Here is a 72089-nt window from a genome sequence, read left to right as displayed (position 1 = left end):
CTGGCTGGAATCACTGGGACAGAATGTGGGGACTGAGACAGCACTGGAAAATTCTAGAACACTGTGTTAAGGAACTGTAGCACCACCATGATAGTACCATTCCACGAGTCATCTATAGAAAGAGCAGAGACAGCTCTGAGCTGTCATGCTGTGTCAGTGTCCCCAGGAGGAGGTGTATATATTAAGGGGACAACTGTCAGCAATCTGTGTATGTGTCTGTGGGGGTCCATAGGTTAGGCTGTTAGGCAGACGGAGCTAAAATACTCAGACATGAATTGAAGCCACTGGCCATAGGTAAAATTCCTTCTTCCTCTGAGATTACCCAATCTGGCTCTTAAGGTTTTTTGGTTACTTGAGTCAGACCTACCAGGGATCATATCCCTTATTTGTCAGCTGGTTATGAATATTAACCACATCAACAGAATAGAAGACACCTAGGTTAATGTTTAGACTGTAGTCCAAACTACAGTGAGGACTGTAGTCCCATGAAGTTAATTCATAACATGTGTGCTTTTTCACTCCTATGCACCCCCTCCCCCCAGTTATATTCTTGTAAAGCAAGCCTTACAAATGGTAAGTGTTGGAACAGAGGTTTGAACTCAGGTGGTCTGAAAAGAAATGAGGGATGAGTCACCGTGCTGGGCTGGGGTGTGGAGAGGAAGCCAGAGCTCTGGAAGATTCTCCAAAATAGCTCTTTGTATTTTCTAGTCTCCCTACAACCAGGACTGGTGGCTGCTCCTAATCTCTCCCAGGGAGGATATCACATAGCACTTAACCTAAGGCGATAAAAACTTCAGATTCATAAATCTCAAAAGCTTTAATTTTAGTTTTCCCTCAGGAAGTTTAAGGAAATTGTAGCAGTTTGTCTTTGCCATATTGTTCACTCCTCTGTATCACAGGGATGTTGACTTTAGTATTGAAATAAACATGGTTGATGCAGGTGATGACTATAGAGAGATTATTATTATAATTATTATTATTATTTTATTATTATTTTATATTATGTGAATAGGTGTTTTGCCTGAATGTTTGGAAGATACTGGATCTCCTAGAACTGGAGTTATAGACTCTTGTGAGCTACTATGTGGATGCTGAAAATCAAACATGAGTTTTCTGCAAGAGCAGCCAGTGCTCTTAACCAAAGAGGCGTCTCTCCAGTCCCTAGAAGATTAATTTTAATCTTCTACAAAAAGAACATTCCTTCTACAAAAAGAACAAGATGACCATTTGGTGAAAAGAGCAGAATGAGGTAGAGTTGCAAATGGCCGTGTGCCAGGAAAATACAATCGAAGTAACTAGAACTCAGGGTTGGGTGAGTAGGGATGGGGGTGGGGGTGGGGGTGGGGGTGGGGGTAGGGGGGTGCAGTGGGAAGGTGTTTCTGTCAGTGCCTTTACTTGCATCTTTAGGTGTGACTCCTGGAGACATTGGCAGAGGGGCTCAGATGGCCTGGTGGTGGTATCAGCATGATCAGTTCCAGTGTATCGGCCCAGTGAGCTGATGTCATTATTCCTGGACTTACCTTGGTGACCACAGTGTTTTCTCTTCCAGGTTTCCTGCCAACCATATTTCATCCTCTAGTCAGGACGTTTTCCTTCAGAGTCTCAGAAAGATGTAATGCCAGCAACAGGATTGCAAACTCACACACCGATGTTGGCTGCAGCCTCCACGTCTCTTGACTAGATCGCCAGATTCTTTGAACATTGTTCCCTTTGAAAGGAATGGCTCTCTGGAGAAGGCTGAATAATGGCTCCCAAGGATGTAAGATTCTAATCTCTAGGACTGACATTGTTACTGAGAACAGAAGACGAATTTTTATAGATATGATTAAGTAGATGTTCTCGACGTGGAGAGATTGTTTTAGGTTATCTGGTAGATCTTCAGTTGATTGTGTGTCCTCATGAGAGGCAAAAAGAAATAGCCATGACAGAAGAGTATATGGATGTTAAGGCAGAGACTGCATTACACAGGTATGAGTTAAGGGAAGTTTGCAGCCACCAGATCAAGGTCAGAATTTCCCATAGGGTCTCAGGCCCAGGGATGCTGGTTTTGACTTCTGCTCTCTAAAACTCTGAAAGAATAACTTTCTGTTCTTTATACCAATACGTGCATAAAAACTTGTTACAGTAGGATCTGAAAATGAACATAAATTCCTAACTTTTCCTTTCTTGATAGTTTCTTGTTTCTATCAGGTCCTTCTTGAGAAAAAGAAAGGCCCTCTAATGCGAAATTTCTCACCTTAGCCAGTGCTTACACACACACACACACACACACACACACACACACACAACTTCAGCAGCAAACCCAGGCATTTATTGTGTTTGATGCTTGTGTTCTTGATCAGATACAAACTAAACAAGTAGGGGGAATGTCATACAATTGGTGAAGTGTCTGTCAAGGTGCTTGAATGATAGTGTTTCAGTGATTAAGAACACAGACTTCAGAAGGAAAATAGTTTAAAACTCTCTCTTCTTTAAATAAGTGTGGCTGTGGGGATCAGGATTCCTTGTCTGAATTCTTGTTAAAGAAGTTGGTTAGAGTAGCAAATGGAGAAAGATCTGGGTTGTACCAGGATGGAATGTGCATCCTGTCATACTTATCCAGGACAGAGGTCTCTGAGTAGTAAAACCATACATGGTGCACTGAGGTCTTTTCAACCACAGAGGTGGTCTCAACTCTTGCTCAGCTTTTAGGGTGTAGAGTAGTGGACCAAAGAATAGACTAGTGCTTTAATTCCTAGAAAAGATAGATGATTTTGCATTCTCAACTTAGGATGTTATTTTCAGCTAAGAAGTAGATGTGTGTGAAAGAATAGTATGTTTATAACACTGTCATTTGAATTTTTAATTAAAAGTTATTTCTTTAGTCTAATGAGATAGCTCAGTAGGCATAGGCACCTGTCACCATTGCTTAGTGACTTAGTCCATTTCCTGTGGTCTATACAGTAGATAGAAAAAAAGAATTAATTTTCTCGAGTTTCCTCTGACTCCCACACACATGCTGTGGCACATGAATTCACATATATATGCACACAAATGGGATAATATTAATATTATTTTTCATTTTGAAATCATCTCCTAATTGTCAAAAGTTGGAAAATGGTAAGAAGAATTCTTAGTTATTCTTGATGAGGTTTCTTCAAATGTAATACAATAACCAAAATTCAGATACTGACATTAATACAATTGAGTTAACTGATATAAAGATTTTTTCAGATGTTTTTAGTTATCCCAGTTTGTCAAATTTTTTGTCTTTCAAGACCTCAACATGCTTGAAAAGTATTAGATATTTTGTAAAAAGTCTCTCAGCCTAGGCTAATCAATGTTTCCTGAAGGTTAGATAGAAGTTATGATTTGTGGGAGAGTTTTAAGGAGGCCCAGAATCCCCTTTGTGCTCTTTCCAGGCACATCAGGAGGAGCACCGTGCTGAGAATCTCTTTCCACTGGTGATGTCAACTCTAAGGTGGTGTCTTTCAGGGTTATCCATTGTCAACCTATTACATTTTTGTTTGTCTTCGTCACTTGGGTTACCATATCAGAACCACAGAGTAGGTGGTTTGAAGGACAGAACCTACCCTCTCCCAGCTCTAGGCTGGAGATGTATTATAAAAACCCAACATGGTCCTGGAGAGTTCTGTGTGGAGAAGGCTCTGCTCTTGGTGTGAAGCTCACGAGTCCCCTTGTCCTCACACAGTGGAGAGAAAGAACACAAGCTCTCTGATGACTCCTCTTACTGGGTTATTAATTCCATCTCCAGGGCTCTGTCTTAGTAACTTCCCCTGAACTTAATTACTTTCAAAAGCTCCAACTCCACACACTATCAGATTTGGAGGAAAGCATTTAACTTAAGAGGGTTTTTGGTTTTTTGTTTGTTTGTTTGTTTTAGGGGGTTTTATTTTGTTTTCAGGGCATAGAAGAGGCATAACTCTGTCCATACTATGTATCATGTGAGGAGTTAATTTGACGATATGGAAATATCCTTATGATGGTTAATTTTAGTACCAACTTGACAGAAATTAGAATAGCTTCAGTAGGAAGACTCCTCCAAAGAATTGTCCTAATGTAGGAAAATCCACCCAAAGTATAGTGGTTTGGGGGGTGGGGACTACTGATAGCTAGCTGTCCAGATAAGAAAGGGCAAAGCAGATGGCAGATTATTTAATTTTTGCTTGCTTGGCTAAATAGACTTATGCTGTTACCACTTCCCTGGATTCTTTCAGGGATAGCAGAACCAGAATTTTCAGACTTGTTTTTGGTGGTTAAGGACCAATGGGTCTCCAGGAAACTTCCAGGTTTTCAGGCCTAGATTGAGGTACTCAGGCCCAAGAACCAAGTAATAGGTTCTTAGTCTCTCAGGTGTAAGATAACTGTTGTTATTATTTTAATGCAAGTTGAGTTAATAATTCCCCCCTCTGTTTCTCCAGAGAACGCTGACATATAGCCTCATTACAATTAAAAAGAGCCCCATAAGTCTTCAACCCCACCCAAAGAACTATAGGCAATCAAGGAATTCTAGGAGTGGGAAAAATAGTCTTCCCCAGGGAAGAGCACACCAATTGGTTATCCAATACCAAATGGTCTTGAAAACATTCATACAAGTAATATTATTTGGGTTGGGTGAGTTGTATTTAGGAATATGTTTGTGAGCTCTTATTATTAAATACACTATATACACACATGCATGCAACAACAGTTAATGAAAAAAGGCCATGAATTTGAAAGAGCAAGGAGAGGGAGGGGTGTGGGAGGGAAGGGAAGGGAGAAATGATGTGATTATATTATAATCTCAAAGATAAAAAAATTAAAAACTGTTCAGTGAAAAAAAAACCTACAATGACACAAAAGTGAAGTACCAAAAGAATAGAACCAGAAAAGCTTCCTTTTGTGACTCATTTGCTTTGTAATTATGATGATGCGGTAATCTTTGGTTTGACTTTCTCTTGAAGGATCCTTTAGGTACATTGATGTGTTACTTCCATGTGTATTCCCAATCTTTCAAACATGAGGAAGGAAGATTTCATGAATAAAAGGTAGCATTTCTGTTTCAGCTAAGAAGAATTATTACTAAAATTTGAGTGTTACTTAACCAGTATAAACCTTAATTGTATAAATACATGCAGTCAAAGCTCAAATACGAATAGTGCAGTCTTCCTTACCACAAACCTAGTGAACTGGAGATAGACTGTGATTATTTTATCTACCATGCCAGCCTCTGACATGGATGACACTGTGATCCTGGGCCATAGGCACTGCCTTGTCTTCACCGATACAGTTGATGATCAGACAAAATCAGTGTTATAAACTTTGCTTTTTATTTTAATAGAATACATTATTGCATATGAGTGAATTTTTCAGATGAGTGCTATACATTGATATTTTCAATACAATTTTTAAGCTCCATGAAGACAGAAAGCAAGAGTTAAACTTATTTAAACTCTATTTGCTTCCAAGTGGTATTGGTGGCACAGCCCTATAACTTCTGTACTTGGCAGGCAGAGGTCTAAGACCAGAGTTCATCTTTGGTACATAGAAAGTTTGAAGTGAGCCTGGACTACATGAAACCCTGTCTCAAAAAACATAATAGCAATAATAAATGAAATAAAATTTAAATAAATAAATAAATGTAAGATAAAAAATGTATTTCTCTTTTGACCTTGTGAGATATTTTTACACACTTCATTTTGCATAGAATTAATAGAAGCAGCAGGCAAGGCAGAAAGAATCTTTGAGACAAACTCAGGTGTGTTTAAGTTTTAAGCCACTCCTAGACAGTCAGCCTTCTGTTTAGTGTGTACTTGTTTCTTAGCAACCATCCCTGACAGCCATGGTGACAGCTCAATTGACAGCTTAAGTGTTGAGTCTTTTGCTCAGAATGGTTCAAAGCCAGCTAATTTATGAGCATCAGTTTCTTTGTCTATAAAACTGAAAATGAGACAAAGGTACCATGATAATCTTATAAAGTGATTCATATGTGCACACACCAAGCATCTAATAAATTCCTCTTCCTTCCCTTGTTTTTATTGCAGGGAAGACTTTTTTCCATCCTATAGGGGTCAAGAGTAAGGTACAGCAGTCATATGACTTACCAAAGTTCCCTTTACGCCACCACCACAACTACCACCACCATAACTACCACCACCACCACCAACAAAGCACCAGAATTAGATTCAATAGCTCTTGATCTTCTACTCAGTGTTTCTGACACCATATCATATGATCTTAAGTTTGTTTATTAAAACCTATAGATAGCTAGTGGGTTCTGTGGCTCAAGAAAAGTCAAGAAATAGATGAGTAATACATTTCAGACTGAAAGATATTGAAAATTTTATTGATTTATACACTACTTTTAGGACTTATCTCTAATTATATCTACTTGTCTGAGTTTATGTGTAGCTATGTGCAGGTGTGGGCAGGTGCCTGATGAGGTCAGAGGTGATGGAATATAGGTGGCTGTGGGCTGTCAGATAAGAGTACTAGGAACTGAACTTGGGTCCTCTGGAAGAACAGCAATTGCTCTTAACTGCTGAGCCGTCTATCCAGCTGACTAAATGTATCTTTATTATAGTCAGTAAACAACACTAGGTTCAACTTATGTAAAATTTAAAGTTAAATGTGGTTAATGCCAATAAAATTATCCATGGCCTGAGGTCAGTATTTCCATTTTGGTCAAACCTCAGAAATGGCATATATAGCTTGATCAGGCTAGCCCTTCTTGTCCTGAGAATATTTTTATTTCTGCCCATCCATCGTGTTAAAGCTTATCTTTAACAACATCAACATGTATGGTAGCCAAAGTACATGGTTTGAACCTGAAAATGGACCCCCAGACAGTTGTTAAATTAACAGTCTGGCAAGCCAGGGACGGGTAAGATTCTGCACAGAGCCTTACCAACCTAAGACAGAAATGCATTGCTTTTGATAATGCATATTCCATGATGAGTAAGGAAGGCATTCTTGTCAGAATGACCTAAGACAGGATCAATCTTGTTAACGAAATAAAAAAAAGGGGGGGAGCCTTTGGGGTTGCTTGGCAAGAAGCTGACTTGGGCCAAGGACAAGGAAATGGGCTGCTTGGCAGGAATATGACATTGGCCAAGGACAAGGAAGTAGGTTTCAAGCAGGAATCTGACATTAGACTAGAACAAAGAAGTAACTTCAGGTAGGAATCTAAATCTTAGACTACAGCAAAGAATCTCAGTCAGGAATCTAAATATTAGGCCAGAACAAAGAAGTAATTTCAGACAGAAATCTAAATTTTAGGCTAAAACAAGGAAGTAGGCTTCAGACATAAAAATGACCTTGGGCTAGGACAGGGAAGTAGACTCAGATACTTTGGTCATCTTGATAAGCCTTTAGAAACAGTGATCATGGGAGTGTTCACATAATTGGATTTAATGCCTTGCTTTTTCTTTGACTATTTGTGTTTATTGTCTTGCTTGTTCCTTGACTATTTGCATCTATTGTATTGCTAGACCCTTAACCTAGAACTGACCTTAGTACATGCATGTAATCAAAATAGAATAAAAGCATAAAGGAGGAGGGGGTATAGGATAGGGGTTTCTAGTGAGGGGAAATAGGGAAAGGGGATGACATCTGTATTGTAAATAAATAAAAATATCCAATAAAAAAGTTAAATGTGGTAAAGTCATTCTCTCTAAGAACCTACAAGTGCTAGAAATTAAAAATAAACATAGTGAGAGCTGCACAGCTGGTAAGGTAAAGTACCTGCAAGTGGGAGGGGTTGTTTCTAGAAGGTGTCTACGGTTGGGTAGATGGGATAATCTTTTCCTGCTTCATGTCGGTGTAGGGGTCAAGGGAACCTGGGTACTGCACATTCTTAAACTTTTTCAGTGTCTTACTACCTGTCTTAGATGTTGTCCTCATGGGGAACCATCTGGACTTGGATTAAAGGGTAAAGTGCATTACAAAGAGAGATGAACAGCTGTTTCTGTGCTTTGTCCCTATGATGACAGACACTTATTTCCTACACTTAATTTGTCATTGGAAAGTGATATAGCCATTAGTGGGGTCATTTCTTGTGATGATTTAGATCAAACATGACCGAGGGTTCCATGCATTGAATCTTTCACCAGGCATCTGTTACAGGAAGGGGGATGCACCAAGTTCAACAGCACAGCCAAGAACAAGACAGTCTACAGATAGCCTGTTACCTGAAGACAGTACACTGGAGTCCCTTTTGAAGCAGGCCTTCCTTCCTGTTCTGTAAGTACTTTCTCCTTCATGTCTCTGTTCTTTCCTCTTTAAAACCAACCAACCAAACAAACAAACAAACAAACAAAACAAAACAAAACACAAAGCCCTTTATCCCTTTCTTTTCTATTTAAGGGGAATGTACAAAAGAAACAGAAGTTCTAGTTTCTTTAGGGAGATAAAACCTGCAGTCTAGAATGCTGTATAACTGTGGACAAGCACAGGGTGTGTGTGTGTGTGTGTGTTGGGGGAGCCCAGTCTCTGGGCTTGAGGGTGGGGAGAAGTCATAAGAGGAGGAGCGTGACTTCCTTGGAGTGGGGTGTGTCGGAAGTTTTCAATGCTGGTTTGCTCACCTGTTTTTCTGCTGGCTTCAAACCAAGTTCTTTCCTCTCCTCATCATTGAGCTGGTGATGTCTTGTTTTTATCTACAGAAGCGCATCTGACTTTTCTCTTTTTCTCTTAGAAAAACTGAGCTACCTGATGCCAGTTTCTGGGTTCACTTCCCCCAATTTTTGTTGTGTTTCTGTATCTCTCTATGGCAAACACCCTTGTCAAAGGCACAGATAACAAACAGGAATCTTATTTCTGTCTTAATGGCTACTTTGACCCCTTTCTACTCCCTTCCTATTCTACTCAGGATGCCTGATCCCAACCGGAATACAGAGCACAGTGAAGTTGCTTTGCTTGGAGTGCACTATGATCCAGGCTCAGGAAAGTGAGGCTTTTATGAATTGGACTATTATATCAAATGACCATATCGTGAAGATAATTAAAACAATAAACCTGCAGCCTTTGTGGTCTGGAGATAATTGTTGGGTCGGACACTTCCGCTAATCATGGCCCACAACAGTATGATCACATGTGGTAGAATGTATGTTTACTGTGCTTAGCAGCGAGGCCAGTGTGTTCTGGTTGCTATAGTCTCCGGCTTTGGTGTGCAGTACATTACCAGTGGACATGTGCTCAAAGCCTGTGGGAGGAATATCATTTCCCACTCACGCTGCACATGTACATTGGAAGTGTAGAAGCTGGGCTGAGTATTTGTGAGAAGGGGCCTGAGGAAGGGGCCTGAGTGGTGTAGGGTGAGAGAAAATAACAAGGTCTCTCCCAGGCCTCACCTAACTAGAGCTTTTTCTGCTCCTTACTCAGTTGATAGGTCTAGATGTCATTTGCTATTAGTTTTTGACTGAAGACTTTCCCTTAACATTTCCCGTTGGGCAGTTTTACTGTTGATGAATGGTTTCAGCTTGTATGTCTTCCTTTTACATTCTACGTGAAAGCTGTAGTTACTGAGTATATAATTTAGGCTGACAGATTCTTTCATCTTTCAGTGCTTTAAAGGTGCTGTCTTGCTGGGGTGCATCGGGTCCAGGAAGTCTCCTTATACTGCAGTATTGTGCCGCAGTTTCCTGGTTGGCCACAAGTCAGCTCTTTGCTCCTTAACCAGCCTTTTTCTGTAGGCTTCCTGGCTACCTGGTCACCACTGACTTTAGGTAGGTTCACTACTCAAGTATGCATGCTCAGTGTAGTCTTACTGAATTTCTGTTTGGGGAACTGTTAAAGCATCTTGACATTGAAGATTTAGTTGGTTAAAAGATTATGGATGCTTTCAGCCATTACTTCTTGAAGTAAGTTTTGGCCCCTCGCCCCGTTGGGAGGTGTTTGTACAGGTGTTAGGGTGAGGGGACTTGCCCCCATAGTTCATTGGTGCTCCGTTCACTTGCCCAGTGTGTCTTCTCTGAGTTCTTTTGTACCTAGTTTTTCCGTACTGTGATTCCTACACCACTAGCTACACTAATGCAGTGTCTAGTCTGCCATCAGTTCCGTCTGGTTGTTCCCCTCACCTCACAGGATGCCTTAGTGAAACCATCCAGAGCTAGGCATCCCTGTTTCATTTGCATCCTTTTGCATCTCTCAGGCTACTCTTAAACTCTAATGTCCTCGGCTACTAATTCTCCCATCCACAACATCCGTGAATTATCATGGCTTTATCTTCTCAATCCGTCTCCTATTTTCCTATTCATTTTTCCTTCCTGCTGCTTTTGTTGGAAGTGTGTGTCCTTTCCACCCTATTCGTGTCCTGATTCTCTGAACTTAACTGAAGAAAAATGTTTTATATAGCAAAGTATGCTCAAGTGAAATTGTCAGAGCGACCCCAGTCCAGTATGACTACATTCTTATAAAGGGACACTTAGAGACAGGTGCACATGCTTAGAAACACAGAGAGAAGAATTCCATGTTCAAGTGCAGAGAAAAGACACCAGCTTGCTGGGCAGTGGTGGCACATTGCCTTTAATCCCAGCACTTGGGAGGCAGAGGCAGGCGGATTTCTGAGTTCGAGGCCAGCCTGGTCTACTGAGTGAGTTCCAGGACAGCCAGGACTACACAGAGAAACCCTGTCTCGAAAAACAAACAAAAAAACAAACAAACAAACAAAAAGACACCAGCTCTACCAACAGGTTGACTCTGAAGTTCTAGCCTTCAGAAATGAGACAATACATTTTGGTTGTTTGCTTCTAGCAAATGAATGCACTGATAAGTATTAATTGGATGCTGAATTGGCAAATTTTGCCTTGTTAAGAACTAGTTATTTTGGCATTATTATAAATAGTTTATCCTTTGAGTCTTGCCTTTATATTACAATTTTAATATATTTTTTTCTACATTTATGTGTGCGTGCGTGTGCATCCGTAAGAGTCAGAGAACAGCTTGTTGTGAGAGATGGGTTCAGGAGATCAAACTCAGATCTTCACAACAGATTAAGAGTAGTTATTACTCAGCACAACTATCAGGTCTCTGGGGACAGGACAAGAGGCTGGGGAAGGTGGAGTCGTGCAGGAAAGAATGGCTAGGCTCCCAGTTGCATTGAATCGCCTGCAGCTGAAAGTAAAAGGTTATGGCTGACTGACTTGCAAAGTCTGTTTCACACGGACTGTGGGTGTTAATCATCAATGGGTATGGGTGACTGGGTGTCTACTGCTCACCCTGAGAACAGTGGTCAACATAGCAAGGGGCAGTTCTGAGAACCAGTGACCATCGTGATGGGAGAGGCAGAAACAAGTTTATATGAGGGGCTCTCTAACAGGCCCAAGCATATCAAATATGGCACTGGCCGGTTTTGCTCTTTTCTTTCCGTCTCCCTTGCTTACCCAGTAGATTACATTCTTAAAGCTAGCCTCCAAGTCACTGACTTGTTCCTGAGACTGACCACGAAGGTTCAACTATCAAAACACCAGCAATCAGAATTCATTGTTTGGGTACACTGGTTAACCTGGACTTACCAACTCATCCTAACACAAACTTCCCCTTTTCTTCTTAAAAAAAAAAAAAAACCACTCCTACAGAAACACCTGCTGGCTGCCTTTGTCTGATCCAGAGGCACACCCACCTCCCTGCATTCCCTCCAGGGTAATAAATCTCTCTTGTGCTAAGAATTTGGTGTCTGGGTGCGTCCTGTACCGACTTTCGGCCTCTGTGCATGAACGCGAGCATGCGCGCACACACAGACACACACACACACACACACACACATACACACACACACACACACACACACACACACACACACACACAGAGCTCTCTAAGATGGGTCTCCATCCCATCTGAAGGCTTGGCATTGACTATTTACTCTTCTGGAATGTGTATGCTTGCTTCTCAGTATTCAAGTCTCAGCTAAATGTCACCCCAGAGAGGCCTTCCTTGATGGTCTAATCAACAGATTTTCCATCTGCTTGTTCATTCACACACACACAATCCTACCGATTTTCTCTGAAGCATTTATGCTTCGCTCTAGCTAAGCACTTACCCGTCTATTGCCTATTGCCCCACAGTGGCCTTTAAGCACTTCAAGCAAAGAGATACTGTTCATCTGCTCAACCTGGTCTTCTAGAAGCCAATAAATGCTTGAAGAATGACTAAATGAAGCAGTCAGAGTCTCTCATGAGCTGCAGAATCATGCCAGAAAGTGGAGAAGATACATCTTGACACCAGGAATTAGTTTTCATGTTTGTTTAAAAAAAAAAAAAAAAAAAGTGCAGAAACAGCGTTAGAAATTCCCACCTCGATGGTGTCTTTGAATCTGCAGGAGCATGAAATCCCAGTGAGTGATGAATCTGCGGCCGCTCATTAAGTCAGTAAGGACTATAGCATGGAGCTGAAGATACATTTTACAGAGTGATCACTGTTGTTTACTGTCAGAACAGACTACTTACGGGAGGCAGCTATTTATACTCTGAGCTAGAATAACATTTTGGTTTTTACTCTCTAGATCACATCACTGTGGTCTCAGAGACGGGAATATATCTTTAGCCAAAGATGAAATGAGGTATGTGGAGGCTTTGGGGGTATAGAGACATTTTTCAGTGTGCTTTGTGGAACTTTTTTTTGATCACCAACTTTTTTTTTTAACATCAGATAATATAAAGGGAAAAAAAACACAGGCTTGTTTTTCTAAGGGTTTATTTTTCACAGAAACATTGTTTTTTAAAGCTTAACAAGGTACAGCATAGGGAAACTGTTGTTTTGGTTTGTATAAGGAATCTAGGAAAATCAGGAAGTGCAACCTCCCAGAAACACACTGCCTAAGTTTGAATTTCCATTCTGTCTCTTACAGGTTCCCTAAGCCTGTTTCCCATGTGTCAAACAGGGACTGTGGTGGTAGCTATCTCCTGGTCTCATTGTGAACTTTAGATGGGTTACTACTTGTTCACTTTTATTTTGTTTTGTTTTTCCTTAAAGATGTATCTGAGAACACGGGAACTGGATTCTGAGGAGTCAAATGTTCAGCCATTAAAGTAGGTACGGGAGTTGAGGAGAAAGCAGAAGCAAGGTATTCTCTCTTCCCTCGGAGCCTGTCCTGTGGAGCTGGAGTATAAACCTTTGGAGCTGAGATGATCACAAACCCAAGAAACCCACGTCACTGATTTCTGCCACCGGTGGTGGGGGTTTGAGAGTCGCCTAATTAACACCACAGTTCACTGAAGCCCCTTTAGAGATACTTTTCTCTGTCTCCAGGGTGCTTGTTTCAGAGACCGTGTTGGAACTTGAGATGTGGTGTCAAGGAGAGCCATAAAAGCAGATAGGCATCATACACTTGGACTTGGATAAAACACACCTTCTGGCAGCCGGGAGCCCATGTGCTCCCAGCCAAATGAGATTACAAGCAGCTTTATAAATCACAGGCTCCGGGATTCTTTAGAAGTTTCCTAATGAGTGGAGGCGTGCTAACCGGACAGTAATAGTACAGTAGGCATAATTGCTCACTTCAGAAGCCCCAACGTGACATCACAGATGTTTCTATTTAGGGAGTTGGGTTATAATTTCCTCTTGTTAAATTTAATACAGCTCGGGGTTAATAATGCCTTTGTTTCCTGATGTGAGTTTTTCCTTAATCCTGAGGTTCCTCAGCTTCAGGTGTTCTTTCCCCAGATTGTTCTGAGCCTGGGGAAGCACTGTAATGCCCTAGTAAAGAATCTGAAGTGAGCAAACTGGCAGTGTTCTCAGAAGGGTAGGACTTAGGTTAGGTCCCAGGGAAAGGACATAAACCAGCTTTTACTGTCTGATAAGAAAGCACACTGGGACTTTAGAAGTACCTCAGTTTAGCTCATCACAACACCGTGAATTAAGGGGCATTACCCCACGCTACATGATAAACTAGGAAGTGACCTGAAGTGACTTGCTGAGGAACGTTGTGAGCATCTGAATCAGGGATATCTGGAAAAATTCTTTCTACAAATTATCATTTGCCTTCAAGTATCATTTAAAACATGTCTGTGAGGGTTTTAGGGAGGGGACGTACGGTGGGGGAGGAAAGGCTAGGAGGCGTGCAAATGGTGTTTCACCCACAGAGAAAAACTAGATGAAGTGAATAGAGACAGTGATTTCATTGGACAAACATTGAGTGCTCGTCAGAGTGACCTGCCCATCTATTCACTGGGCAGACATGAAGTGAACACTTGTCCTCTGTGGGGTAGTATCTGTGAAAATTGCACAACCCAGCACTTAGAGCGAGTTTGGGAATGTTGACTTCATGGCTGAAGGGCATTTGTTGAGGAAATGGGAGACTGTTTAAGATGGCTATGCCCCAGAAGCTGAAGGTAAGAAGGTAACCTGCAGGGAAGGGGTGGGGTTCTTTGGAGAGTCAGTTGTGTTGGATGGTGTTTTGCTGGAGCAAAAATGTGAAGGGATGTTTAGCTGAAGTGCACATAGGTGGAAGGATGTTCTGCTAAAGCAAGCACATGAAAGAACACATTTTATTTTAACGACATACACGTATTGGTCCTTCATTGTGTAATTGAGCTCCATTGATTGGAACTCCATTGAGAGAAACACACCAAAAACCTGGTGTTATGCTATAGTTTCTTGTCACTTCCTCGGACTTGGGCTGATTGGCAGAGTGATGTCAGCTGAGACAGACACAGGTGCTGAGGCAAGACACGTGGAGGACACGTGATGTTTGGAGGGTATTGATAGGACTCACCAGACAGTGACAGTGGGGGCTGACCTTGGCTTGTTGGTAGAGCTAGTTGTGCAACACTTGTGAGTCTCCAGTCTTTGATCTTCACTTCCCTGAGCGAGGCACAGCTGAGAACTTCTCTTGGCATTCCTCTTGGTCCCTCCTGTTGTTGACTTATGTTGAGGCTGAGGCCTAGCTATCTCTGCTAGGTCATGTCACCGCTGTTGCTAACCCAACTCTATCGAACCGGACTGTTAGTGTATCTGTGAAGTGTTTGTGAATAAATCCAGCTGTCACTGTTAACTTGTGAATTGAACTATCAATTTCCAGACAACACAGATGGAAGTTGTTCTAATGATTCTTTCTAAACAGGTCCATTTTCCCCATATCTTTTCTTTCCCACTACCTCTGGTGGGTGGTGGGCTAAAAGGGAGGTTAAATATATAAGAACCATCATTCAAATAAGGTTAAAAAAAATTGAAGTTACAGTGGGGGGAGGGGGATCGTGAAAGTATGGAGGGGGTTGGCTGCAAGGAAGGTGTGGGAGAGCATCGAAGTATGAAGAGTGTTGGCTGTTTTCCTGGTTGCTTTTGGACTTGATCGCCTCTTAAATGTCTAATTAAAGTTGGAATCAGTTGATCTTGCCAGGCAGGGGTGTATGAGCTGAACTCAATGCACCCGAGTTGAACAGGTACAGCTCTACACTTTGAATGTAGATTGGTGAGGTACCAAGGATGAGAAAGTTTATACTGCTCTGGTTTTTTGTTTTGTGTTTGTTTTTTTAGAGCTTATGAGGTCAAGGAACTAATTACTAAAGAAAGTTTCCTGATAGGATGTTAAGTGGTTTTACAATGTGTTTTTTAAAGAAGACATCTACAGAGAAGATGGCGGCAAACTCAACAACTCAGCAATCTCACCTGCATGCTGCTTCTTCCAAGAATCTAGAGTTTGTCAGAACCATTGCTCATCTTGGATTTTCTTGAGCCTACTGTACAAGTCTGCCTTTGTCACAGCTCCTATCAGGATTCAGCAAGCTTACCAGTTTTACATATTTATCCCTACTATCAGAATGTTGGCAAATTAATAATAATAATAATAATAATAATAATAATAATAATAATACAAACTTGTCAGAAACAGGTTCTAAGAATAGTGAATAGAGGCTGGAGAGATGGCTCAGTGGTTAAGGACACATACTTCTCAGAGAGGACCTGAGTTTGCATTTCAGCATCCACATTGGGTCACAACTTCAGCTTTAGGTCCAATGACCTCCTCAGGCACCTGAAATCATTTGCAACTCCCACACCTTCATAAATAAAATCTCTAAAAAATAAAGCTTAAAAAATAAATAAATGGAACAGAGCTGAAATTTACTTGTAATTCTGCTAAGCCACGGATGACGACATGTGCATTATGTATCAGACCAACACAAGTTATCACCTAAAGCAAACTGACCCTGCTAGTGGCCTTCTGGCCAGGAAGGTGGAGTGCAGCTGGAGCTTATCCCTTAATCATTAGTTGTACGCTGGCTGGTTAGTGCCTCTGTCACTTGAGTGGAATTTTTCACTTAATAAATTGACGTCTGTGAACCATGGAATGGGCTTTGTTTCTTTGTTTCTTTCTTTGTTTCTTTCTCTCTTTTTCTCTTCCTTCCTTCCTTCCTTCCTTCCTTCCTTCCTTCCTTTCTTTCTTTGTTACTGGGCATCTCACATAGAAATCCAGGTCTTGTTTTGAATTATATGCACCCCCAACTTTGTAAACCAGTGAGCTGAATAACTTCACAAAGTCTTCTGGTTTTGCCTCCCAAGAGATAAGCTCTCTCTAAATTCAACTTCAATTTCTTTCCCCCAAAAATGTTATCTAAGGGGATGGAGTATGTGTTCCGTTTCAGACGGCATATTCTTAAACTGCATTCCCAGAAGCACCTCCAGTACGTATCTTATTAGACTAGACTAACTGCCTTTAAATTTCAGATTTCCTTTCTCTTCAACTGGATTAAGTTCTAAAGCCATGTGTTCTTGAGCTCCCAAATGTATCTATAACGACATCTACTACCCAACACAGATATCTATAAGAGTATCTACTACTGCCCTGAACCGTCTGCGTCAGGGCCTGCATCTGCCTTTCTGATTGCTTTTGGCTCTCCCCCAAGCACAGTGTTGGGGATGGATGGCCAGTGAAACAGGGCCGGCTTGTTGTGCTGTGAGAATGGCTTGTACAGAAGGAAAGCAGAGTCTTTAGCTCTCTAGGAACTTTTAAAATGCTGGGCCTCGAGGTAAGGGAAATCTAGGGTTTGAACACTGAAGGAGACACAATTAGAGGGTAAGACCATGAAGATAAGGGAGAAGGAAGAAAACAGTGGTGTGGGATTTCTAGCCATCTCTTGTAAGAATTTCATCTCTAGCTCATTCTATAACAGACATCTCCCTTCACTTTTTGGATGAGAAATTTGATTTACATTGTTACCTCAGGCCTCGTGCTCAAAGTGTATTTGTGTATTGCTTATTTTTGTAATTGAATTCCCTTCCACTCACTCCTCCTTAAGCAGATATTTGAGGACAAACTATGCAGAGCTCATGAAGACTTTAGTAACTGGATATATCCTGTGAAACACAGCAATCCAAATCTAAATGCTTACATTTTCTTGTCTGCAGCATAAGCCTGGGCAATTGAGCTCATCCATGGGCTGACTTAGCAGGCATAATGATTGAGATGGAGGTGCTGTCTACTGAGCACCTTTTAGTGATGATAATTTCGACAAAGCCCTTTCAGATTTTCTGTATTAAGTTACAGAGAGTTTTTTTTTCCCCTTCATTTGATCAAATTCTTTCCCTTTGCCACCTCCACAGCTATAACAGGGCATAACTGGCTGGGAACACAAGGTACAAGAGGTTGCTTTCATGTTGAACTAATCTTTAACAGTTTTTAAGCAAGAAGATTACAGGCAAAGCAGAGAATGACCTTTTCCCAAGCATCATGGTCTTCTAGTTCTGTATTAGACAGACACAAGCAGAGATTTTTTTTTTTTTTTACTCTAACCTAAGTAATTCTTGGATATATTATTTGGAGTGGTATAATATTTGGAGTGGATATATGGGGGCGTCACAAATCTCACTGGTCATATATAAAGAGTTGAATAGCACACTGAAATAAACAACTGGTATAATTCCAGAGCCCCCTCCCCCCAACTGTTCACTAGAAGGCCCTGGTAAATAATACTGACTGTTATTTATAATAGTAATGGGCCTTGCTCCGGGAACATGAGTATCACCTGGGCTCAGACTGGCTAACTCTGCTGCCGGAGGTCTCAGTTATGATGAGGATACTCTTGTATCTTGTGATCCACGTCCCCCTCTTCTCCACGTTGTCTCAGCCATGAGGCAGGAAAGTGATTCCTCTACCTCTCTTTCCCGTGTTTCTACTAGTCTTGATGCTTGAGTCGATTGGAAAATGAATGACATCATGTTGCTCTCTGTAATCTCTCTTGCTGACATCCTTTGTCCCTCTGTCATTCTGGCTCTGGAAATCTTTCATCATTGTTGAGACTATGTAATGCAGTGGGAGTGAGGGTAGCAGGCATGGCGGTTAACTTTGCTGACTCTAGCTACAAGTTAGTGCAGATTCCTCTGGTCTTTTTTGCCAGGTCTCCTAGAATATGTTCATGCATGATTTCCTAGCCATTTAAATGAAGCTAAAGATGTTTTTTGTCTCTCATCTTCTAGCTTTCATCTGAATGATGTATGTTAGGACTCTGTTTGATGTATGTAATAGAAAATCTTACATCTGTTCTTAGAGAGATTAGAATGTCTTTGTAGCAAAGGAACAGAGGTATTGGGGCAGTTCCTTTCTTTCTATCAAGGATGTTGGTGATTTGGCTTAAGAGGTGGTTAGGCAACTATAGGAGGAAGAGTCTGTTTTGGACTTGACCACTCATCAAGTGTGAGGAGCCCATTAGATATTTCAAGGAAGCATTCAGAGTGAATTTGGAGCTGGGAGGAGTATCCTGAGAGACAGCGAACCCCCTTTACATACCTGAGCCCCATCACATGGCTTGGTACATAATAGGTACATATTTGATGGAGGAATTAGTTAGCACATGTTTATGAGACCCCTGAATTGTACTAGGAATATAGCAGTGAGCAATACAGCTAAGATACCCCCTCATAGAACTTTAAATAGGTAGATAAAATGTAGATAGAAAACTAGAGATTTAAATGGAAGTCTCTAACATAGTGGTTCTCAAACTGGGGGTTGTGATCAAACAATCCTTTCACAGAGGTCTCCTAAGACCATTGAAAAGCACAGCTATTCATATTATGATTCATAATAGTAGCTACATTATAGTTAAATTTTGTTTCTACAAGTAGAAACAAAAATAAATTTATGACTGGGATCACCATAACATGGAGAACTGTATTAAAGGGCTGCAGCGTTAGGAAGGTTGAGAACCACTGCTCTAGTAAGGCTCTAAGCATAGCATTTGGAGGGGTTGAATGCAGAGTACTTCGTATACTAACACTTACGCTTTTTTTTTTTCTTTTAAGATGTACTTTTGTTAATGTGTGTGGTACCTGTGAGTCAGTTGGCACCCGATATAGAAATTGTGATAGATGGGTGCTATATAGAGTCGCTTTGGAGTCAATTTCCAATTTTTCTATGGATAAATGTTATTTACAGGCTCACCGTTTTCTCCAGCAGGTGTGAAATGGTTCTATGCCACATGGAGGAGCGAAATGTCACCTCTGAGGTCTGTGTTAAAATTTCCTGATAGATTCTCCTGGGGGATCAAAAGGTCCTTCTCACTGCAACAGTGGTCTGTGTTGCCAAGGCTGCGAAGCTGAAGGGCACGGAAGCGGATGTGTGTTAGCGGGGGGTGCCAAAGGCTTTGCCACTGTACGGAATAGTCTCTGTAAGGTTTGCATTAACATTCTGTAGATACAATTGCCATTCTCTGAGTTCTCAAGGAGTCATAACTGGGAGCGACCCACTGTGATTCTTTTGTTCAGTGACATTTCTCCTAAATAATTCAAAATTGTTTCCAATGAAATGCTTTTTACGTTAAGTATCACTGTTGATGCCCAGAATGGGTCTTTCAGGTTCCACGCTAAGTGCTACTTTACAAGATGCTGTGTAGTGGTCACACGGACCCCCCGCCCCCCCTGCCCCCCCGTCACCCCCACATAGATCTCCATTACTCCTAAAGGAGAGCTTGGTAGCTAGCAGGCAACTCATCTTATGCCTCAGCAGAAAAGATCTACACTTCTTAGCAAGAACTATTTGTCTTCACGTGGTCTCCAAGGACTGGAAAAGATGAACATTCCAAGTGGTTTGCATGGAAGGGCACTGGAATCCAGGCTAAATTTTTTTTTTTTTTTGATACATTTCTATGGGAGATGCCAAAGAACTGGAGGATTTGGGCAAGGGGAAAAGAGTAGATAGGGGTTTTAGAAGTATGAGTGTTGGTGTTGGAAGGACGAGCATGGATGAGTTTGAGTCTTGGGGCAGGAGACCAGCCAGAAATCTACTGGAGGACATGGTCATTTCTGACTCTTGCCAGCTTTCTAGGAATGCTCTCAGGGTTAAGTGTGGGTTCAGTCTCTAACTTTTGAATGTGGCTGGGAGCACAGAGGTGCTGCCACAGGCACAAAGAAGTTGCCTGACTTGTCCAAAGTTAGCAGGCTACTAAATGATCACGTTGAGAGTTCAACCATCATTTACTGCCATTCTCCTGGAACCTAGATGTACAGATAAGTTTGCTTTCTTCTCCCAGTGAATGTCTGGGCAGTCAGTTCCTCACTGGTATTAAAGGCAGTAGGGTATAGAAAGAGAGAAGTGCACTCCTAGTGGGCAATGGAGAACTCAAGCATTTGTTTAATTATGTCAAGTCCTACCTGTGCTTGACATCGTGTGCATGAAAGCCTTTCACACACATTCCCTCAGGAAATGTTCTGCATGTCTCTTCGGCTTAACTCTAAGTCAGTTCCTGTTCAAATTGGGTTGGGGGGGTTGAGAGAACAGTGGGTTGCTTACTCCCAGCTGCTGGGTCTCCAGCACTTGCTATTTGCTCAACCTCCCAGAAAATGATGGATTCTGGGTACCACTTTTATGTTGAAATGCTTGCTTTGAAAGTCACTGTCTATAAGCTCTGTGGTTACTATGTGGATGAGAAAGTGTTGAGACAACACTTCTTCTTCTTCTTCTTCTTCTTCTTCTTCTTCTTCTTCTTCTTCTTCTTCTTCTTCTTCTTCTTCTCCTTCTCCTTCTCCTTCTCCTTCTCCTTCTCCTTCTCCTTCTCCTTCTCCTTCTCCTTCTCCTTCTCCTTCTCCTTCTCCTTCTCCTTCTCCTTCTCCTTCTCCTTCTCCTTCTCCTTCTCCTTCTCCTTCTCCTTCTCCTTCTCCTTCTCCTTCTCCTCCTCCTCCTCCTCCTCCTCCTCCTCCTCCTCCTCCTCCTCCTCCTCCTTCTTCTTCTTTTTGAGACAGGGTTCCTCTGTGTAGCCCTGGTTGTCCTGGAACTCACTCTGTAGACCAGGCTGGCCTCGAACTCAGAAATCTGCCCACCTCTGCCTCCCAAGTGCTGGGATTAAAGGTGTGTACCACCACTGCCCAGCTGAGACAAGCTTCTGTGTAAGAAATTATTACAGATCTCTTGCCTTAAAGCAACTCCCATTCAGTTTCTCCCAGTTCTGGAGTTCAGAAGTCTGAGCTGGCTTGGCTAGACTCTCAGGGTCTCTGAAAGCCAACTCAACATGTCCTGAGAGAGGCTGCTCACAACAAATACTGTCTCCTAGCTTAGCTGTAGTTTATATATAGCAGCACATGTTTTAAGAATAAGCTATACCCTTTGTCCTGATACCGACATCTGACACTTTAGCTGGTTTGATTTGAGAAGAACGTTTTGCTGTTGCATGTATTTGATGCAACCAAATCTCAATTTTTATCTAAAAGCAATCATTTCTTCTCTCCTACTGGCTGAGAATCTTGACCCTGACATTTGTACATGATGTGCTTGAAGATATTTGGATTGGCTTAAGCTACTGTTTTGAAAGTGGGAATACCCAAAGTGGGTGTTTACCTCTTCCATCTATGCAAATGATTCTTTTGCCCCTCTTTCTTTCTCAAAATATTGTCTAGGCGTTATGCTTAACTCCTTAACTGCATTTTCTTTAGCAAAATGCTTGCTCAGCAGAAGCCTTGTGAATGATATATAGCTTCCTTAAAGTTTTTACAGCTTTTTAATTAGCATATACTAATTATATATAATAATAGATTTCTTTATGGCATTTTCACATAAGCTATTGCTTGTCCCTCCCATTCTACTACAATTAGGAGGGACTACATAGCTTTGTTATTGTTTATTATTATTATTATTATTATTATTATTATTATTATTATTATTATTATATGTGTGTGCACGCATGCATGTGCACATGTTCCACAGTGTGCATGTGAGGTCAAAGGACAATTTTTGAGAATTGATTGTCACCTTTGACCTTGTTGAGGCAAGGTCTCTCTTGTTTCTGCTGGTATCTGGTTATGCTCCAGGCTAGCTGGTTCCCAAGGTTCCAGTTAATTTTTTCACTACCACCCATGTCACCGTAAGAGTGCTTCGATTACCTATGAACATCATTGTATTGGCTTTTATACATGGATTCTGAGAATTGAATTTAGGTCATCAAGCTTGTAGAGTAAGTGCTTTTAACCCCACCCCAGCCATCTCCCTGTACATCATTCTTGATCTCTTTTCCCTTAAACCATTGTTCATCTGAGACATTCACATGGGGAACGTAACCTCGTTGTAAGCCTGTAATGTAAACTCTGTGTGAGCGCTGTTCTTTCTTCCCATCAGTTCGTTGGGTACCTGATCCAATGTGGAAATCTGTATTATAGCTATAATCTTTAAACAGAAATAAGAACCGTCCATTAATTCTCTTTTTTTTTAAAAAAAAAAAAAAATTCAAAGTTCTATGAGGTAAATCTTGTCCTTTTTGTTTTATAAGTTGGATATGTAAAATTCAGGAAGCAAATTGACTTATTCAAGGTCACACAAGATACAAGCACTGGAACTCAGGCCTTTTCAACTAAACTCAGTGCTATTTCTACAACATGGCAGCTGAGTGAAAAGAAGAGGGTAAGCCCCAAAGAATGAGCAGCTGACATCTCAGACAGGAGGAATGACTTTAATTTTAGACAGGCTTCTTTCTTGCAATGTTCTGATTACATATTTTGACCCTAGAATCCAAATTAGCATATTGTTAGCATATGGAGGGGTCCTGCTCAACTGTCAGTATTTGCCCTAGAGAGTAGATGGCGTACTTAAGAACATTATTTCCAGCAGGGACCATACATAATGCTCTCTTACAGTTAAGGGCAACCCCTTTAACTATCCCTCACTGGCCTTGGATATTTACAGTTCTACGCTTTAGCACTCTTGCTTTCTAACACCAGAAGTTGAAACCGGGGACCTCTGTTGAGGGCACTTCAGTTGCAGTTAGTTCTTTAAGACTGTGTCTTTGAGACTTTGTGGTCCTCCTTTTCCAGAAAAATCAGTTGAAGAACTTCACACAAAAATTTCCATATTCATTGAGGAATTAGTTCATCCTTTGGGTTGTCTCTTGGTCCCACACCAAATCAATTATTCACGCACTAGTCCTGGAAATAGCTGATTTAAAAGCAACATAGTATGGTGGCTAAAAGCTGTGGGTGTGAGACCAGCCTACCAAATGGAGATCTAGGGCCTGCCATTAGCAGCTGGGAGATCTTGACAAACAATTTAGCTAAGAGGTGGAGAGGATAACAGGACCCACCTAACAGGTGGGATCATGGGGTTGCTGTAAATGCTGATAAATTATTGAATGTGAAACACTTGAACAATATCTACCACTGTGCTATATACTCTTAAATGTGATCCATGATGTCTGCCCACTATCATTATTACATTTATTATTAAACACCTTAAACAAATGACATAGTGCATGAGGGACCAGGAACACAAGGTTGCACAAGCCATGAGAGAGCCAGGCTATGGGGGTAGTTTATAGCCAGGGGGATTAGCCATTAGCCTTTCTGTGAATTTCAGAATCGATGAACAACCACTGTTAGATCTTGCGCACACTCATTCTTTTCTTTCCTTTCCTTTATTTCTTTTATTATACGTAATAAAAGAAATTTTTAATATTGTTTTGTCGAATGACTTTCATTTATTCGTTGATGATCTCATACACGTGCACCAAGTATAAGTGCTTAAGTTTTAGTTCTTTCATTTTTAGCCAGTGGGTAGGCTTTGTTTAACCACCAACGGCAATCTCTAGTCACGAGAGAATTGGAAATTGATTTATTGATTGTTTCCTCTGTGTATAACCATTGGGCTGTCTGAAATGCTCCTGGCATGTAGGTGCAGAAGTCTGTTTCTAACAAAGGATCTATATAACCCTTTATCTCCAGGACCCACCACCTGGTGTTCTCAACAGCCCTGAGCATAGAACAAGTCCCAGTTTAATCAAACTGGAATACAAAGGGAGCAATGGGGTCTCAGTGTGAGATCCCTTGAAGTTATTCCAAGGGAAAGGGACCTTTTGTTACAGAGACAGCTCATTTTAGAGTTCAGTGGCCTGTGACACTTCTCCAGCTGGTAGCTCAGCAGGGACTTTCTGATGCTTTCCTAGACTTGAAAGCCAGTTTTTGGTGGGAAGAACAGTGACACTGTCATTAAGGATAACCTGGTGAGAGGGCAGTGGGAGCAAAAGGGGGGGGGAGAGTTATGGCAGCAATTTTGTGACTTCTATTCAAATGTGTGCCGACTTCATTATTTTATTTTATTTTTTTATGGTCTCTGCTTTATGATAAGATTAGCAGATGTTTGTGTATTTAATTGAGGTAGTTGTGACAATATTGTTGGTTTTTAATTTAACATTCATTTGAAAGGCAATCTTAGATTGGCTCTGGGTATATGAGGGACGCTGTTCACTACCTTAAGACATTCTGAAGAAGCTAGTTGCTTTCCTGGGTTGGAAACAGGTTTTTCTCCTGCTGTGAGGTGAACAGTAGCAAAAAGCCATTACAGTTTCCAAATCAATCTGATAGAAAGAAGCCCAGGATGTAAAACTGATAAGGATCTCAGAGTCACGAGGCCTACAAAACTGCCCCAGTAGGCAGGATACACCCTGACTTCATCACGGGAGGTCAACACTTGAGTAAGAAGCGCTCTCCAGAGCAGCACGGGACAGAGGGGGTTGTCTTGAAATCACCCTCTACTTCCTGGTCACGGGACCTAAACAAGAAGCCTGATTTTCTCACTTAGTAAACCTTCCTCGTAACAGTGAGTGATTCAAAGAAATAACCAGTGTAAACGGGCTCTGTGTAACTTGTGTGATATCAATTATTACAAGAAATAATGTGAGCCTACAGGTTGGAGGGTAGGTGAAGGGCAGGCATTAGACTAAGTTGCTTAACGTTGGCTCCTCATCCTCCTGGGCATCTCCTCCCACCTGTTTAACAGGAATTTTAGATTTAGCAGACTTCCACCAACCCCCCCACCCCCCCCCCCCCCCAGTCTTTCTCTCACACCTGCTCCAAGTCTCAGTTTCAAATAATTGGCAATTCTATCCTGTTAGGTCTGGAACCAGGGACAAAGGCTGAGGTGCCTATTAACATATCAAAGTGGACTCTGGCCCCTCTCTACCCGTTTCAGACTTCCGGTTCTCACTGCGTTGCACCCTGCCCTCTACCTTCTGTTCCGTCCAAATCGTCCAAATCACAGAGACCACAAAGCCCACGGAGGAGCCAATTCCCATGCAAATTTACAAGGGTCTTTATTACAATAGAGCTCGCTCACGAGGAAGGACACTTACTGTCATCACAACAAGTCAGAGTGAGAGCCCCAAGTCTAGGGGTGCGGGGGTATTTACTGTGGTTACAACAAGCTGGGCAATTTCCATATGGGTCAGCAAGTTTGAAAAACTGCATTTCTCAGGTAATCTGCAGGAATCCAACATGGGGGCAAAACCACCTGACGAACAGGGTGGCTAGGTTATCAGTTTTCTGCAGGGTGTCTTAGGTTATCTATATGTACCTTGACTCTGCTGTTGTAGTCTGACTGGCTGTTGCTAAGGGGGGTGGGGCAGGAGAGGGAGTTGCCCTAAAATGTTTGCTCAGGTGGACTTCCTGGAACTGGAGTTTAGCTCCAGGTCAGGTCTTGCACAAAATGGAGCATCTTTTCAAAGATGGAGTTGGTTAGGCTCAATCTCTCCAACCCTTGAGCTTCACTGTCCTTCCCCCCAGCTGCTCTTCCCTACGTAACCCAGCCATTTTGGCTACATGTCCCCCTTTTTATTATTGGTTATCTTATTTATTTACATTTCAACGGCTATCCCTCTTCCCTGTTAAACCCCATCCCCTCCCGGCTTCTCCCCCCCCACCCCCCCACCCCCGCTTCTATGAGGGTGCTCCCCCCACCCCCTCCTGCCTCAGCACCCTAGCATTCCCCCTAAGCTGGGTCATCAAGCCTCCACAGGACCAAGGGGCTCCCTTCCCACTGATGCCAGATAAGCTGCTAAATATGCAGCTGGAGCCTACAAGGCCCTTTTTATGTCTTGGTACTCTTGGGCTCCTGGCCTCCTGGCCTCTTAGGCCCCCTTTCCTCTCTCTCTTCTGTTCCTCTCCCACCCTGCCCTCTCCCTCATGGCCTGGTTCACTCTAGACTCTTCCAGATGCCTCTGCCCGTACTCTCCTTATATCTACAATAAAATCTTCAACCCCTTCAGGGCAGATGTGTTCTCCTTTTATATTGCATTGTATTGCATTGTATTGTATTGTTTGTGTTGTACTGTATTTGTTTTATATTGTATTGTTTGTGTTGTGTTGTATTTCTTTTGTATTATATTGCATTTATGTTCATTCATATCCATCCTTCCAGTTGTGCTGACCAAAAACTTAATTGTTATTCTTAATTTTTCACACATGTCTACTTTGCCTAAGATTCTGCGCACACATTCTCAGTAACAGAAGCAGGACCTAATACGCATCCTGCTTTGCTTTCCTGGAAGGCTGGTACCTATACAAACCAAAAGCTTGATCCAACAGGCAGTCTTAATACTCAAAATTATGAATACTTCCCCTTTCCCTGGATGCTTGTCATTACTTAATGTTATTATCACTGCAATTTAAAAGCCATTGGGTGACGATGATACACACTTTCTGTTCTAATTGCTTACTTATAATTGACTAGTCACTCCATAGTTTTGGCTCGTGTGTGTGTGTGTGTGTGTGTGTGTATGTGTGTGTGTGTGTGCGCACGTGTGTGTGTGGGTGGGTGTCATAGACTATCATCATTCATTTTTCTTTTATTTAATTATTTTAAAATACATTAACAACATGTAGTAACTGATATAAGGATTATCTTTTCTTTGTATATAAAGATATTAAGCAGTATGCTTTTGCTGCACATACTTTTCTTCTTATATTTCATAATTTTTTCTTCCCTTATGGTACATATTTGAAGTTTGAAATTTCATTTGGTTGAACATGTTAGTTCTTCACTGTAAGGAATATCTGACCGCCGTTGAGAATAGACTACTCCAGACCACGCGGTTCTAAGTGGGAAAAGGTTTATTCAGGGGAAAGGGCAAAGGTGGGGAGAGAAGAGAAGTAGAGGCCGGCCATGACCACGTGGAGAGAGAGAAAGATGGGGGAGGGGACAGAGAGGCAAGAGGGTAAGAGAGGAAGAGAGCAAGAGAAGAAGAGAGGGAGTAAGAGAGAGAGGAGGGGGCAAGCAGCCCCTTTTATAGTGGATCAGGCTACCTGGCGGTTGCCAGGTAACTGTGGGGAGGAGCATACCTGGCTATTGCCAGGTAACTGGGGATGTGGAGTTTAGACGAAATACTAACATTCACTTTTTTGTATTTTCTGTTATGCTCCAGTTTAAAATTTAGCATTCTTTCCAAGCACATCCAACCTTTTGACATTGTAGGATGGCATTCATTTACAAAGTCTATGCTCAAAGAATCACACAATTGAGTGACAAAGGAAAAAAAATCATAAAATAACACACAATGTTTTGTCAGATTTCATTTATAGTGATGGCTCATACAGTTGTTTATAGATTGTAGGCTGGGCAGATCTGAGAGTTAAGACTTAATTTCCATTGTTTGAACTTTTAATTTTATAACAAAATTTCACATTTACAAATGTTGTAATAACACAGAATTCCTACATACTTTTTACCCTATTTCTCCAACTGCTCGCATGTTATTTATAATGATATAACTATCAAAGTTGAAAAATTACTATTGATGTAGTATTGCTAACCAAATAATTGGCTCTATCCAAACTCCATTACTGTCTTCAACTGTCTGGTGTCTGTTCTATGATTCAGTTCAGGAGCCTGCATCTTACTTAGTTGTAGCATCTCCTTAGTTCCTCATGATCTATGGCAGATTCTTAGTTTCTCATGACACTGGTGCTTTGGAAAAATTCACTTCATTTTGTAGAACGCCCCTCAACTTGCTTTATTGAGTCGCTTTTTTCTAATGAGTGTGATGAGGCAACAGAGTTCTGGTGAGACTATATCAGAAAGAGGAAAGACGTAGTAACATTGCAAAAGCAGGTCACTGTTCCTGGTTGATTCCTTCAGTTATGCATATGCTTCTCAATGAGGACACATAGCTTTCCTTTCAAGTGTTGAAACTGTATTTAGTAACAATGGATCTCGTATGGTTTTTCCAAAAGGCCACCTTTAATACCAACACTCTGGAGGCAGAGGGGGCCAGATCTCACTGAGTTCAAGGTCAGCCTACTCTACATAGAGAGTAGTATAGGCCAGCCTGTACTACACAGTAAGACTCTGTCTCAAAACAAAAAAGAAAAGAAAAAGGAAAAGAAGGAAGGAAAGAAGGAAGAAAAGAGAAGTTACCCCAATGTCCTTCCCAGTAGATGATATCAATATGTTTTATGACTGGTCATATTGATTGTGATATTGAAGACCCCCATACTGGGGAGACCCTTCCTCAAGCCTCCGGAATCTCGACCACCCAAAAATCACAAGAAACCATACCTGGATGCAATCAGCAGAGGTTTATTAGGGGAGGAGCCAGCGGTCAAAAACGACAAGCTCTTTAGCTCCAAGAGCAGGGTTTTTGGCCCCGTGTGGTGGGTTAAAGGGTCTTTTATAGCATGGGGTGGGGGGGGGAGGAAGGCATTTTCGCGCGCTTACACATGATTGGTTATTTTACAAATTTTGAACATAGCACTGGGAAGACCAAGGGAGGGGTAACCAAGAACAGTGGAACATTTCAGAGAATCTAGCCCAAATGATCTAGAGTCATGTGAGATCACTCTGCACACTCATTCTTCTCAAAAATGTGGTTTTCACCATGCTATTGTGTCCTATTCTGCCATTTCAGATTACTATCTTTACTTTTTCCGGCTATAGGGCTATGGCCCCACCTAGGTGGTAGCATCTTTATCTGTAGTTAGGAATGCCTTCCTGCCTTGGGCGAGGCTTGGGGAATGTAATCCAGCAAGTGTCCTTCACCTGGAATGTGAAGGCCTGAAATCTTATTTTCAGTTCCGAGTTCTGTAAGGCGAAAAATCTACACATATTTCATAAAATGGCCTTTATAATTTTTCACTCTACAATATCTTAGTTAATGGAGTATGTGTTGAATTTCTGTACTGTAAAGGAACTATTTTTTCTGAAATTTATGAATTCTTTGAGGATATATTTTTGAGAACTTACAAATATCCCATTGTTTCCTCCAACTTTTGCTATTAATTTATCATACACATGTGGATCTTGCTGACTATAATTATTGTCATTATGTGTCAATATTTTTGCTGTTTATCTAGTGTTTTTCTACTCTCCTTAAGCAGGATTCTTCATAAGGAAAGGACATCCCTTCTCCTTAGTTAATTAATTAAGCAGCTAATTAGTTCATCAATGTTTATTTTATTTTGTGGGTTATAGACTCCTGCAACTTTATTTGTTTTGTTGCTCAAAGTGGTCCAGCTTAGAACCATTGGCTCATAAATATTTTCTACATGCTCTATTCTTTTTTTCTATTTATTATTATTATCATTATTTATGTGTATGTGCATATGTGTGTGGATGCCCTCGGAGGATGAAAGAGGGTATCATCAGATCCTATGGCACTGGAGTTACAGGTAGTTATGAGCTGTCTGGCATGAGTCCTGGGAACTAAACTTGGGCCCTCTTCAAGAACAGCAAACTCTCTTAACTGCTGAGCCATCTCGCCAACTCTTTATTTTCTTTTAAAAAATCTAGTTGTATTCTTTGTTCTTCATCAATGTTTTTTATTCTGTTGGGTGCGTTGGTAGAGAAGATAGAGGTGATATCTCACAGAGACTATGATATCTTTTAGGGTTATGTGGTCTTCTGACTCACTTGAATGTAAGAGCATTTATTTGCATTGGGAAAGCAGAGAATCCTGAGTCACGGGGTTGATCATTTGCTGTGAGCAGGGTCCCATGACAACAGCAGGTTTAATACATGTCATTTCAATGGTTCTGAAATGAATACCCCATGGGAGAGATGGGAATCTCAACTTCTCATTTCCAGTCCAGCACTATTTCTGTGTGCTTAAGAAAGCTTAAGGCTGACAATAACACTTCTAAGGATATGCCATCTGCTTGTCTCTCAGCTCTGTGGCTTGTAAAACACAAGGAAAGAAAGAATTGAGGAATCTTGACTGTGAGAAGTTTATTAAAGGGATCTTTTTTTGTCCCATTCTCCCTGGGGAAGGCAATGCTATTGTCCTTCAATGAAACACATAATGCCTTGTCAAATGGGTGTCCATTCAAAGTCTTGGCATTGAGTTGTCTTTGTGGGATCTCAGCTCCCAGTGGCTCTCTTCCAGTTGCCACCTGAGCCATCTGGCTGAGCAAGCCTCCAAGTCCTGTGCTCTTGTCTGTGACTAAAGTCCTTCTCTCTCTGGATTAGCCTTCAGGGATCACAGGACAGTTTGGCCCCTTCTTTCCTCAGGTAATGCACTATTGTTGCCAACCACAGAGAACTTGATGTAATGCAGAGACTTGTGATAGGTATGTGTGTTCAGGAATGTGAGGGAGCAGGCTGGCTAATTAACAGGGAAGGAAAACAGTCTTTAAAGACACTGCTAGACGTTTAAATCCTCTGACCTTTCCTACATTTGTATTAGGACATTTCCAGTTGGTGAATTCAAGTTAAGTCAAGAACGTTTTTTTTTTTTTTTCCTGATAGTGAAGATTGAAATAAGTAAGTGAGATATTGCCTATGACATCATGTGTGTGAACATGGCTGGCTTCAAAGGAATATTTCATAGGTCCTTTCTTACTATGTGGCACCTCTTCTATATTATTTATTTCTTCAAGAACCTGTTTGTGATTTGGAAGATGAATCTAGTCGAGCAGTTTCAAATGATGCACTATCTATTTAATCTAGTGACAACTGGGGCCAGCTTGAAAGTTCATTACAGTTACTTAATCATGAGCAAATCTGTAATTTTATAAAGCTAAGAAAAGCTCTGATGCCCAAGGCAGACAGAAAACATGCATACTGAGAAGCAGATTTTTAATCCACCTGGCTACCATTGTTTATCTTTGGTTCCTTTTTTTTTTTCTAAAAGGAAGAAGTTGAATTTAAATCCAATTACCCAGAAAAAAAAAATGTACTATTTCAAAATATATCTACTAATTCAGTTATTATGCATTCAGTGCAGTGCTAGCTAATGACACTGGGACTACAGTCATAAGCAAAATGACTTTGACCCGATCGAGTTTAAGGTCTACAACAAAGCTGTCCAGCAGAAATAGGATGGGAGGCCAGATACGGTTGGGCTTGCCTGTGATCCTAGCACATTGAAGGCTGAGGTAGGAGAATTGGGAGTTTCAAACAAGCCTTGACTCCTAGCAAGACTGTCTTGTTTCATGAATGATAAAAAGAAATGTAATGTTAGCTCAAGTGTAACTTCAACATTTTGATTAGAAACTAAAGATTTAATTTAGTTTCTTTTAACTCAATTTAGCTAAAATACTTTATTGACATGTATGTCACTAATACTAAAATAATTGAAACATTTTATTTTTTATATATATATTACTGTCTTCATAATTTGGTGTGGATTTAACACGTGTGACACATCTCAGCTTGGCTGCTGCATTGGGGCAGGCATGTTTACTAATACCTACATAATCATTCAAGCAAATGTTTAGATTTTAATGGCAAGAAGTGGAACTTATTAGAGAAACGTATTAGAGAAAGCCAGCTTTGAGGAAAGGAAAAGCATATTCTTGGGACGAGCATGGGTGACATCTAGGAGCTGAAAACTCAGGGAAAATAAGGCCAGTGTGCTGAGTTTCTGAGAGTAGGGGAATGGGAAGAAGAGAGGTACCAAGATGGGAGGAGAGGAACAATCTAGGAGAAACACAGTTTCAGAAAAACAAACATATTTTTACTGTAGATGTTGGTGTCAGGTGCAGAGACATGGGGAAGAGAAATGAGAGAGGGGAGGGACTAGATCCTAGCTTTAGAGACATATGGAATGGCGCGTTACGAGTTACACTGTTTGTGAATGTTCTAATGTCCAAGCTTCTTGGGGATCACACATTAGGGAGTTAGAGACACAATTGAAATAGGAGCTGGAAAAAAAAAATGGCCAAATAGATCAGGAAGGGAGGAAAGATATGGTAAACTGTGTAGCCTTAAAAGATCAAAGGCTACAAGGGAGACTGTATTCAGTGGTGGTGGGGCAACAGGATAAAGCATAGAAGAGTCAAAGATGCTGATGTGAAACAGTGTGTGTGTGTGTGTGTGTGAAGTGTGTGTGTGTGTGTGTGTGTGTGTGTGTGTGTATGTGCTTTCGCATATGCATGGGGAACTGAAATCAGAAAATCTTCAGTAACACGTGAGTCCCAGCCTCCTTTAGTTGCCTGCTAGCAGTCTGGTGGGTGGTAAGTGACAAGTTTATGTAGAGATGAAGGGTCCAGCATTAAATAATAGCCATTTTATCATTACATTATGCTCTGCATACAAAGTTCCTGTCAGTGGCAGTTACATATGTTATTGTATATAACATATAGCCCAGATCTTATAGGATCTCTACCTAGCCTGTGCCAAGTGAGTTCTTGTGAGTACATTCTGTGATGCTTGCACAATGGCCAAAAATTGGCTAAAGGCACCTTTCTCAGAATGTTATCACTGTGGCCACACACTGAGGGTTTTGGAAGGAATAATCCAGAGACTTAAAGGAGGTTTTGGAAAATAAGCCCATTCTTCAAGTGACCACAGCATTGTACTGAGTCTGGAGAGAATCCATGTTTGTCTGGAGACTGTGGAGAAAACCTACTGTGTTATCTCCCTTACTCTTGCCACCTGACAAGTGAGGTATCTGCTGCACTAAGTTCTAGTCAACAACCACACTTAAAACACAACACACACACACACACACACACACACACACACACATTTAGACCATCTTTTCTTTTTGCCTTTACCGGACACAAAACATGCGGTTTTTGTCTTTCTGTGTCTCACTATTGCAGTTAACACAGTGACTTCCAGCTCTCTCATCACTGCAGCAAATAATATGATTTCCTTCTTTATGGCTGAATAGTACTCCTTTGTGCATGTATCTCAATTTTCTTTAGCCATTTGTGGCTGTCTGGGCAGGTTCCACATCATACTGTAGTAAATAGTGCTGCAATAATGCAAAAAGAAAAAAAAAAATGGAGGTCTCTGGCATGCCGAGTTCAGTTCTTTAACAGTCGTGGATTTAAGGAGCAATGACTCATTTGCTGAGACCCTTGAGAAAGGCTGATTCACGACTTCCTGGAGCTTGTGTTTCTCAGGCGCTTACCTGGAATGCTGAAACAGCAAAGGGCTGTCTCTTAGCCGCCTTGAACAATGATGTGACAGTTGCTAAGGTGGGCAGCAAGCTTCCTCACACACCCAGCTGAGACGGACCACTGCAATTCGAAAGATGCAAGCCTATCTTACAGGCTGGAACCACAGGGAAAGATGGGCAGGGATCCCCAGTGCACTGGTGCTGTGCAGTAGGGGCCTGCTTCTCAGGGACAGCTGTTTTATGCAGGATGCTATGTCTGCTTTCCCTCCCCTGCTTCAGGCATCAGGAGTTAAGACCGATAGGTGCTTGGATAATAAAAGATGGCCCTGTATAAGATGGAGTGACCACAAACCAGGACAGGACAAGTGACTCTTAATCTAGGCTTGTTAACATGTCTGCATTTAAACAAAATGATTAAAGGCAATGAAGAGCTGAGCTCAGTGTTTCTTGAATAACACAGACTTTAAAGAAACAAGTAAATTAAGAGAAACATGACCAAATCTTTCATTGTATGGTGGCCTGGACAACAGAGCTCTTGAAGTCTTGTGTGGAGGGAGGGGGGATGGCAGGGGAGCCTGGGAACCAACCTTGATCTGATCAGTCAAGACCCTGGAAGACATGAGTTGTTTGCATTTTCTTCTAAGAGTGATGGGAAGCTGGGGACATTTTGTGTTATTACTCAGAAGAATATTTACAGGATGTGATGTGTGTTTGTTAATGAGCTTTCTTTGGCTGCACTGGGGCTAACTGTGAGGGGCCTGGGAGGAAAAATGGATTCCTCTTACTGATTACTGATTCATGAAGCTGCTGCTAAGGTTTGACTCTCAAGTGACCAGGCAATAAACAGAAAGGACTCACAGAGACATGAAAGGAACAGGCCAGCCACGCAGGAAGGGGCTCCCACCAGCCACATTTCTTGCTGGCTTGCTAACGCAGCCCGAATCAAAGGAAATAGATCATACAAAAAGCTTCTTTGTAGTTTCGTTTAAAGAGAAGCCATGCTTTAGGAACAAGCTTGGAGAGTGTGGAGAGCACACTGATGCGCAGGCTAGCCCCTATTCTGAGGATAGGCGTGGATCAGGTGAGTGCACCAGACTTGCCACTCCCTCTACAGCCTTCCCAGCTCTGATTCTTTAGGGGAGCTCCCTCTCTTGAGAGGAATCAAGAGTCCTTGAAGCTGACCCTTCATCCCAAGGAGAGACTTCCTCTTCCTGTGGGCTGTTTTTTCTTCTCCTCCTCTCTGCACCAGGGCCTCTGGCTGGTTTTGCTGAGGCCTCACGCTGCTTACAATTAGAAGACCATTCAGCATGATGGTTGCGCGGGATCCTTTCTTCTTTTGCTTGAAGTCGAATAATGATGAAATCATCCCTGGTTTTGACCTCTCCCCTGGCTGAAGGAACCATTGTGCCTCTGACTGCCTCTGTCCCCTGAAGCTCAACATATGTGTTTGATCTCAGCTCAATCCTCCAGACCTAGGGTGGCCTAGCTCACCTGACCTAAATCTCTGACTGACCTGGACATTTTTAGAAGAATAATGTCCTCTCTGGTGCGGATCCAGATGTATCACTTAGCTGTAGGCTGGTGGTTTTCTCTTGGATCTGTTCAAACACTAGGTGATTAGCAGCCTCTGGATTTTGGTCTTGAATGCTGAACCCAATCTTTCACACTGCTTCCCTTAGCCAAGACTTTTAGGCCTCTCTTTTAGTAAGGTCTGGCTGTCTGATTGGTCTTTCTCTGCTATGCTCTTCTCTTTTATTGGTACAACTGGACATCACTGGACAACAAACTTCCAGATATTGATCAGCCCTGAAGCCAGATGCTCATGGGAAAAAAATGGTTCTCAAATCATATTTCAGTGCTACTATGAAATAAACAATTTTATAAACAAATCAATTTTAATAGATTTTGAAAACTAACTCAGTCCCTTTAAAGGTCATCTTTGTGGAATTTTATTAATGAGATTTCATTTAAAGTTTAATAACACAATATAGTGGTTTCCAATTTTTTATTGCCTATGAGATACTAAGAGGTATCTCTCACTGATTATATATATACTGTTTAAAGTATAATTTGTCCCATAGATAGGGTTAAGTGGATTTATAAATGATAGCTAGTATATTTTAAAATATACATTTTAAACTTTAGACTGAGCATCATTTAAGAAGCTTCAGTCACTATCATTAAAATAATTTTAGCTCTATTTTAAAAAAGAGATATGCTGTAACGGTTATGTCTATGGGCACATTAGTAAACTGTGATCTTGCCAATAACATATGACAAGTGCTCATTGGAAGAACCCCCTTCCAAGGTATTCTGGCTTGGTTGTAGGAGCATAGGAAGGATGAAGGAGCTGGGGAGGAGTCTGCACCTTACATGGTTCACACATGCACACTCAAAGGACTGCTTGGGAGGAATACTGGCCTTAGGATTCGCTTGCGAGATTTGCCAGAATTTCCGGATACTAACCCACTGACCATTCTTAAGATTATCTTTTTCCAATTACGACTTCCCTTCAAGCTTAATTACACGCGGAAGTGCAGACACGGGAGGGCTGTTAAACAGCTGATAATGAGGCCAAAGTGCTTGTGTGCTTTGCACCTGCCTTTGTTTGATCACATGCTGGTCTTCCTGGTAATGGACTGTGAACTAGGCATTCAAACCTTTCAGGACTCAAACCAAAAAAACATATTTGCATAAAGTCCAATATTCATTGCCCCCGAAGCGCCCCCGATGTACATGTGTCCCTCTCTCCCCTCCTTAAGGGAAGCAGAGTCTCCTCAGTGATGGAAGAAAGCCCGTGGACTTTCCCCGTCACACTCCCACATCTGCGGGGCTTTGCTTCCCCTTGCGAGGTCTGCAATAGTTTCTGCATAAATAAAATCTATTTCAAAAGTCCTTTTTAAAATCAAGACTTAAGGGGATATAATTTGGAAAGAGAATCTTTATTTCTATTCTTTATTCATGTTCTGTCATCACGCCTGTCATGGTGCTTTCTAATTTTTATTCTGAAGAAAATAATTTTCTTCTAAATTTACTAACAAATGGAAACATTGCTTTGCTGGTTTAAAGAGAGCACAGGAACACTTGCTCAACCCCAGATTTTAGCAGTCTACATAAAGTCAAACATGGTTTCATGGTTTTTCTGCAGCAATAGAACAATTAATAACAGGAGATCTAATCTAGGGGTTTCTCTATAAAGTACATTATATATGTGTATGGTGTGTATGTGTGTGCTGTGTGTGTGTATGTGTGTGCTGTGTGTGTGTGTGTGTGTGTGTGATGTGTGTATGTGTGTGTGATATATGCACACAAGTGTGAGACGTATGCAAGGTGTGTGATTACATCTGCTTACATGGGTCCAGGGGATTTGAACCCAGGTCATCATACTTGCAAGCTCTATTACCAGCTGAGCCTTCTCCCCAGTCTGCAATTGCATTTTTCAGGGAGGAAAGTGGGTGTAAAGCAATTTGATCACCAAAGCCCATTTGCCATTCTTCAACTTGAACATCTTGATTAGAATAATCCCTTTGCAAGTCTTCAGCAAGTCTTACAGAACTTAATGTGACCCGGCTTTTATCTCATTCCACGATGTGCTACATCTCACAAAAGCAGAGTTCCTCTGACTCCTGCTATGCCATCTGAGCTCCCTGAGGTGCAACAATGCTAATGCCACTGAGCTGCCCAGGGATGGCTGTGGCCCAAGGTGTGCGCAGTGGCATAACCCACAGCCACACTGGCTACAGTGCTGCCATCTTATCCATCAGACCTGGTTACTAGATGACTTCATCAGGTGAGCTCACTGCCCGTGGTGGCTGGAAGCTTGGGCCCAGCTTTCCTCTGAGGGCCCAGCAGGCAGGAAGAGACCACAGGAAGACTGAAGCTTCAGCTTCCACAAGTCGTTCTAAATATGCCAAGTTTTCTTTTTGTTTATACAACTACTCCATGTTCATGACTGAAAAATTAAAACTACAGATTAATAGAAAAAAATAAAAAGTACCCTAAATACCATCTGGTGGAAGAACCCTCCCTGAACAGTTTGGCTTATAACAATATTATTGTTGGTACATGTTGCCACAAGAATGTTCTACAAACTCCCTGTTTAAAGAAGTGATGTCCACTGGAGATCTATGTGTAAAATTTGGGGTTCTGTAATCTGAATAGGCAAATAGTTCAGGGTAATGAGGAGGTAGAGCACGGAGACATGTAATCTAATGGCATGGAAAGATGGTATCTGAGTATTTGATGGCAGAATCATTCCACTGTGGAGTTAGAGAAAAACCTTGCCAGGGCAGGGAACTGGCTCAAACACCTGCAGGCTGAACAGTGTGGGATTCCTGTGAGGTGATTCAGCACCCCTGCCCAAGTCCTTCAATTCTTTTATGTGTCTAGCTTCATTAATAATTGAAGAAATTTTATAAAGTTCTACTACTTATGAAATTAGCACAAAAAGAAAACAAACAGAAACAAAAACAAACCCCCCAAACCTCAAACCAAACCGAACCACCGCCAACAACCAACTAACCAAACCAAACCAAACCAAACCAAACCAAACCAAACCAAACCAAACCAAACCAAACCAAACCAGACCAAAAAAACTGACTTTAATGCTAAAACATAATGCTAATGGAGGCGTGGAAAACTAGGTACATTCATATGCCGTTCTACATTGTCCCAGTGATTCTGGAGGCCACCTTGCCCAAGTAGAAACAGGTGGTTGATATTGTCTTCTTGTGCTGTTATCCCCCATGTTATCAGATAGAGCTGTAGGAAATAATAAAATCACAAGAATTTATTCTAAGAGAGTTACAGGTTACATGTTGGGTGATCAAGGAAATCACTGTCAAGTGACTTGTCTATTTCCAGTTGTACTCTGGAAATAAAGGCAGGAGGATCAGAAGTTCAAGGTCGTTTTCTGATACTTCATGGGTTCAAGGCCAGTCTGGCATATATGAGACCGTCTAAGACAAAAAGAAAAAAAGATAAAAGAATGGTAACAAATAAACTTTTTTTTTTAAATTAAAAATACTTTGACAAAACTCATGCTTTTATCATGCATGCGTACATGTGTGCATGGTGTATTTGTGAGTGTAGGTTTGTACATATATGTATGTATGTGTGCAAGTTTATGTGAAGGCCAGAGGCCAATGTCATGTCTTTCCTCACTTTTTAGCATTAGTTTTTGAGACAGGTCTCTCACATTTGTGTCTGTGAGATTGGTTAATAGCAATGGAACAGAAACTTGGTCCTTATATCATTCGACGTAACATCCAGTAGCATAAATTACATAACATTTGTTTATTCCATTCACTAAGTTACTCAGCGCTGGTTTGTTTACTTTGTAAGACAAGGTCTTGTGTATCTCAGTATCGTAGGCTGGCCTCAAACTCAATATGCAGTGAATAATGATTCAACCTTGCTTGGGGATCAAAGCCAGGGTTTCATGGGTGCTAGGCAAGCAGTTTACCAACAGAGCCGTAGCCCCTTCCCCTATCAGTAAGCTTTTTAAAACAGAGCCACCATGACCATTCTACCACAGGTATTCTGGAAAAGTAGAGTGTTCATACCTGCAGAGTTGTAGGTAAATAGATATTTGGCTTAGAACACACTGTCAAACAATTTCCCAAAGTTGTTATACTACTTTGTATTCTTTTTTTTACAATAAAAAAATTTCAAAAATTTTATTTGTCTGTGTGTGTGTGTGTGTGTGTGTGTGTGTGTGTGTGTGTGTGTGTGTGTATGTGTATACACATGTGCCCATGCTCCTGGAATATTCTAGGCCTAAACAACAACAAAACGTTTATGCAAATATAATTCAAGGAGGGGGCCAGGTTCCAGCCCCAGCAGGCAGCAGATCTTGGCAGCTTCAGCCACGGACTTCTGGGTTTAGAGTTAAGAAGAAAAAAGGAAACAGGCTGTGGAATCTTGCTTCACGGTTAAGGAAAGCAGCTAGGGCCAGGTATGTATCAGAGGATTCTCTGCATGGAGGCTGGGAAGGCCGTTGTGAAGAGTTGTGAAGGTAAAGCCTAGATTGTATTGGAGACCCAAGATGTTGAAGATGCCAGCGCCATGGGATACCGGCCAAGGAAAGCTGCTGACAGGGAATGGAAGCAGCCCAAGAGAGAAGTGTGTTATAAGCAGCCAAGATGAAAGGAGATGGAGATCTGAAATATCAGACATGGAGATGCAGAATTTGGTGTTTGTGCTGGGTTTGTTCTTGCTCTGGCTTAGTATTTCCTCGCTATGGCCCCTTTCCGCCATTTTGAAATGCTAATGTATATTGGAAGTATGTGATCTGCTTTTAATTTTTATTTTATAGGAGGTTACAGTTAAGAGATCGCTTTGAATCTCAGAAGAGACTTTGAACTTTGAAACATTGAGACTGTGAAAGACTAGGGGGACTTTTGAAGCTGCACTGAACGAATTTTGTATTGTGATATGGCGACAAGACTCTGGAGTCCAGGGAGTGGGAAGTGATAGTTTGGATGAAAACAGCCCTCAGAAGCTTGTGTGCTTGAATGCTTAGTCTCTAGTTAGTGGAACTATTTGGTAAGGATGAGGCAGTATGGCCATGTTAGAGGAGGCTTGTCCATGGGCTTTAAAGTTTTAAAAGCCCGTGCCAGGCCCAGTCATCTTTCTCTCTGCCTGCTGCCTGAGAATCTGTGTAAAACTGTCAGCTATTGCTCCAGTGACACACTGTCTGCTTCCTACCATGATGACCATGAACTAACCTTCTAACACTTTAAGCAAGCCTCCAATTGAATGCTTTCTTTTGAGTTGGCTTGGTAATGGAGTCTTTTTACAGCAATAGACTAATAATGAAGGCACATGTCTTTTGCATGTGCTCACCCTCAATGTGCTGGCATAGGCCTGACCTGCCTTCTAGAAAGAAAGATAGCAAAGTAGAAATTTGAGGGCGGGCCCCATACATGTCACCTTTTATTATCTCAAGAAGCACATTGTCTCTTGTGACTTTAATAGTGACACGCATTCTTCTACCTTTGATGCTGGGGCTGGCATTGCCTTCAAAGACCATTATTAAGCTAATTTTCAAATATGACAATGAATTTGGTATAGGAACAATTTAGTAGACCTTCTTGTCCACACAACTTCCAAGAAATGAGAGCTGTTCACCCAGCAAGAACACAAAGACAGAGAGAATCCCTCCACAGCTGGGCGTCCCTGTTTCAGGTCAATGCCCAACACACTGAGAATCTCTTCTCCTTAGCTTCTATCACAAATACTCTTTAAAAGGAGAGGCATTTAGGAAGCCCTGTCTTGTAATGTAGCATCAGTAAAGCATTGGGCTGTGCTGCTCCACTTTCTTCAAAATGTCTAAGACAAGACCTCCATACTTTACTTAAGAGAAAAGATAGTATCAGATGGTAAGACTATTGAACAAATGACACAGACAAGAGGCTTGGTGGACATGCAGCAAGAGAAGGAAATGCCCTTCTAAGGGAGATGTCAGAAAGGCGTTCTGAAGCTGTGTGGACTGAGACCAGATGTGGAAGCTTCATGTTCTGGAAAAGAGCCTGAGGGAGTTATCTCTATGAAGGACTTTCCAACTAAAGCTTCTGCCATAACCAGGGCCAGGCCTCATTAGCATTTCTCAGGAACTTGATTTGAAGTCCATTGGTGATTGAAGGGGAGAGCAGAATGTACAAGCTGACTATGCAGTCTGAGTTGTGGTGATCAATGGCTTCATTTGTGGTTCTAGGAAGTCGGAAGTCTCAAGGGAAAGCTTGACTGGGTGGTACTGATTGTAGGTGTAGTAAGAGGCAGGCAGCAAGCATGACTCAAAGACTCCCACCAGGTAGGAGTGTGGGACTGGGTGGAAAGCGAAGTAATGGTCAAGCTGGGAAATCATTTCCTGAGTCTGCCTTGGGGAAGAGAGGCTGTGAGAACCCAAAGAGAGACAGGAACAAGAGAACAACTTCTTACTCTTCTCTCACAATGCACTGGCAGCTGAAGTGGCTGGAAGCTACTGACCCTGTTACTCCTCCGAGTCCTGTATGTTGGTGACAGTGAGTGAGATGTCCTCTCTCAGTAACCCCACTTGTGATTATCCATTGGCTAGAATAAGTCATGATCAGACATCATGGGAGTAAAGTCATCCTTCCTGGAGAATCTGTTACCCAGGACCACCACGAACTCCAGGCTGATCATCTTCATCTCCTGTAGCAAAAGTCAGGGGTTGGAGGGGATAGATGGTGGTTGGTTTAAAGAGAAGCTGTTATGTTTGGTTTGCAGTCTGGCCATTCCTCAAGGGAGCAGACACCAGTGCTGCTGCTGTGGTAATGTGGCGGGGCTGCCTGCTTACTGTGAACTTCTGTGAGGCTAACCAAGATCTGACATGTTAATATGGCTTTGATGCTCTTAGCTTCTAAGTCACTGAAAATGCAGTTCTGGGAAAATTCCTGAGGGTATTTCTTTGAACATTGAAATCTTCATCTGGGGGGGTGGGGAGGGAGGGAGAAAGGGAAGGGAGAAAGGAAGAGAGAGAAGGAGAGAGAGAGAGGGAGGGAGGTGAAGAGGGAGAGTTTGCTCCTCCATGATTCCCCATTTTGGAGCGAACTACTCCCCATCACTTATGAACATCATGGTCTCTCATTCTAAACTTCTTTAATGCTAGCACTTCCAAAATTTCCCCTGTTTAGAAAACACTGGTAAATAGATAACTTAAAAATCGTCTTTCTGTTAGAAAAGTGTCTATTTGTTATTGCTCAGTGACACACTGCATAAAGGAACATTTTAAAACTCACAAATATTTTCTTGTAAATTATTTCATGTTGATGGGCAGGGAAGTACCAACATTCTAAGGTTGTTGGGATACAGATAGGTAAATGAATTGGCTCATGGCCGTGCCTGTAGTAAATGATAAATCTGGGCCTAAATTCCAGGCTTCTACTTTAAGACCAAGGCAAATGACCTGGAGTGTATTAGATCTGTGAAAATGAAGGTTTTATTTCCTTGTCAAGTGTAAAGGAAGAAAAATGTATTCCATGACTTTTCTTCTTGTTAAAAAATAAATTACTTTTATTTCCAATAACATACAGGAATTTAGAATATAGTCTTTAAAATTTAAAGAACAATGTGTTATAGGTATCTGCTTATAGTCTGTGCACCATGTTCATGCCTGGTATGCTGCAGAGGTCGGAAGAGGACCTTAGATCTCCTGGAACTAGACTTAGAGACAGCTGTGAACCACCACATGGGTCTGGGAATTGAACCTGGGTCCTTGGGAAGAAGAGCCAGTACTCTTAACCATAGAGACATCTTTCCAATCCCAGAATATATTCTTGAGAGTGCAAACAGAGCAAATCTTCAGTCCTGCTGTCCTTCATGGAGGTAACTGCTGTTATGAGTTTGGTAGGTTTTTTTTTTTTTCCCTTAAAAAATACTCAACGATACTTTTATATCACTATAAAAGTGGTATATGGTCATTACAGGAGCCGGAAGGAATAAAAAATCTCATCATGCTACTTGGAGGCAAAGTTAATATTTCATTGTACTTCGTATTAACCTTCATCTAGGCGTGCTTTCACAATTATACATGACTTACATAACTAAGGTTTTAGTGGATGTATGACTGACTGCTTTTTAAAAAGTTACGTATCAGGAACATTTTCTCATGCTAATAAGTTTTTGGAATGGTATTTTAAAGGCAGCATGTTTCTTTAATTAGGGGCGGCACAGTCGTTTCGTTAACCATTTACTACATTGCTGGAAGTTTCCAGTGTTTGTACCATTGTAAATGATGCTCAGGTGTGTTGTCTCTTTTTCATAAGGAAGGAATGCTTCTTAGGCTCAAATGTTACACGTTTTCCTTTATTGACCCTACCAACCATGTTGGTAGAAGTCTGGTACTGTGTTAATTATCAATTCTAATCATTTGGGGGAGGGCCGGGTCTCCTGGCCACCCGGCCATTTGTACCAAATGAATAATGGAGAGAGCAGTGGTAACGAGCATGGCTGTTTGGCCGTTCATTAATGCCATCTGCTCAGCAAAACATTAATGAGCTGCACTTTTGACCCATGAAGAGCGCTTTTAATTACAGCTCTTTCTTGGTGGCTTTGCTCTTTTGATTCTACCAGTCTGCTGGAGCCTTTGAACACACTGTCTATGCTCTGCAGCCATGAATGAGCTCCCTGGCTTTGAGCTGATATAAGCATTACAGTAGAAAGGGCATGATAAAAGGGCAAACATCCCTCTAAGCTGTGGTTTTCACGCTGAAGCTGGGATAAATGAGGTCGAGGTTGAAAGCTCCCACAGTTACTTGACTAACAGACCAATCACAAGAGATCTAAGCAATGAACGGTTGCCCAAAGATTACGAGTGCTATCAAAAACATAAACATGATCAGCCTAAATAGCAATCAAAGACATTGACTAATAATTAAAATATTACAGCATTTTAAGCTATAAAATCCACTATTTTTCGATGGAATATCCAATTTCATCATGGTATACTGCTGGCATCATAGTATGATGGGTTCGTTTGTGAAAAGCTTACTTGGCAGTGAGGTTGAAGATAGATGCTATCTGTTAACTTAGGAGTAAATATTAATGTCTTAAAATCTGCTTTCTCTGTGAGGCGATATTTATGTTTAGCAAAATGTATTTAAAAAAAGAATTATCACCGTAAGATTCTAGCAACGTTTAGTTATAAATGTTAGCTTATGTTAGTGATATGATTATAATTCCTGGGAGGGAGGATATCATCATCAGTGACACACAAGAGACAGAAACATTTTGTCAAGCTCCCGTTCCATAGGTTAGCTGTTGTGCTAACACCATGGATATAGAAAGGAATGACTGTACATGCAAACAGCTCACAACTGTCTATAACTCTAGTTCTAGCAAATCTGATGTCTCCTTTTGGTCCCTTCAGGCATTACAGAGAGACCAGACATACAGAGAATACACCATACATCAAAATAAATACATCTTTAAAAAATAAAAAGATGATATGCGGTTATATAAAAGAGTATGTTTTGGAAGCATGGTTTAGAAAATCAATTTGACCAGAGGAATTTGAAGAGACATTTTCTTATTGTTGAGACATTTGTATTACTGACACAGTTAATCAGGGGGTAAAGCAAAGGCTCCCCCTGGTCTTCATAGTTCTTAGCTGCCCTGTCTATTGACTTGACCTATTGCCAGGCCCTATAGGGTAAGAGGAAATACAGTCCTCAGTGCACAAGACTTATGTAGTCTTAGTGCTTGATTTGGTTAAGATTCTAAGTTCATAGTTAATCAAAGCTTGCTTTTTATCAAATTAAACAGAATAAAATGCCACAGTTCCTACTGACACCAACACAGGACACAGTTTGCTCCCCCTGGGAATGCAGCCATTTCTGCCCCATTTCTGGAAATGCACTTCATACTGTTACTGTCACCACCATTGATAGAACAGACTCTGCTCTCTCTGCTTTTTGGAATCACTTGATTCCAAAGTGACATTTTCACTGTTTAGGTCTTAGGGTCGTGCAGAAAAACAACACCAAACATTTCATCACTTTTTAACATATACAGAAACCACCTCTGACTTAATCCCAAATATGAAATGTGTTTGCTGACACCATAACTGATGAGAATAAGGTCAGATCTTTCTGAGGATATGGGCAAGGGCAACACAGTATATCTCAATCACATGCGTATGTTAACTTGTATTTGCTTTGTCGTTTTGGTACAAACTTAAGACCAGGTAGGCAAGAAGTTAGACATGAGGTAATCAAAGAATCTGTACTTGTATCTTGGAGCTGGGTCTCTCCTGATAGCCAGAATGCTCTTAAGGTTAAAACTGCCTTACAACTTCAGTAAGGTGCTTCCTGCTATATAAGAAAACTCAGGCGCCACAGGGCTTTGCTAATTGAGTCACATGCACACCAATGAAAAGCCTGTATTGACTCTGGGAAGGGAAGCAGATCAGTATCTTGCTCAGCCATCCTCAGAGACGCTTCCTCCTGTAGCAGATGGGACTGGATACAGAAACCCATAGCCATGTAATATGTAGATCTTGGAACACTCAGCCCTAAACAGGATGTCTCCATCAAATTGCTCCCTCAGGGATCAGAGAACCCTACGAAGAGGAGGCAGAAAGAATGTAGGAGCCAGAAGGGATGGAGGACCCCAAGCAAACAAGGCCCTGTAAATCAACATGACAGACATACTTATGAACTCACAGAGACTGGGGCAGCATGAATAAGGCCTGCCTGGGTCTTCACCAGTTGGGTTCCTAGAATTGGAAGGGAAAAAAAAAAAGGACACTCTGAAGCTATCTCCAATTGACAACTACTTGCAAATGATAATGTACTTTTCTCCAAAAGAGTCTCACTGGGGAAACAAACTATCCTTAAGGGGGTAGGTTGCTTGCCCAGCAATAGATGGCCAACAGAAAACGAACTCAGTGTCATCTTTGGGTGTTCCTTGTCTCATAATGTCACGTTAGGCCTTTTTCTCTTTCAATTTTATCATTACTTCACTTACATGTTTTTCTTCCTCTCTTTTTTATCTTTGTGTATATATATTATGATGTCCAGTTTAGTGTTTTTATGGGACTCCTGAATGTTCAAATAAGTGGGTCTCTATTCTTATGCATTCTCTTGGGATTTTTCTGTTTGTTTGTTCTGTTTTTCAATGTGTTAGTTTTTGAAAGATCTATTTTTAATAAAAGGAAAAAATAGGAAGACAAAAAGAAACCAAAAAGGAAAGAAAAGTCTGACCCTACTGAGGTCTTTTGGTACGGGTTGAATTAGGTCACAGGTATTTTCACCATCTGAGTCTATGCTGAGTTATGTCCTTTCTCCAAACCTTACCCACCAGCACATTCCAATAAATCTTGACTGATTAGAAGTCAGCGCCATCACTGTTGACAAACAAATTGGCTAAAGAGATCTTTAGGTTTTACTCACAAGGTTTTCCTTCTTTTCTTTCTAAGAGAAGTATTACCCAATGAATGTGGAACATTCCGGTATCCTTCCAGGAGGTGCTAGAATATCTTACGGCGCCTTCTCTACGCCTTTGTGTTGACTGCTTGCAGGTCAGTCTCCTTGGTTTAGTGTTGCTTAAGGAGGGGTGGTGGAAGGAACTGTGCAGGGAGTATGAACCACTTGTTTACAAAACTACAAAATGTGCTTCCAGAAGGAGTTTGTACTTTGGCCTTTAAGATTAATACACAACAGGGTACACTCAGTTAGTAGTGAGGCAGCTGAGATAAACCACTCATGATGGTCAGCTGGTGTCTCATGACCTGACTGCTGGTCTTTATCAAACTCTGTAGCAAGATGTTTTTCATGAGGGCGACAATTACTTGCTGAAAAGGGCCTGGCTTTTCTCCAAAACCCTAGGGGCTTCTGAGAGATTTTTGTATTATCACTTGCTGTGGGCTCAATTTAGCACCTTTACTCATTCATCCCGTATATCAGAGTTACAGTTTGCCCTGATGAGTCATAAAGGTTGGAAACAAAACTGGTAGAGCTGTGGGGAATTCCTGTTGATTAGGCTCTCTTTAAAGTTGCAGCACAGTCGCATATAAATACAGAAAAGCTACTTTTGCCAGGCGGTGGTGGCGCACGCCTTTAATCCCAGCACTCGGGAGGCAGAGGCAGGCGGATTTCTGAGTTCGAGGCCAGCCTGGTCTACAGAGTGAGTTCCAGGACAGCCAGAGAAAAAGCTACTTTCAAAATCTATAGATGTTCTGGAGATGCTGCCAGCATATCCCTCCACATCACCATGTCCTCAGAAACTAATGTCATAAGTCCTGACATCATTTTTGATTCTCTCCCTTCCTTTTCTGTACATTATCTTACTGCAACATCTATAATAGCATTCTTCTTTATTTTTTTATTTTTGGTCACATACACGTTTTGTAGTTTTGTAAACAAGTGGTTTCTACTTCCTGCACAGCTACTCCTGACCTGCGTTGCCACCCCTCCTGAAGCCACACTGAATCAAGGAGACTGACCTGCAAGCAATCGACACAAAGGCTGAGAGAAATTGTAAGGTATTTTAGCACCCTCTGGAAGGACACAGGACTGTCTCCATCCATTGGGTAACACTTCTCTTGGAAACCGACAGATGAGATTGATCGTGTAGGGTTTCCTCAAAGGATCAATTCCAGCACAGGTCCTGAAGGTTGGTGTGACCAAGAGTAGTGATGGAAATGTATTACCACACCCACTGGGAGAAAGCAGGAGGTTTGGTGTCTGTATAGTGGTTAAATGTAAAAGCATTGTTTTTCTTCACTAGTGGCTGTATATCACCAAGTGCAGGCCATGTATGTTTGTTCGGTTGAAATGGCTACCTCTAGAACAGTAGGTATGGTTGAATGCTGGCTTCTGCTTCTCGTTTACTGCTATTCTGTCAGATGCATCTGCCTGAGGCTCTAAAGGGGCAAGTTGAACAGGGATGAAAGATGTGCTACATCTGTGGTTCAAGTCATTGATGGTAGAACAAGGGTTGGTATTAGTCATGGGAATCCGAGAGATTTGCTTGATATTTCTACAATAATTCTCCACAGCTCAAGGAGCTATGTAATGTGAGAATCAGCCACGTCCCATATAGACAAACGTATTCTAACTATACATTAAGACCCCATAAAAATCATCACACTGAAGCTTCAGAGTTACCTTTGGCAACTGAACATATTGGATATTATTAGCGTCAGTTATAAATTCTATGGCACACAGACCAGTGAGATGGCTCAGCAGGTAAAAGTACTTGCTGTGAACGTTTAACAACCTGAGTTTGATCCCTAGGACCTCTGGGAGGGAGAACAGACTAACTGTGGTTGTCCTTTGACCTCCTTCATGGTCTGTGGTATGTATGTACCTGTACCACACACACACACACAAATAAAAATAAAATAAATACATTGTGTTATCACTGAATGAGTCTCCAGGAATTAAGAGAGGCATTTTCAGTAAAAATCTAAAAGGCAGAATATTGCCTTTTCCTTTCTCTGATGCATTAGTTAGAAATGGCTAAAGCTCCCAAACAATTCTTCCCATTGGGGAAGGATGTTGGGGGATGGATTTAGAGTGCCTGCTTTCATGTTGCTGCGTGTTTCTTCTTCAAAAGTATTTTTTTTTTCTCCTTCTAGGACTGGAAATGCCTCAGGTCATAGCACTTGATGAGGAGAGTGGATTCCGGGTTACAGTGGCTCAGAGCGACCTTTCACATCCCAGATCTAAATTATTTTTTTTAATTATAAAAATCTAGTAGGACTTTGAACTATTTCAATGCAAGGGGCTTGAACTTAGTCACTGGCATGATCAAAGAAAGGCTTGAATTGGGTCATTAAACACTAACATTTGTGACTCCAAAATGCCAGAATTTCCAGTGAAGTCAGGGAAGTTCATTTCTATTGTATCAATTTCTGGCCTTCAGAAAATAGCCAGTGAGTTCTCATAAGACCTCCTCCTCCTCCTCCTCCTCCTCCTCCTCCTCCTCCTCCTCCTCCTCTTCCTCCTCCTCCTCCTCCTCTCCCTCCTCCTCCTCCTCCTCCTCCTCCTCCTTCTTTTTCTTCTCGAAACAGGGTTTCTCTGTATAGCCCTGGCTGTCCTGGAACTCACTCTGTAGACCAGGCTGGCCTTGAACTCAGAAATCTGCCTGCCTCTGCCTCCTGAGTGCTAGGATTAAAGGCATGTGCCAACACTACCAGGCTGCTGTGAGCCATCTGAATCTTCCAAGATATCTGTCTTCCAAAACTTTAGGAGTCCAAGTTTTTTTTTTTTTTCCTCACCATCCTTAGTTTTATCCAAGGAATTATTTTAGACTTTCAGTCTCATCACAATGTAACTTGACAACATTTAAGGGGAATCTGTGGGTTGTTTTGGTGGAGGTGGTGGCAGCACTGTGAGGAATGTCACAGTCTACAATAGGAGATTCTCATAGGACGTATGCACGAGGTAACTGATCATTGATAGCTGTAACAAATCAAACTGATCATTTGTAGGTGTTTAAAAAAAAATCTACAAATCACTTGGGGTTTTAAACACACTCTTCTGTATTAACTTCTCTCCTCATAGCTGTGGCCAAACACCCAGCAAGAGGAAGTATAAGAAAGGACACTCACAATCTGGGAGGACACCGTTCACTCTACTGTGGAAGCCATGACAGGATGTGGCAGGAATCTGGTGTAGCTTGTCATATTGTTTCGCAGTCAGAAAGAGGTAGGTGACCAAAAGTGGTCCAGGCTAAGGAACCCCAAGACCCACCCCTAATGATCCACTTTCTTCAACTAGATCCTACCTCCAGGCCCAGGTCTAAGTGGGGTCAAGAGCTGAACCACATGACCCTGTGGGGGGACATTCTGACTACAATATTTTATCTTCTTTTGGGCAGCCCAATGCCAGGAAAAATCCTTTATGTAATCCTGGCTCTTTCAGAGCTTTTCTGCAATGATCTCCCCATGTAGGTGACTATGGGAATTCCATTCATTAATATCAACTGGGTTATTATTTTGTTCAACCTGTCAGGCCAGATTCTAATTTCTAAGTTGCCCCATTATCTTATGTGTCCATACTTATAGAGTGAGCATACCTCATATAACTACATACTTCAGGATGTGCTGGTAGCACATATCCCCCAAAGACATCTACTTCCCAATTGCTAAGATCTATGAGTGAATTAGATGACACAGCAAAGGGGAATTAGAATTAAAACTGAAATTAAATTGCTAATAAACTTACCTAGGATAAGTGTGAGGAGCCGTATTCGCCATTATAAGATGGCGCAGGCTTCTGCTTCCTGGTTCTTCACGGAAGCTTTACTTGAGAATGCGCCTGCGCATGGCGCGAAAACCGAGTATGACAATTGGATGAAAGACTTGAGCCAATGAGGGATCTGCACGTCTCCCAAAGCTCTATTTAAGCAGCGGGCTTTCTGAGCTCGGCGTCCTTCCCCTTTTCTCCATCTTGAAGAGCTGTTCAATAAATGCTGTCAGAAGAATCCTGAGTGTGGCGTGCTCCTTATCGGCGAGGTAGCGCGTCACAAGTGGAACCGAAACCCGGGACGAAGCCGAACATCTCGGGGTTTTGACCAGTCACGAAGAACCCTGTTGGCTCGCAGAGGATTCAGAACTGACGGCGCGGAGAGTCTAGACGCTTTTCTGCAAGGGACTCCAGTAAGCGGGATACAGTGGAAGACACCCTGCGCTGGAGAACCAGTCGACTGACGGAGCTGGTTGAATTCGGAAGTGAAACAAAGGTGATTGCATAGTAACAAAAATGGGGCAAAAAATAAGCAGAAACAGATGAAAAGGGTTTTAAAGATGCAAGGAGTAAATTGCAGGCTGCTCTGAGTCAAGAGAGCCAAACAGATAAATAAAGGTTATAGTAACGAAAATGGGGCAAGAAATAAGTGAGTAAAAACAGATGAAAAAGGCTTTAAAGACGCGAGGACTAAATAGAAGGCTGCTCTAGACAGAGAGCTAAGCAGAATGATAATGTTAATTGATTTAACTTTCAAAATGGGTGTGATTCTGAGTTATATAGTTATATTTTTCTGGATAAAAACTCAATGTAAAGGTTTTTCTGGTTACTGGCTTAAGGAAAGGCTAATTTGGAAAAAAAGGTTTTTCTATGAGTTTTCTGATGAGGTCATTAAGGTAGTAGTTATGTCTTCCAGAATTATATGGATCAGACATGACAGAGGTAGGCCTCCAGAACACTAGATTTCAGAGAATCAAAATAATTATCTTGATACTAAAACTTGTTTTGAGATTTGTATATTGCAGAATACACAGCTTTGGAGAATGAATCTTATCACCTGCATGTTCACTGATGCCCTGGACTTCCAGCTGGATGCAGTTAAGACAGACTTCAGATGCTTATCAATTTACCCTTCCCCTCATTCCTCTTCTAAAAGTCAACGCCCGTGTTCAGCTTGAAGAAGTTAATGAAGAGTCGGCGCCCCAATTCCCTGGACTTGGGGACTGAGGTGGGGGTAGGGTTATTTGGCTGCATGATCTTTGGGGGAGTGCTGCTTACCCTCTGGTTGCTCTGCAAATTCAAACAACAACATCAAAAGGATAAGGTGGTGATCACGCAAGCATTGCTTGCCATGGAGCAGGGAACATCCCCTCAAGCCTGGTTGAATCTGCTTAAACAATGAGACACCATCACTTAATAGGATATCCTGAGGGCTCGTGTTCCCATTGCACCAGGTATCCTAGTGGTGGTCCTCCACACTTCCCGGGGCTCAGGTTCTCATTGCACGGGATAAAAGGTGTGGAGGGTCTCGTACTGTTTAACTGCCTTGAACGCCTATCGGTAGAACGGTGGGCTAGATCGGCAACCTAACAGTCCTCGATTGTTGTTGCAGTTTAATAAGGAAGGGGGAGATGTGAGGAACCGTATTCGCCATTAAAAGATGGCACAGGCTTCTGCTTCCTGGTTCTTCACGGAAGCTTTACTTGGGAATGCGCCTGCGCATGGCGCGAAAACCGAGTATGACAATTGGATGAAAGATTTGAGCCAATGAGGGATCTGCACGTCTCCCAAAGCTCTATTTAAGCAGCGGGCTTTCTGAGCTCGGCGTCCTTCCCCTTTTCTCCATCTTGAAGAGCTGTTCAATAAATGCTGTCAGAAGAATCCTGAGTGTGGCATTCTCCTTATCGGTGAGGCTGTGCGCTACAGATAAGTAGATTATCCAGATGGATTCCCAAGGATCCACAAAGGTGGAAGGGAAGGTAAAAGAAAGGAGTCAAATGGAGGACAAATGGTTAGAGAGCTATATAATACTGCTGACTTCCAAAGGGAAGGAAGAAACCTCATGCATAGCCAAAGTGGGGACCCTAGATTCTCCTGGAGAACTCCCCCAAATGAACACAGCTCTCATGACACCACAGTTTTGGGGTTCACACTTCCTTAACTGAAAGATAACTTACTAATGAGTGTTGTTCTCTGTTACCTTATCTGTGCTCAGCTGTTAATAGGGTGGTGGTCAGCAAACTAAGGCCGGATTTTAGATTCAGACACTAGAAAATAAATGGCTATTTTAATTAGAAGATAGTTATTCCAAAAGGTCTATCTAGCTCATGGCCTAGACATGAAGGCTGGGGGATAAGCTGTACCATACACATTAGAGCCACACCATGGTTTTCTCTCAGGCTTCCTTCGTTGAGCTGTGGACACCTCCACCTGGAAGTGGCCATGGTACCCTCTTCTGTTTGGACCCATACTGGATGCTGACATTAAACAATGCTGCTAGCCTGATAGCCCCTTCCCTTCTTGGATGTAGGTGCTGCCCCATGTCACCTTCTCGAGACACAGATTTATATAGATTTATATAGTCTCTACGACTTTGGGTCCAAACTAAACCTGGTTTTCTTTTCTTTTTCAGCGTTATCAGGTGGTTTTTTAAAAAGTTTTTAGTTTTAGTGATTTTATTAAACAAATAGTAAGTGTACACATTTATGGGATACGATGTTATGTTTTAATGTATGTTTTAATGTTTTATTTTGATAATAGGGACATAAATTTATACAACCAGTGTGGAGAATGGAATGAAGATTGTTAAATATAGAACTACCATATATATATATATTTGACAACCTCACTTCTGGGTACATATCCAAAGGAAATGAAATTAGTGTGTGAAAGAGACGCCTTGCTCATTGTAATGCTCTTTACAAGAATGAAAAATTAAAAGCAACCCACAGATCTGTCAATAGCTGAAGAAAGAGGTATGGGCCACATATCTTAAAGGGGATACTAGAGTAGCCTTCAATAGGCTTCAAAAATTAAAAGCAACCCACAGATCTGTCAATAGCTGAAGAAAGAGGTATGGGCCACATATCTTAAAGGGGATACTAGAGTAGCCTTCAGAACGCAAAGACACTCCTTTGTGACAACATGGACCTGTAGGCTATTATGAGTCTTTAGTTTCCACTTGTACTGTAGCTACAATGGACTTGGAAAGTGACTATCTGGCTCTCGGTCTTAACGCCATCTTCCTTGACTCCTGCGCCATGAGAGCAAAATGGCGGAAGAGGAGAATGCGCAGGCTGAAGCGCCAGAGAAGAAAGATGAGGCAGAGGTCCAAGTAAAAACAGCTTGTGCACCCGCGAAGCCTATAGGAGCAGAAGCGAGGGAGGCTGATGGCCAGGACACCGGGAACAAGCTGTTGCTGCTGTCGGTACTAAGTCTCAGTAGACCTGGAACGTCATCACCTCACCGAGATCACCTGGGGAAATGACTGCCTTTCTTACAACCAAAAACAGTCCCGCTGGCCCTCTGCCCTGGACCTCTGGCATTCTGGACTAGTTCTGTTCTCTCTTGTGGCCAAGTGTAACTCGAGTACAATAAACCCTCTTGCTGTCAGCTGAAGAATCAAAAAAAAAAAAAAAGTGACTATCTGTTGTGTGACAAAACTTCTCCTGGGAAGAAGCAACACACATGTCTACTCACCCAGACAGGGATCATATGATTGGTATCACCTGCATTGACCGCTTTTTTGTGTCAATTTGACATAAGCTGGAGTCATTACAGAGAAAGAAGCTTCAGTTGAGGGAGGAGATGCCTCCATGAGATCCAGCTGTTGTACATTTTCTCAACTAGTGATCAATGAGGTAGGGCCCAAGCTCCTTGTGGGTGATGTAATCCCCGGGCTGGTAGTCCTGGGTTCTATAAGACAGCGGGATGAGTGAGCCAGGAGGAGCAAGCCAGTAAGGAGTACTCCTCTGTGGCCTCTGCATCAGCTCCTGCCTCGGGGTTCCTGTCCTGTTTGAGTTCTTGTCCTGACTCCCTCCAATGAATGATGGACTATGATTTTGAAGTGTAAGCCAAATAAACCCTTTCCTGTCCAACTTGCTTTTGGTCATGGTGTTTTGTTGCAGCAATAGAAACCCTACCTAAGACATCACCAAAGACTGACTTGGTGAACCAGTGAGCTTTACTGGGATTACTTATAAGAATATGGGTGAGGAGCAGAAATGACTCTAAGACAGCCGTATCATCAAAGCCCACCCCAGGACAGGTGACAGCTCACAAAGCTGGGAACACTGTACAGTCTGCAGTCAGCAGGTTAGAGGGTGTCCTTTCCAAGTGACTCAGTTGGTCTAAACCTCTTCCAGGCAGCTTGGCTGGTTTCTGCTTCTTCCTGGCAGGTGGTTTGGTCTTCTTTGCAGCTTGGTTTAGCTCACTGGTAGGGAGTGGCCTAGTGAATCTGGTCAGTTTCAGGGACTTCCTGAAGCTATTTTGAGTTGTTTACCTTCTTCCTGCTTAAGGAGTTTCCTTGCAGGATGGAAAGGTTCAGCCTCAGAGGAAACAGTTATACAACACTATCTGGTGCAGTTGTCTTCTTTTTTAAAGACTATTTTTATGTATGTATATGCATCTATTCAAGTGTGCAGGCATCTGAAACTGCCAGAAGAGGGAGTGGGAGATGGAGATACAGGTTTTTGTGAGTGTGTATGGCATGAGTGCTGGGAACTGAACTCAGGACCTCTGGAAGAACAGCAATCCCTTTTAAACACTGAACCCTTTCCATCCCCACCACCTTTCAAATGCCTATCTTTTTGAATGGATTTATACTTTACTGCTGAAGTGGTAGATTGCTCATACATAAGAAGGGTTTCAGATGTCAGGTTAGTGAAACAAATGACACAGTCTGCCACCATACCTGCAATCCTAGATGATGAGGGATTACTTATCTCTTAGGGTATATTTCAGTCTCTGAAAGGGATTGTTATTAGCCCTGTGTGGGCCCTTTTCATGGCCCCTGGAGCCAATTCCATCATCAAAGGAATGGGAAAAAAAGGGAAGAAGGGTCAGGTGATAAGCCACGGTAGGAATGCCAATAGTCACAACTAGACACACAGGCAGAGTTAAATACAAAGACTACAAAGTCTGGTGACTCAAAGGTAAGAATCCTGATTTTGGTGTCAGGTTGGTTTCCTGTCTCTTACTGATTATACTGAAGACCCCCAAACTCGAGAGACCCTTACTCAAGTCTCCGGAAGTCGTGATCACCCACAAACTCCAAGACACCGTACCTGGATGCAATCAGCAGAGGTTTATTAGGGAAGAGAGCTGGCAGCCAAGGGTCAAACTGCACACTTGTGCAGGAGTAGAGTTTGACGATGCCAGTCAGTCTGAGGAGGGTTTTTAAAAGGATAAACCACAAACCAGGGGAGTGGGAAGGGGGGTAAGGGGTTGTCAAGGATACATAACATAAAAATAGTGGAACATTTCAGAGGAACCCACCCCAAATGATTTAGAGTCATGTGAAAATCACTCTGCACACTTATTCTTCTCAAGAATGTAGTTTTACCATGTCAGTGTGCCCTACCCTGTCATTACCAACTATTTCAGGTTAACTATTTCTCACTTGCTCTGGCCATAGCCCCACCTAGATGACTTGTATCTTTTTCTGTGGTCAGGAATGTGTCTTCTTGCTTTGGGCTTTCCCTACCCTGAGGCTTGAGGAATGTTAATCCAGCAAGTATCCTCTGATTCAGGGATAATGTCCTCCACCCGGAATGTATCCTGGAGCAGTGAAGGCCTGAAATCTTACATTCAGTTCCGCCTTCTGGAACTTGCATTCTTTTGCTCAGGTCTAGGGTAAAGAAAAAGCCTGTATATATTTCATAAAATGGTCTTTATAATTTTTCACTCTACAATATGATTTTCTGTTCTATTGTGTAAGAGTAGTAACTACTTTATAAAATTGTTGTGATTAATATATGAGTAATAATATCTTTAATGAACTTAGGAGAATGCCTGATAGGAAATAACAGCCAACATTAGTGTTAGTATATTGTTACAATTCAGATACACAAGGAACTTAGACTCACTTTTGTGTAACTGAACTTATCTTACATACATACATACATACATACACACATACACATACATACATACATATGTATTAATAACCATGAGTGCAAAAGCTATTTACTTTAGAGTGGAAGGTATGGGAGAGTAGCTGGTAGGAGCTGGATGGAGAAAATGATTGTGGAAAGTGAGGTAACTGTATTTCAGTTAACATATTTTAAAAAGAGTCATTTGTTGGTTTCAAGTTATACAAAAATAGAATGAATTGACTTTATCTAAGATTAAAAATATTTTTTTGATCTTTGTTTTTGCTGATCCAGTTGGGACATGTGGGTAGTCTCTGCAAACAACATGTGGATCTGTGAAAGGCAGGAAGGAAATCTGGCCCAACACAAGTCAGTAGCCAGTATTGGTTCAAATTTAGAGTTCTGACTCCAGGTGGTTTATTTTAGGCATATTTAAGGACTGTCAATTTGGTGAAAAAAAATTTCCCAGTGATAACAAACTCAATCCCGAGTACATGATCAACTTAAGGCATGGCTGCATCAAAGACTTTTTAAAGTACATGTGACATCTTCCACAAAGGAAGAGTCAATAGAACCTGTAGAGCAGGCCCTAAGGAAACAGTGCACATGATAAGGGTCTAGGGGAGGATAGTGCTTTAATTTGACTGAGATAAAAAGGCTCAACATGGGGTCTAGGGGAAGCCTTTGTTTTTCCAGCCACACAGACACCAGGCCATTAACCACCTCTGCTGGGAGCCCTCTGGGTGGAAAATAGGTTACACAATCTCTCTCAGAAGAGACAACCCTGCATGGTTAACATTTCTGGTTTCCCAAGTGGTTATTTGTGAGCACAAGGACCTATAACTCTCCTGAAGAGACAGCCTTTTGTCCAAAAGAGATTAAGACAAAAAGCATTTTTGGATAATGTCATTAATAACTATGGACTTTGTTTTGGTTCAACTGTCTTTAGTTTTCTGTTGGGAGCCGACTTTAGTAGAAAGTGGCTAGATCAACTTTGCAGCCATCTGGAACCATATACCCTGATGAAAGACTTGGTTGTCAAAAGCCTATTACAGCTGAAGCACACTCTGATAAATATATTGTTTATCCCACATAGCTTGTTTTGCTGTTTAGTGACCTCAGCTGTATGGTGCACGTGGTAAAGTGTTTTCACCTGTGTTCTCCTGCTTGTGTATATAAATACCTCAGAATTCCCTTCAATAGAAGACTCAAAAAGAGAGACTTGATAAAGGAGAGACTTGAGAAAATAGAAGAGACTGAATCACACCCTGTCTTGTCTCCATTCTTTGCGTCTCCTGCCCCTGCAGCCCCACTCTCTCTCTTGACCAGAGCACCTAGCGACAAAAGCGTTGAGGAAGAGTAAAGGCCACAACAGTTTTCTTCTTCCCAAGGAAAGGAATTCTATAGCATCTTAGTTTTATTTACTAGACTTAAAAGTTCTAGTCTGGGGCCAAGAGAATTTTTCTGTGTGAAGTTTCTGATGTATGGACACAGGAAGTAAACAAGGATGATGTTCATCTTGACCCACAAGGCTCATGCCGTGTATTGGGTGTGTGTATATTCCCTGTGTGCATCCTGTGGTTTGCATGACCATGTCTAAGAAGACCAAGGCTGTGAGGCTGAAAGACTTGCCTGCCTGTAAACATTTACTTTGTTACTGGCTTGGAATACAAACACTGGACACTGGAATCTGGTTATCAATCCAATGTACCATTTTACTTCAATATGGTGAACTTAGAGAATATTTAGAAAGACCCCAAGATTCTGAAGTAACAAGTCTACAAGTATGTAAACTATAGTGAACAGCATTTGTCTTTTACAGCAGAATTTTAAATTTGAGAAAATATTCAAAAGAATCCATTAAACCTTTGTCAAGTACAAATTCAATTTGAAGCAGATTTGAAGAAGTAGACTTTATTAAAGTCCATTTATCCTCCCAATCACTGATGGTACAATTTCAAATATCACTTTCACAGTGTACAAATCTTTCAATTGACTTGTATAAAATAGCAGTTACTATTATTACTATGTATTTATTAATTTTATATTTGAGACATGGTATCAGTAATTCAGGCTGTTCCAGAACTTACTATGTAGCCCAAGGTGGCCTTATACGTGTAGCAATCTTCTTGTCTGAGCCTCCCAGATGCTTAGCTTACTGGCAAGAGCCACTTGCTTACCTTTATAAACCTTATCTTGTGTGTGTGTGTCTTGTACATGTGCACGCACAGGTGGGCACATGCTGGTGTTGAGGTCAGAGGTTAGCCTTGGATATCACTCTTCTTGGACACAGGGTTTCTTTACCTATAACTCTCTGATTAGGCTAGGCTGGGTGGCCAGCAAATCCAGGTCATCCACCTATCTCTAACCCCAGTGCTAGAACTGGGTTCTGGGGATCAAACTCAGGTCCTTGTGCTAATGTGACAAGGACTTTGCCAAGTGAGTCACTGCCCCAGCCTTTACTCCATCTTTAACACATTGTTGTTTCTATCATTAATCTCATTTTATGTGAAGGAAGCCAAGGTATACAGAAATCGAGCAAGGTCACCTAGCCTAGGAGGCAGAGCTCGCTTGCTCTGGCTGTAGAGTGGTTGAGTGCAGCTACAATCATCTGCTGTACTGTCTTCTCTGTGAGCAGGGTTCAAACAGGTTGTTAATACCTTTGTTGTTCTTTGTTTTGCTGTTTTGTTTTTACTGCTGCTATCTACACAGCCTGCTTTCCCCAAGCACCTGTCTCAAAGCCATGAGAAGCATTTTACAGTTGAGTCTAGGGATATCTCTCAGATAGAATGTTTCTCAAGGTATTGGGCAAAATCAAGATAATGTTTCCTTTTACCTAAAATGAATCAGAATTTTTTAGTGATCATTTCTCGACTGCTAAGTTTGAGCCTTCAAGTTGAACAATGAAGCCTAAGAACGATGTGTTTTGTTCTCCGGCCAAATGTTCAACTACTTGAGCTACATTGTCAGCAACACATCTTGTTTCAGGTTCCAGCAACTTCTACTGCAAATCGTCTTTCCTGTGTTACCCATTTAATTTGCCAGACTCTGTTTGGAATCAAATAATTGTATTCAATTCCATATAATTATTCTTTTGCTGAATGATTAAAGATGAAAAAGAGAGAGGTGCAGAGATGAACACTCACTCGTGGGTTTGATGTGGATGGAGGGAGGGTGAAGGAGGATGGGGTACCCCAGCATCAGGCAGACTGTGGGAGCTGCATCATGGACTATGTACCATGTATCATGGACCACGTACTCTGTGATTATTTTATGTTAATTCTTCTGATCATCCTAGGGAGTCAGCACTGTCTTATTCCCCTTCTGTTGATGAGAAAGTAGAAAAATAGAGAAGTCAATAATCAAAGCTCCATGGCAAGCAGAGGCAGAGCTGCCGCTTGACATTGGATCCATCTGTAACTAGGGAGTGCTTCCCTGATCTTGTGCCTGTAAGATGCCTGTGGGTGGATTCCATAGAGATGCCCATGAACTAGCTTAAAACTGCAAGTGTGGAATCCTTATCCAGAGGTGACAGCAAAGACAATCATGGAGCACAGTGGCTCTGAGTTAAAGATCAGTTGAAAAGAAGAAAATGACAACTGTTCACTTTGGATGAATTTAGAAGGGTGATATACTTCATGACAAAGGGCAAAGACCTGCTGTGACAATGGTGTCCAGACCCAGGAAAGCATTAGTCACCCATCTCAGATGAGTTTACTGTGGTTACACCTGGAGTCATAAGGATATACGGTTAGATTTATAGTCTTAGGACTTCTAAAAATAACTTAAGGCTGGATAAAGTTTAGCCATCAGCTGAGTCATGTGACATGAAGCTGGTGGTATAATCTAAGCACCTTAGAGACCAAGGCAGGAGAATCATGAATTTCAGGCTAGCCTGGGCTACATAGCAAGAAGACTCTGTCTTGGGAATCAAACAAACAATGAAAGAAAAAGAAATAAGGAAATAGCACACAAAATATCCTTAAGATGCAACCCACAGAGGAAAAACAATTCTGGAAAGGCGTTCTCACTCAAAGATGTTTAAAATTAAAATTTAAAGTCGACACACAAAGACTAAGGGTTTTGCCATGGCATGTCTTTTCCTCTCATCCAAGTACTAACCAGGCCCGACCCTGCTTAGCTTCCAAGATCAGGTGCATTCAGTGTGGTATGGCTGTAGATGGCATGTCTGTTCCTATGGGTTAGTTCTAACTCACACTTCTCCTCTACTACCCCCTCCCGTCCCCTTCCTCTCTCCAGAGTCCTCACTCGGCTTTCATGCCACATGCATTTCTCTAGTACTTTGTATGACATCACACTGCAGTTTAGACTATACCCAGAAAGCTATCTGTCTCCAATCCTATGACCCAGCTAGGGCAAAGGCAACAGGTCAGATTACCTGTTTTAGTTACGGTTGTCCGCACATTGCAGCTTCTTTGTGCAAACTGATCGTGCATGAGCATCCAAGGCAGGTCCTCTCCTAGTGCTTTATGGGAAATCCCTATTATGGCTTGCGGAAAGCCAGGCCCTACCCCCAGCTGGGGCAAAGACTGTGTTGCCTGGATCTTAAAAGGCAGCTTATGAAATGGGAAGAAGAAAGAATGTGCTTGGTTGGATTCTGTTTCATTAAGACTTTTTTTTTTTTTTCAAGTATTCAATTTCAGCCCCCACCTCTTATTAAACTAACCACAGATTGTTCCGTTTCCTTATGCTGCTTTTCCGTACTCGGCTTAGGGTATTAATCAAAAACAGCACCAAAGTCACATTTTTTCCATAGGTCCTGGATCCTGTTTTTCATTCTTTTTAAAGACCGTCTTCAGATCCCTGTGAGTTTTGTGCCGCTAAGAACCAACTGAAAACAGTTTTCCGTTCTTCCGTTCGCTCTTCCTTTTGGTAAGAATCCATCTTGGTTCAGAGTCCCAGGTGTCATGGCAGCTTCATCGGTGACTAGCAGTGTGACCGTGGGCACAGCACTCGCAATGCTCCAATCCTTAGCCTCGTCTTCTGTGAATAGCAGACGCTAACACTTAGGGTTGTGGAGACGGAGGGAGAGAGCCCTTGTACAGTCTGCATATTCCTGGGATTCAGTGGAATACCGTATATACTCACATACATTTGCATCCTCCTTTTTACTTTTTCCCCCTCTGCTGCTGCAGGGAGTAGCCCCAGGACAATCACGTCCAGTCTATGCAGCCTCTGCGCTGGAGTCTAGACATTTTCTTTGATCCCAGTGCCATGCTTCAGTACTTTGAAGTTGTGCTCCAGTGGGACATTTGCATATTTCATCCAAATCCTTCTTTTTGTTAATTGCTCCTCTTTATACTGTTTGGATAAAGTTCAAAGGATCAAAAAAAAAAAAAAAAAAAACAAAACAAAGCAGTAAGGGAAGACAGTCAACCTGGTGTTGAGTCGAAACTATCTCTCTATGACACTTCTTCGTCTGGAGGCTGGGAAGTTTTTCTGTCTATCTCACACTATTGGATGACACAGCAGTTCTCAGAATGAAGGTCCTTTTGGAGCTGGATGAACACACAGCTCTATTCTAGTCACATAATTGACGTGCTTCCTTCACGGCAGAGGTGAGATGGATTATGGACTACGGGTGACTCTTAGCACCTTCAGATTTCTTAGTCTCCACAAGAAAAACACCAGTGGATGTAGGCGAGGTGTTGTCAACACAATCTTTATCCTCTGAATAAGGAGAGCAAATCATTCTCACATTTTTAGCTTTGCGGGTTCTTACTTTAGTATTTGAGTCAGGGTCTCATGTATCCCAGGCTGGACTTGAACCTGTTATGCAGCAAAAGCTGTTCTTTTAACTGCTGATCCTTATTCCTCTATATCCAGGGTGCTGGGGTTACAGTTGTGTTGATCACTACCTGGCTAATGGTTTTTACTTTTTTTTTTTTTTTTTTTTTTTGAATAAAAAAGCAATGGGGGGTTGGGGATTTAGCTCAGTGGCAGAGCGCTTGCCTAGTAAGTACAAGGCCCTGGGTTCGGTCCTCAGCTCTGGGAAAAAAAAAAAAAGCAATGGTTTACTTGCCCCATCCCCCATACCTGACTTCATCCTGGGTCTCAAGGTTGCTTGCAAGTTAGGTAATTGTGAAGAAAAAGAATTAGCTTCCTGTCTAGCTGCTTTTAGCCCCAATAGTCAACATTTTCCTCACTTTATAATACCTGAAGGCTCCAGATCACATGCATGAATGGCCATAGCATATCTGAGAGGCCTGGCATGATGGACAGAATGCCCTTCTAAACTATGCTATCAACCTTACCCCTGGTAGCATTTTTAGGTGTAATCAAGTTAAGTGAGGGGCATACTGAGTTATGAGAAACCTTAACCCAATGACTAGGTCCATGTAAGGAGAGACGCAAATAGAGAGACACCATGCGACAGTGGAGACAGATTGGAGTAACACACCCATTCATAAGCCAGAGCCCTAAGGTTTGCCTGCACGTGGAAAAAAAAAAAAAACAAAAAAAAACAAAACAAAAAAAACTCAAGGAGACATGCCAAACAGGCTCATTCAGAATCTACTGGATCGATCAACATTTTTCACACCTTGACTTACATGTCTATCTTCTAAGACTAGGCAAATACTTTAAGTTGCTTTAAGCCACTCAGTGTGTGGACATTTGTTATAGCATGCAAGGACACTAATATACCCATCAATCTTCAGCGGTGAGAGATGAGTGTGTCTGGCCTATTTAAAGGTAAATTCAGCAAGTGTTGTCATGCACTCTGTAATAGGACATTTTTCTCTCCCCATCATGCATGCATGTGCTTGGGGCTCTGGGTGGTGAGCCTCCTCCCGCCCCCTTGGAAGCTCCTGGTCTTCTGGATTTACTGGTCATTTGCTTTCTAGTTTACCTTGGATTCTCTTGACTAGCTCCTTCATTGGTGGTTATTTCAAAACTAGACAGAGCCTAAGAAAAGCTTTTAGAAAACAATTCTTGGCTCCATTTAGCTGATATAATTTTAATTTGCAATTTTCTTGTCAGGATTAGTACCAAGAAGTTGTTAAAAAAAAATCATTATCCAGCAATCTCATGACAGTGTCATTTTATACTGATGGGGTAATTTCTCCCTTCAGAAAGAGCTATTTCTTGAGTAATTATTTTGGGTACTAAGTGACAGGCTCAGACTATTTTGGGACTCTGTGGCCTTGTCTCCTGACTTGCGTTTACCTTGAGGATAACGGTGTGTGGCGGGTATCACCTGTGAGTCATTCTTCTCCCAGTGATTCTGGGTGATGTTCCTGTCCTCAGCAGACAGCAGAATGTGACAGGGATGGCTCAGGAGACCGGCTGCTGTGTGGTTCTTATGTAAGACTAGCAGAGAGGCTTGCTGTCGATTGTTTCTTACTAAGAACCCTTTGACTCTGGCTAGCTGTGAGACTGAGACACACACACACACACACACACACACACACACACACACACACAGAGAGAGAGAGAGAGAGAGAGAGAGAGAGAGAGAGAGAGAATGAAAGGGAGGGTAAGGGAGAGGAGGAGGAGCGGGAGGAGAATGCTTAGAACTTACTAGATTCGAGGAAGCTAAGTGTGGCAGCTTTATTTAGAGCTTCCAATTTAAAGCCACCCAGTCAAACCAACACAGGGGTAAAGGAAGCAGGCTTCACTGAGGGTTCCTACAACACAGCTTTCACGATTACTTGTGAATTTCTATGGAAAGAAATAAAGGGGAAATATTAGAACACTTTCAAAATTGCCCAAACATCACATTTCCAGGATGACAAATGAACTAAAATCATGCTCAAGTATTCCAGCTTCCATCTTGTTCCCGCCTTCCCCCAGCATGAGCTTCACGAAGGGTCTGCTCACTATCACCTCACCGGTACCGCCTGGACTCTTCTGTAAACCTTATTGATGGCATTCAAGTCAGGGATGCTCCCTAGATTGGGGGTCTGGGATGGAAACTGTGAGGGAGACGCTTAGTGTCGAGGGCTGAGCTGGGATAGGGACTTCTCAGCAGCCAAGGGCCTCTCTCGTGCTCTTGCTAGGGTGGTTGGTCCAGGGCTTCTAACTCCTGAGGCCATGTAGGCCATGAGGTCTACCACCCTGTTGCTGTAGCTGTACTCATTGTCATACCAGGAAAGTTGTTATTGAGAACAATGCCAGCTGAGGCGTCAAAGGTGGAGGAGTGGGAGTTGTTGTTGAAACCGCAGGAGATAACTTGGTCCTCAGTGTAGCCCAGGATGCCCTTTAGTGAGGCCCTCAGATGCCTGCTGTGATGTCATCATACTTGGCAGGTTTCTCCAGGCAGCATGTCAGATCCACAGTGGACATACTAGGGGTAGGAACACGGAAGGCCCTGCCCGTGGTCTTCCCATTCAGCTCTGGGATGACCTTGTCCACAGCCTTGGTAGCACAAGTGGATGCAGGGATGATGTTCTGGGCATCCTCATGGCCATCATGACACAGCTTTCCAGAGGGGTTATCTACAGTCTTCTGGGTGGCAGTGATGTCATGGACTGTGGTCATGAGTCTTTTTTCGATGCCAAAATTGTCATGGATGACCTTGGCCAGGGGGGCTAAGCAGTTGGTGGTGCAGAAAGCGTTGCAGAGATACTTCTTGTGGTTCACACTCATCACGAACAAGAGGGCATCAGCAGAAGGGGCAGGCACAGTAACCCTTTTGGCCCCACTGTTCAAGTGGACCCTGGCCTTTTCCATGGTGATAAAGTAAACCACATAACATACTCAGCAACAGCATCAGCCCATTTGATGTTAATGAGATCTCACTCCTGGAAGATGGTGATGGCCTTTCCTGCTGATGACAAGCTTTTCCCATCCTCATCCTTGACTGTGCCACTGAACTTGCCATGGGTAGAGTCATACTGGAACATGTCAATGCTGGCAACAATCTCCACTTTGCCAGCTGAGCAGGCAGCCCTGGTAACCAGGTGTCTAATATGGCCAAATCCGCTCACTCAAAGCTTTACCATTTTATCTAAGAGATGTGGCTGGCACTGCATGAGAGGACAAGTCTCTCTCTGGAACAGGGAGAAGCAGAGAGCCATGACCTGGATTCTTATTCCAAAATTTCCATGGTGTCTGTTTTAGGCCCACATTTCCTGGTGCTAACAATTTTTAATGTTTAAGAGAGGGAGATGCTGTCTTTGTAACATGGACTCTTGAGCAGCCACAGCTTCCCTCAAAAACAAGGACAGTATGTGCAGTGCTTACTGTGACCAACAAGGGTGCCAATGGTACTTTCTTGAGTTGACCCTCAACTCCACTTTACACAAAGAAATTGACACAGATATGTTCAATTCATTGCTCTAAAACATGTGAAAGAGCAACAAAACAGGAAGAAGGTTCCAGTGTACAGGCCAAAGAGTTCATATCACATGTTGACAGCTGGGAAAAAAACCCTGCATTTACAAAGAAAATTTAGGACTGGAAAGATGGCCCTACCATTAAAGGCCAGGCTCACGACCAAAACTACAAAGAAAATATAGATAAAATCTTAGACTGTGTCATTCTAATAATTGATGGGCTTTGTTTTTATTTTGTTTTGATTTATTTATTTTACAGAACTGAGGCTCCAACCTAAGAGTCTTATTCTATGTTAGCCATGCATGTCCCTTCTAAACTCTCTCACGAGTCAAGTGGGTTTTATGTATTTTAGCCAGGATACAATTTAATAATGGCTTTACTGTTACTTACAACATTTTTTTAGACCTCTTCATTGTTGTTTTGTTTTGGGACCTGATTTCACTGTGAGGCTCAGGCTGACTTCAAGCTGCTCCTCTTTTGACTTTGACTTCACAGAGCTGTGATCACTACACACTACAATGCCAGGGTCTTTAGTGGTTTTTAAATGGTAGAGAAGACAAAACAAAACAAAACAAAAACTTCTAGCCAAAGTGCTCAAAACACCTTTTTCCCCTCTGATAATGGCATTTTCCAGAAATGATTTTCCCTGCTGTCAGAGTGTGATAAAAGGCTTGACTTTACTGTTTGACCCAAGAGTTACCTGGGACATGCAGGTTTCATTAAACAAACAGGAAAGGCAAGGCAATCCCTTAAGTCAGCAGTTTGTCTCTATAAAGTAGAGAATGTGTCAGGACCACAAAAATCAACTCACTGTAATGTTTGCCTTTCTCTCTGCTCATTCTGCGATGGAAACTGTTGGTTTCAGTCTGTCTGGGGATTACATCTGTTAGAACCATCAAGGATTTTATCAACTGCAAGGAGACTACCCTAAAGATAACATTTATTGAATTGCTAACTGCATTCATAGAAAACAATAGATGAAATTGTAAATGTCTTTCACATTCAATAAATGAGACGGTCCATTTAATGAAAATAATAATATCAGCATAACTCTTTTCATTCACAAAATAGTTTCATTTGATTCACTCACTAATCCTTTATGATAGCCAACTTGCTGATATTCACATACAAACACATACACAAACACACAGGCCACTCCATGTCTACTCCTGTATGTTTAATTTTCTCTTGTATAGAGAATACAAGTAAAATTATTCTGACTTATTAAACTGTTGGCCTCTGTCTCACACCTTTTTTTTTCTTCTTCTTCTCCTTCTCCTTCTCCTCCTTCTCCTTCTCCTTCTTCTCCTTCTCCTTCTCCTCCTCTTCTTCCTCCTCTTCCTCCTCCTCCTCTTCCTCCTCCTCCTACAGTTTTCTCTTTTACTTTTTAAGATAGGGTCTCATGTATCCAAGGTTGGCCTTGAACTCATCAAATAACTGGGAATGACCTTGAATATTTAATCCTTTTGTGTTGGGGATTGGTTCTAATGTTTTGAATTAATCCGCACCCCCCATCCCTGTCCAAACATTAAAGGTCCTTGTTCCCAGTTGGGTTTTGATCAATCAATAAAGAGCCAATGGCCAGTGGCTGGGGGAGACGGAACTTTTAGATTTGCAAGAGCTAGGAACCAGAAGAAAGGAAAGAGGGAGAGATTGCCATGTTTCAGAGAGAGAGAGAGAGAGAGAGAGAGAGAGAGAGAGAGAGAGAGATCAGATTTAGAGCTGCAAAAGAAAATTCATCCAAAATGTAGGTGGAAAGGGAAAGTGGCCCTATGGGAAGGGCTGCCCAGAAGGTAATAGGGCAGCAAAGACATAACATAGATTTAGAAGGTGCTGAGCCAAGAGTACTGGAGGGAAATGTATGCTAGTAGGTGGAAGATTAGAAGTGCCCAGCCTTTGAGCTAGTTAAGGCATATTAAAATTCACTAGTGTGTGTGTGTGTGTGTGTGTGTGTGTGTGTGTGTGTGTGTGTGACAGAGAGAGAGAGAGAGAGAGAGAGAGAGAGAGAGAGAGAGAGAGAGAGAGAGAGAGAGAGAGACTGTATGCGTTTATTCAGTGCTGAGGATTGAACTCATGACATCATGTATGCTGGACAAGTCCTCTACCAGCTGAGCTACATCCTCAACCCCTTGCTTCTAACATGTTTGGAAAGGTTCACCTCTCCATAGCTGCCTTCATTCCTTGTTGCCAGCCTATGAAAGCTGACTTAGTCTATGTTTGTAGGAAACCTTCTTGACTTTTAATGATATCGTCCTTGTAGCCAAATCCACTAGATACTAATCTGTATTTACTATTCTTTTTGTAGTTTTTTGATCTGTGTGTGGATAAGCTCCACCATTCTTCCAGTTAGCCTTCCTTTGAAATAGTCGCACACGCCTTCTGTGACAATGCAGTTTGTGTCTATTGCCTGTGACTGTTCCCTCCGCTTCCTGTACCGGCTCCTCTGTTTCTTCTGGAAAATGTTTACATTCTGTAAGGTGGTGCCTATGACCGCCCCCCCTTCTACTGTTGACATTCCTTCCATCATAAATTCAACCTTTTTATTCATTCTCCTCTCCTACCTTCTACAATAGCCCAGGACCTACCCTGTACCCTCCCTCTCTGTGGGTGACTGTACCCTCCTATGATTAAAGGCTGGGAACAAACTGAACAAGAAGCACCTCTCTTCTTATCTCCTCTCTAGGTTATGTGGAGGACGTGTGCCTCTCCTCTTCAAGACCACCCTTGTTTATAATCCTGTCTCTTCCTGCCTTTTGGAGAATCCAAGCTTGCTCCTTAATGTTTTCCTTTGCCTGAGGTTTTCATTGTTTACAATCTCCCATACACTAGGTGTTTCCGGTCTTTAAAGGGCCTGGCTATCAGCAGTGTTCTCTCCAGCCAGCATCCATTTCTGTGAGGAAGGGTCTACAAATGTTCCAACCATTTCCTTGTTTCTAAATCGTCTTCAGGACTAGGACTGTTATCACCGTCAGCTGTAGTACATGCGATTGTCTCACAACTATGGGGCTAATACTTCCCAGCACAGTGACTGCCCACCCGACCTCACTTGGTTTTCCTTCCATGAGCCCTCTGGCTTGTGATTGGCACTTCCTTCTTTCCTTCCTACTCCCCAGATCATTATAGCTGTTCCCTCCTCACCCTCTGCATCTCCTCCTTTGTTCCCTTCGTTCTTTCTCTTCTCTCTTTGAATTTTCCAATTGGCTTACAACTTAGAACTCTTTTTGGTCCCCGTGATTGCAAAATGGTAGACACTGTTCACCTGTTAGATACCTCCTAGGGTCATGTACACAGCTCTTGCTTTCAGCTCTTCCTGATAGCTACCCGGGGTTGTGTATGTGAAGACAAGTGAGTGAAAGTGGTTCCCAGAGAGATCACCTTGAAACTAGACCTAATTTCTGAGTGGAAAAAAAGCCAATAAACTTGCAGCTATAATACTTTATCATTTATCAGTGACAGATAAAGACACACCTTGTACTTGATTGGAGTACATTAGGATTGTCACAATAATATGGTTGGAAAGGGTTGATAGATAGGTCTCTGAGAGGCTGTTGAATTGTTCTAGATTGAATATTAATCATCTGAGAGTTATTTCCTGAAGAGTTTAAGTCAAAAAAATAATTTTAGTTCCCTAAACTCATTTACGTATCTATGATCTCACAAATAGGTAACAATTCTAAACCTGTAAATATTTTTTATTATGTTATGGAGTTAAGCAGTGAGGAAAAGCATCTTCTGAAGCATGGTAGTTTCAAATATCCTAGAGACCTCTATTCTGAGGGACAGTCTCTGAGGGAAGAAGGCATTGCAAGTTTAGAGACCCTGTCAGGATGAGGTCGTTTCGAAAGGAAATTTCTTGGGAACAGAGCTCACCCATAGTACCTGAAGTTGCTTGGTCAATCTTCAAATTTAGGAAAACCTTAGACTTGTATGAGAATTAGGGTAGCTTTAGTGCTGAAATATTACATCTGGAAGATACCTCATGAGGACTTTAAATATAACTAAGTTTTCATGACCTCAGTGAGTGTAAAATCTGAATGAAGAGATCGCCATTTCTTCTGTATAGAAGAGATGAACAAGCACATTCTCTTCTTTAAATTTGTCTCTATAATGATTGAAGCAAATGTGTTTTCATGGTAAATTATTAAATTGGATTTAACCTTAACATTCATAAGGCTAAAACCTAGGTTAAATTGTTACCCAGTCCTCGCACACAGTCACTAAAATTATCGCCTTGCCTGTCTCTTCCTATCTATCAGCTATTTTTAGCTCACTTCAGGAGAAGAATTTGAAAACTCCATACAGCAAATAAGAATGGCTTTATCTCAGAAACACAGATTTGAAGCTTTGAGGAGGGGCACAGAGCTGCTCTGTAAAACATCTCTCACAAGTGTTTTGTATACGTGACTGATGTGTGTGACAATAAAGAGCCTGGAAGGGCTTGCCTTGTCAATAAGTAAAACATTTGTAAGAAACATGTATGCCATTTTTAAGAAATAAAAGAATTCATACCCATTAACCTGTAAACAACCCCTACCATTTGTCTAGCAAAATCTAGATAGAACTTGATAAACATTTTTTTCACTAAGAGAAAAATAGTAAATATTTGTGACTTTGGGACAGTTGAGGCTTCTGGGCTCTTTCCACACAGCTCTGCTCCTGTGGCATAAAACTGGCCATGGAGAAGGAGACTGTGGCTGTGCTTCCATCAAAAGGGATTTACAAAGTTGGGTAGCTTCTGCCTGCAAGCTGCAGTTTACTGAGCCATGCATAATACATACACACATACATACATACATACATACATACATTCATACACACATACACACATATACACATTACAAACATACATACAGACATACATACATACACACATACACACATATACACATTACAAACATACATACACACATACACATATACACATTACATACATACACATACAAACACACAGTAAGCTATAGTATTCTAGGGGAACATTTGTTCTGACAACTAAGATATCTTTTCAATTAAATGTTGGTGTTATCTGGAAATCCCCTGTCTTCTAAGTCATAGAATTCATAATTACCCAAAGGAGACAAAAATTGGATCTTGGGTAGAAAACTACTTTTAGCTGTTATAATGGCATGTGACCCTCCAAAGTTCATCTCTTATCTGCAAAATCTCATTTGTATGTTGAATTTGGACTTGATAAAAATGCCTGTAGAGTATCCTTAGAGGGTAAGAATGAAAAACAGGAGTAATATGACTCTGGGATGTGGCCTTTTGTCTCTGACTGGGCCATTTTTCAACTTTGTACTCTGCAGATAACTGGCTATTGCAGATGTAAACAGTTCTTATCTCCAAACTTGCAGTGCCTTCTGTCCACTGGATAGGCAGTCTCATGCTGTTCCCAGAAGAAAGCCAGGCTTTGTCCCTGGGCAATTGTCCTTCAACATTCATTCTCCCATGTAGATTTATGGCTCTTTAATTTCTCCATAGAAGGACTGAGTACAGATAATTGACTCCGTTATAAATAGGATGAAAAGCTAATTGTTTCTCTAGTTCTAACTCTGCCATGCATTTTTAGTTTTTGGTGGTAGATAGATGCACAAAAATAGATATCCAATAGTGAACAGAAGGTGCCCGTTAAGCTCCATTGCTTCAGCCTATTCTAACTGTATGAAGGTTTGTTGAGATGTATAGGTTTTAGATCTATATTAGTATTGGTATACGATGGTTTTTATGTCTAAATTTTTTTATAATAAAGGTGTAAGAAAACATTTTTTTCTCTTTCAACTTATTGTAACATGTGTTTTCTTTAAATAATTAATCATACCTTAAATAACCATCTTTGACATGTGTCTATTTTGAATATAAATAAAAGACTTACTGTTTTCCCCTTTCCAAAATATAATTCGACAATCCCCACTGGTATCTAACAGCCATTTTTTTTAACTTGATAATAATATTAAAAAATATTTGCAAGTATTCATGTTGTATAAGGCTGAAAGATGTTTCACTAAATGAATATACCACATTAGAAATTTATTTCTGGAGAACAATAAGTGCTTTTTATTAATAAAGATAGATTCTTCTCTTTAAAATGTATGAAACACGGGAGGTCCTGTAGTGTGTCAAAAGCCTGTTACTTAATTTTTCTTGGCATTGTGCTTGTTTGCTTTTAGCTCTGTGTTGACTTTTTGGAGGACAGGGGCCAGTAGACATAAAGGCCAGGGTTATTTCTTTTCACGGCTGTTTGTTGACAGGAGGTTGCCTGTGTCACTACCGTGACTCTAAAGATCGTTTTGGGAGAAGCACTAAGCCCTGGCCTCATGAGAAGTGCACATGAGGGTTAGGACATTCAGTACGTTTTCATATTTGGCCCGCACTGCCCCTCAGGATTCTGTTTGGCTACAATTTATTTCAGGAACATGGAATCACTACTGTTTGTCTGAGTCTTCCTTCTACCCTGCCAGCTCCTCCCACCCTCTCCCTTCCTCTCCCACAAG

The 72089-nt window shown here is 41.7% G+C and overlaps 2 long non-coding RNA genes and 1 pseudogene across 5 annotated transcripts; 1 reads left to right on the top strand and 2 right to left on the bottom strand.

The window, feature by feature from the left end:
• The first annotated feature begins 12951 nt into the window (after positions 1-12951).
• LOC143443685 (uncharacterized) lies at positions 12952-52091 on the top strand. Of its 4 annotated transcripts, XR_013112864.1 has the most exons (5): positions 12952-14303; positions 19358-19409; positions 39271-39450; positions 49526-49669; positions 50420-52091. It is a non-coding gene; the product is annotated as an uncharacterized LOC143443685 (long non-coding RNA). The 4 variants fall into 4 exon arrangements; XR_013112866.1 differs by lacking the exon at positions 39271-39450 and having other exon boundaries at positions 12954-14303; positions 19361-19409; XR_013112863.1 differs by lacking the exon at positions 39271-39450 and having other exon boundaries at positions 12954-14303.
• Positions 38072-46627, bottom strand: LOC143443684 (uncharacterized). The gene is made up of 3 exons (XR_013112862.1): positions 46409-46627; positions 45680-45732; positions 38072-38255 (listed from the first exon to the last, which is right to left on the bottom strand). It is a non-coding gene; the product is annotated as an uncharacterized LOC143443684 (long non-coding RNA).
• Positions 52092-64310: 12219 nt separating the features above from the next.
• Positions 64311-65267, bottom strand: LOC117716476 (glyceraldehyde-3-phosphate dehydrogenase pseudogene; annotated as a pseudogene).
• Between the last annotated feature and the right edge of the window lie 6822 nt (positions 65268-72089).

The sequence above is a fragment of the Arvicanthis niloticus genome, chromosome 10 (genome assembly GCF_011762505.2).
Source record: "Arvicanthis niloticus isolate mArvNil1 chromosome 10, mArvNil1.pat.X, whole genome shotgun sequence".
Lineage (NCBI taxonomy): Eukaryota > Metazoa > Chordata > Mammalia > Rodentia > Muridae > Arvicanthis > Arvicanthis niloticus.
Note: the sequence above shows the minus strand (reverse complement) of the source record. Positions and strands in the feature narration are given on the sequence as shown.